We start from the raw sequence: 70,812 nt of genomic DNA, 5'->3' as shown, positions 1-70,812 counted from the left end.
CAGAGGCACACCCCAGGGACCTGTCAGGGGCACACCCCAGGGACCTGCGACAGACATGCCCCCGAGGACATGACACGAGACATGAGCCAGTGAGCCAGCCAGTCACGGCAGGAGCCGAACCACCCTGGACTGTGTTCCGGCTTTGACATGAGGCTCGGCATCCACCCCACAGCCGCTGTAACGGCACGGAGCCGGGGTAACATAGACGGCATTGAGTCGGCGACACGCCGCCCCGATGTAAAACAGAAGCAGCGCCATGAGCCTTGGATCCCGACACGGCCAAGGATGCGGCTCGCTGTTGAGCGGATTGACCGCTCAACGGCGGCGCCGACCGCACGTAAGGCGGGTAACCACCATGATTGCTATTGTTGGCTATGAGGTTCATCAAGCAGCTGACTCGGTGTTCGAATTCGGCCCGGGCTTCCACTCCGGCCTGGGCTTAGACTCCGGCTCGGGCGCGGGCTCAGGCTCGGGCCCGGGCTTGGGCTTGAGCTTGAGCTTGGGCTTGGGCTCGGGCTCGGGCTCGGGCTCGGGCTCGGGCTCGGGCTCGGGCTCGGGCTCGGGCTCGGGCTCGGGCTCGGGCTCGGGCTCGAGTCCGGGCTCGGGCTCGGGCTCGGGCTCAGACTCAGGCTCGGGCGCAGGCTCGGGCTCGGGTCCGGGCTAAGGCTCCGGCTCCGGCTCCGGCTCCGGCTCCGGCTCGGGCTCGGGCTCGGGCTCGGGCTCGGGCTCGGGCTCGAGCTCGGGCTCGGGCTCGGGCTCAGGCTCAGCCTCAGGCTCAGACTCGGACTCGGGCTCGGGCTCAGGCTCGGGCTCGGGCTCGGGCTCGGGCTCGGGCTCGGGCTCGGGCTCGGGCTCGGGCTAGGGCCCGGGCCCGGGCCTGGGCTCGGGCTCGGGCTCGGGCTCAGGCTCGGGCTCGGGCTCAGGCTCACGTTTGGGCTCAGTCTACGGCTCGCGCAGCACCGCTTGCGCACGGCCTCCGGGACTCAGGCCGGCCACGCCCTGGGCTTAAGTCCGGCTCAGGCACACCGTACCCAGCATTATGCACGACGCCGCGCCTGCCGTACCAAGACGTTGCATATCCGGTTGTTACAATCGGCGCGTTCTCAGCTGTTGAAGGCTGTCACAGCGGGCTACCTCTGTCAGCGTGAGCCTGCCGTGCTTGGCTGACCGGGCCTGGTCGCAAGACCCCGGCAGCTGCTAAAGCGGCGCGTCACAGTTACAGAGCGCGCTGCGCCCAGCCAGCGGTCAGCTCCCAGCTCTCCTGGACCAACGTCAGCTTTCTGCACTGCTGGGCCGACGTCAGCTCTCAGCACTGCTGGGCCGATGTCAGCTCTCAGCACTGCTGGGCCGACGTCAGCCCTCAGCACTGCTGGGCCGACGTCAGCCCTCAGCACTGCTGGGCCGACGTCAGCTCTCAACACTGCTGGCCCAATGTCGGTCGTTGGAGAGATTTGCTCGCATACCGCGTCGCGTACGCTTGACCCCCAGCTCGGGGCAGTGACTTCCACTACGTCCCTCCTCTCGCTCGTATCAGCAGCCAATGACGCCGCTAAGCCGTCGGTACCCGGGCGTCCCATCCCCGTGCTGAGATGGGAAGGCTCAAGGCTACAAGACTGGTAGCGTCGAGCGCCCACTATCACCTGACCACTCTCGGGCCCACCGAGCCGGAAATATGCCTGCCGTTACACCCGCTGACCATCACTCATAGTGTCGGCGGAACGGCTCGCAGGCCGCCTCTGTCATCACGCCAGGCTTATCGCCTTTGCAACCGTCAGGACGCCACACCTTGACACTCTCGGCCACCCGTGCCGCCCCTCAGCCCCCCGTGCCACCTCTCAGCCTCGCGGGCAGCCCCCGTGCCGCCTCTCAGCCCCGCGGGCAGCGGCCGGCGCGCCTCACTGACCGCTCTTAAAGCTGTCCGATCTGTAGATATCGCGCAGCTCCTTCATCAGCCGGTCTGTGGCCTGCACGCTGCCGCCGGTGGTGGGCCCGCGCGTCAGCTCCCGTGAGTGGTGCTGTCGCAGACGCTCCAGCGCCAGCTGGTGCTCCGGACACAGCTCCTTGTCCTGCGCTCGGCAGCCCACTGGCGTCAGCTCGGGCAGCGGACACGCCCCCCCCCCCCCCCCCCCCCCACACGCACACACGCCGCCGACCAGCAGCGCTATTCGCCAATATCAACGAGCATCACATAAATCTGACGTCAAATCATCATTGGAAGCCGACTTTCAATTCAAATAACTATACAAACCGCCAATATCAACAAGCATTACATCAATCTAACGCCACGTTATCATTAGAAGCGGACGTTCAATTGAAACAAAAACACAGTCACTAAGCAAATCAAACCAGTCATCACGAGGGCCTCTGCCCACCGACGTGGTTAAGTGGGATTGCTTCTAAAGACAGGCAGAATTTTCAATGATAGCGGAATGTCGAAACGACGACAACTGGAGCGAACGTCAGGTCCCCGCTCGTAGGACAATGCGTCTCACCTCCCAGTCTTCCCCCAACCACGACACGGCGACCCTCCCCGCCAGCCGTCGCCCCACAGGCCACGCACCGGGTCCTTATCGCCGGCGGTGGGCTCCTCCATCTCTATGTGCATCTCGTCCATATCCTCATCGGGCTCCAGATCGTCCTCGTCCTCGTCCTCCTCCTCCTCGTCGTCGTCCTCGTCGAAGCCGTCGTCGGCGGAGGCGGCGGCGGCGTCGGCGCTGCTGGGCGAGCCGTGCCGGAGCCGGCCGCTCTGGGAGAACTGGGCGAATGTGACGCGCAGCAGCCGCTCCAGGTCGGGCGGCGTCGACACGCCCAGCGCCGGGCACACCAGCTCCAGCAGCAGCTTCGTCTGCGACAGGATCTGTCGGGAGGCAGGGCGCGGTCAGAAGCGGCGTCGCGGGCGGGGCGGGTCAGAAGCGGCGTCGGCGGCCGGGCGGACGCGTCTGCTGCGGCGCTTTGCGGGATCCGCGACACGGATCAGACACAGCACGGGTTTAAGACACAGGTCAGACATAGCACGAGAGCCGTGAGAAAGGCCACACACGGCACGGGACCGTGACACAGGTCACACAGAACGGGCCTAAGACAGACAGCAACGCTGCATCTCCGGGACTGGTCAGTCACATGCTGTGTCGACGGCTGAGAAGTACGACCAGACACGACAGATAAACTGGCCTGTGTACATGACATGATATAATATACATATATATATATATATATATATATATATATATATATATATATATACTTACAAACGACAACATAATAATTTTCAAAATGGATACATACATATCTATATAATTGTCATATCTTGGCCCTCATGGGTCCGGCCACAGAGTCGCGCTTGCTGTGTGGCCCGTTCCAACACCCTAAGGGTTCAGCCAGCAGCCGGCGGGGGGCCACTGGTGCGGCGTCCCATGAGATCTGACCAGCTCCGCGGACCCGCGTCCAGCACGCGAACGGGAGGCTAACGTGTTGCTGAGGCCATGCCAAACATCGACCGTGGAGAGGCCGGCTCATAATCGGCACCACCAGTGTCGAAGGCTCCACTTACAGCGGTGGGGGATTACAATCGACACATGCAATCACCTCGTTCACGGAAAGGCCGTAGCATTCATAATCGGTGCATGGAACGGAAATGAGTCCTCAAACGTGACGCGTTCTCCACCTGGGATAGTTGTCAGAAGACTGCAGCACCGCAATGGTGTCAAAGATTCCAACAAGACAGGAAACAGCTCTCCTTTCAACGTGACGGGAAAATCTGATCAAGCACGAGTCACGAAGACCAGCGAGGTAGGTCGTCACTGATACTGGACATCGCTCTGTCACCACCAGCAGGTTATCGGGGAGGCAGGAGCGCCCATCCGCAGCTTGGCGGCGTCAAAACAGCCGCTGCACGGCCTTCGTCCCCCTCCACCTCCCCACCGCGGGCAGAGCCGCGCTGGGTGAGCGTCCACTTCAAGCTGATCCCGCGAAGCCCCTCCAGCGGGCCAGTCAAATCAGCCGCTGCACGGCCTTCGTCCCCCTCCACCTCACCACCGCGGGCAGAGCCGCGCTGCGTGAGCATCCACTTCAAGCTGATCCCGCGAAGCCCCTCCAGTGGGCCAGTCAAATCAGCCGCTGCACGGCCTTCGTCCCCCTCCACCTCCCCACCGCGGGCAGAGCCGCGCTGCGTGAGCGTCCACTTCAAGCTGATCCCGCGAAGCCCCTCCAGTGGGCCAGTCAAATCAGCCGCTGCACGGCCTTCGTCCCCCTCCACCTCACCACCGCGGGCAGAGCCGCGCTGCGTGAGCGTCCACTTCCAGCTGATCCCGCGAAGCCCCTCCAGTGGGCCAGTCAAATCAGCCGGCAGCGACCAGGGCGGACTGCGGCGGACGGAAGACTAGCGGCGCCTCCTCACCACCTAACGACTCGCCCCTCTGCGCCGGCGGCGTATCGACGGACACCGTTCAGCCGGCCGGGACGGGTCCGACGCGCCGCAGCCGCGCACTCGGGCCACCCTCGGCCGGCCGGGACGGGTCCGACGCGCCGCGGCCGTGCACTCGGGCCACCCTCGGCCGGCCGGGACGGGTCCGACGCGCCGCGGCCGTGCACTCGGGCCACCCTCGGCCGGCCGGCAGGATCCGTTCGGCGCTCCGGTCGCGGCCGTGATGAACGCCGCCGGACGGTCCGTGCTATCAACTGCCGGGCGACAGCTGTCGGCGCGGGCGACAGTACGCCCCAGCCGTCGGCTCGGGCGGCCGGTACATTGGTCGTGCGCCGGTGCGACAACACGCCAGCCGAGCCCGGCGCCAGTGCTGACGCGCGACGCCACGTGAAACCCCCTGCGCAGCCGCCACGTCATCACAGCGAACGGCGCCGGCAGCCGGACAAGCTGGATCGCGCGAACCGACGCCCCGGCGAGCCTCAGCCGACTGATGCGAAGAAGCCGCCCCTGGCCGGCGGCGAGCCGCAGCCGCCACCGGTCCGCAGAAAAAAAACCAGCCCGGAAGCCACACTGGACGACACAGACCTGGACGACAAAGCGCTGCCCCAGCCAGGCCGGCAGTCAGCGCTCCAGGGAGCGAGCCTGGTGCTGCGTCAGCCCCCGCACCGTCTCCCAGCGGACGGCTCCTCCGTCAGACCCCACACCACCTCCCAGCGGACTGCTCCTCCGTCAGCCCCCGCATCGCCTCCCAGCGGACGGCTCCTCCGTCAGACCCCACACCACCTCCCAGCGGACTGCTCCTCCGTCAGTCCCCGCACCACCTCCCAGCGGACGGCTCCTCCGCCAGCCTTCCGCCACCACCTGGCAAACACCGCCGTCGGGAAGCCCCACAAGGCCACATCGTCAGCGGTGCAGACGGAGCCCCGCTGTGGAATCAAGCGGAGATTGACGTCCGGCATTCCCACGTAACCCCAAGACGCCGGCATGCCACTGGGCACAGCCCCTGCTCTGAGTCACAGGGCTCCACCCGGCCGGACTTCAGTCGAGACGCCGAGCCGCGCTCCACACGCCGCCTCTCCGCAGCCGGGGCATCCCACCTGGTCGACGCGCCGCCACAGAACGGTCGCCGTCCTGCGTACCGGGACCCGGGACATCACGGCCTCAGCCGGACGGGGCGACAAAGAGCCGGGATCACGCGGCCAACGAGGCAGTGTTGTGTCCGTCTCCAGCGCCCGGCGGCTCACCGGAGGCCGCAGCAATGCCGTGGGATCTCCGCAGTGCCGGCGCCCGGCGGTGTAGACCCAACCCTGCGTCCGGTGTACAGGTGCGGTAAACACCGGTGTTGGGTGATTTGCATGCGCTGCGCGGAAAGCACACATTCAAACGATGTTGCTGTTTTGAAAACACCGTTCCTAAACAGCACCGCGCGAGTGATTCTGCGGCACCAAGCCATCTCAAAACATTTAAGGCCGAATTCTGGAGGCTTGGCATACAACAGCAGCCCGGAAGTTCGATATCAAGGGAGATTACCTTAAAGACCGGGGGACGAGCTTAAGGACGAGGATTATCACGACATTATCCTGCCATCGCGGTGACGGCGGCCGGGCCGCGTGCGGCTGCCGCACAGAGCAGCCACGGCTGGCGGCGGCGATAGTCAGCTGATGCAACGCAACGCCGATAACGGGACGGCCGGGGAAACCGAGCCGACCACGGTCGGCCGGCCGGCCGCGGCGAGCGCGCCAGAGAGGCGGGGGTGCGTGGCGGCGCCGGCCGTGACGGGAGCGGCGGCAGGGGTCCGACCCGGCCAGCTGATGGCGGACAGTGATAGCGGACCACCTCCCCAATGGAGGGGAGGCGGGGACCCTCCGTGGCCGTCACCGGGCGCTGGAGCCCCCCTCTCCATGGCAGCCGCGGACCGTCTCTGGCCTGTAGCGACATATGCCTTCCTTGCTGGGTGCTCGCCGATGACGTCCTCCTCACCCTCTAAACACCGATCTTTTTTCCGCCTGACTTCTGACGTATCTCCTGAAGATCGATGACTACTCAGCAGACTTACGGCCGGCGTATTGCCTTTACTCCTGATCGATGACTTCCTCCTGCGCATCACCAAGCACAGTTTGCTCTCTTCTCTGTCCAGCAGCCCGCCGCCGCTGCGACAGAGACCACCTCAACACGTAACCGACGGGTCAGGCGCCGCCGCCGCTCCCTCGAGCTTCATCGGCGGTGACACCCATCCTCCCTTCAGCCCCTTACCAGTCGCCTGCCGTGATCAACAGCCTCCCTCGTCCGTTCTCACGGTCGCCTCGTCACTGCCCGGCCTCGTCACCGTCCAGCCGCGGCGTCCCGTCACGTCCCGTCAGCGATGCGCCACAGCCGGCGCCCCCTCCCTCTCCCCCCGTCCGGCGGTTCGGTCTCGTGCGCGTGCGGGAGCCGGAAGGGTCGGCGGCGGCGCCGGCCGGCCGCACGTCACGAGGTCGGCCAGGCGGACGGAGCCGGAGCCGCCGCTTGGCAGGAGCCGGCGGGCCGCCGCTCGGCCGCGCGCCGCCGCGCCGCCGATGCCTGGCGGAGCGCCGGCACCGACTGACTAGTCGGTGTGGCATCGCCAATGGCCAGGCGCTGCAGAGTGCATCGGTACAAGAGTAGCACCAGCTCCCACACGACGAGGCATGTAACTTTCGGCCAAATATTTTAATATTCAGCTGAATATAACAATCTTCAACTGCATGTGTCAACATTTCAACTGCATCATCAACATCTCAGCTGAAACGTAACAATGCTACGAAAAGTAGCCGTATGAACAAAAATATCATACAAATGTCATTCAAGCACAACCCTTAATAACCTGTTTATCAATTGCAATACCCTAATGCTGCACATCAACACACATACACAAGATATCACAAATTTGATGGACAACGTTGTTGCCAGCCATTGCCAGAAAAGCCTGATAAAAGTAAAAAATTTCCTCGAGCGGATCGCGGATCTCATACGGTGGCATGAATCCACTAAGCTCGCTGCTGTACAGCCATTGAGAGTGGACGCCACAGGACGGAGGCGCCGACGCAGCAGCACGAGACTACACCATCCACGCGGCGCTCGTCATCCATGCATTCACGTGCATCCAGGCTGACGCCTCATTCAGCTGACCGCGGGTCGCAGGCTCTGGATGAGTCACACCTTTGACGTCAGACGCGTCCCTGTATCGGTGGCCGACCGCTCGGGAACCCCCAGGGGTTACGCTTACATGGATTGTCGGTTACACAAGACGAGCTCAGAGCCGACCAGGTCCCACGTCACACATCCGAGACTGACCGGTTCGGCGGGCCATTCGGACGTCTGGAACAATCCCCCCGGGAGTGCTAACCCCTGCACGCCAGGGTCACGACCCCGGCACATTAGCGCTGGCAGCACCCGGTGAGCGGAGAGTGTTGTAGTCACGACACAGGAGGGGCGGCAGACAGAAGAGCACCACAGAGCTGCGCCACGCCGCCCGACTACAAGACCGCCCAACTCATCATCTGTGGCGAACTCTATCTAAATCTATATAATCCGCAGCGAAATTTGCCATCTAGCACCACACGGCAAATTTTTTTGCGATTTGAATTCAATTCACGTGAGCCACACTTTTGCTTTCTATTAGCAATCACCAAAAGACGAGGCAGAAACGCAAAAAGGCAATCGATAGTCGAATGACATGAGGTATGATAGTCGACAGGCGAATGACACCGAGTATGGCAGTCGATAGTCGAATGGCACGGGGTATGGTAGTCGATGATCGAATGACACGGAGTACCACAGTCGACAGTCGAATGACACGACGTGTAGCAGTCGATAGTCGAATGACACAGGGTCTGGTAGTTGATAGCCGAATGACACGGGGATAGAATGGCAGCCGAACTGGCACTGTGTGAGGGTAACGTCCAAAGTTCAGCCCGCAGCAAATGGTCACGCTGCGCCGTACCATCGCCCTCGCAGACCTGGCACCAAAGTCGGACGGATCCCGAGCCGAGGCGGGGGGGGGGGGGGGGGGGCGGAGAGGGCCTGGTCTGGCGTGCTGGTGACCAGGTTCCAGCGGGGGGTGGGGGGTGACCTGGTCCGGCGGGGTGGTGACCGAGTCCAGCGGGACGGTGACCGGTTCCGGTGCATCGGTGATGAGGTCCGGTGGGGCGGTGGCCAGGTCCGGCGGGGTGGTGACCAGGTCCGACAGGGTGGTGACCAAGTCCGGCGGGGTGGTGGCCGGGTCCGGCGGGTAGTGATCGGTTCCGGCGGGGTGGTGACCGGTTCCGGCGGGGCGGTGACCGGGTCCGACGGGGCCGCTACGCCCAGGCCTCACGCCGACCGGTCCGGCCACTTCAGGCCGCTCCACTCCAAGTCGGGAGCGATCATACTCCAAGTGTCGCGTCACAGCGCCCCTTCCTGCCTCGATTATCCGCCGACAACCCTTCAATCCTCCACGTCGATTACAACGCCAGATTGCAGCGGTTTGTGTGGTCTGACATAGTGGTGTCACTTCGTATACTTCTGAAGGCCCAGTAATGTCAGATTTTAACAACGGGCATATGTCGATGCATGCAAAGGGTGACTATTGAAATGGCCATCGCAGACCAAAAGGGCTCTACTGCCACCCTCACCGGAAGGCTCTACTGCCACCAAAACCAAGTCTCGCCGAAAGTGGTTTGCCGGTAAAACCACCTGCAGCGGCACTCTACATTGGCTTCATGCAAAACCGCATCCGTGACAGCGCTACCCACGGGCGGAGTAGCCGCCATGCTATCACCAGCAGACCGCACGACAAGCCAGAACAGGTGGCGGCAAAGCCCAGTTCTGGGCGCACGTGTGGCTGCGCGCGGCACGCAGCTCCGATGGTGCCAGCCGGCCGCTCAGCTGCTGCACGCTCACAACCGGAGCCGCCGCGAGGCGCGTGGTCCACAGGCCCCGAGACACCCGTCAGCTGACGGCCCGCGAGCCCTGAGATGCCCGTCAGCTGACGGTCCACAGGCCCCGAGACACCCGTCAGCTGACGGCCCGCGAGCCCTGAGATACCCGTCAGCTTACGGTCCACAGGCCCCGAGACGCTCGTCAGCTGACGGCCCACAGGCCCCGAGACACCCGTCAGCTGACGGCCCACGAGCCCTGATATACCCGTCAGCTGACGGTCCACAGGCCCCGAGACGCTCATCAGCTGACGGCCCACAGGCCCCGAGACACCCGTCAGCTGACGGCCCACAGGCCCTGAGACGCTCGTCAGCTGACGGCCCCGAGACACCCGTCAGCTGACGGTCCACAGGCCCCGAGACACCCGTCAGCTGACGGTCCACAGGCCCTGAGACGCTCGTCAGCTGACGGCCCACAGGCCCCGAGACACCCGTCAGCTGACGGCCCACAGGCCCCGAGACGCTCGTCAGCTGACGGCCCACAGGCCCCGAGACACCCGTCAGCTGACGGCCCACGAGCCCTGATATACCCGTCAGCTTACGGTCCACAGGCCCCGAGACGCTCGTCAGCTGACGGCCCACAGGCCCCGAGACACCCGTCAGCTGACGGCCCACGAGCCCTGATATACCCGTCAGCTGACGGTCCACAGGCCCCGAGACGCTCATCAGCTGACGGCCCACAGGCCCCGAGACACCCGTCAGCTGACGGCCCACGAGCCCTGATATACCCGTCAGCTTACGGTCCACAGGCCCCGTGACACCCGTCAGCTGACGGCCCACGAGCCCTGATATACCCGTCAGCTGACGGTCCACAGGCCCCGAGACGCTCATCAGCTGACGGCCCACAGGCCCTGAACGCCGTCAGCTGACGGCAGGCTCGCGGAAGACAACGGCCAATGTGGGAGCAAACGCTTGCAGGATTGACGGCGGGTAATCAGTGTTGCTGGGCAACGCTGCCAGCCACGCTACTGTCGTGATCAGACCGGTGGCGTTAGTCACGGAATGATACCGCAAAGTCCGTCACACTCCTACTGCAGTACAGAACCACAGCTGTTCAATCAACGCCGACACAACTTGCAAACTCGCCGCCGTCCAGACGCAGACGAGTTCCGAGTTCCCATCCGCCTTTGTCGAGACGCGGACGGCCCTTCGCAACAGTGCCGGCAATGCCCCTTCGCCGCCCGCCGGGAGGAGCGCACGGCTTGGGTGGCGGGCGGACCTTCGCAGTAGCGCCGGACGGACCCCCCCCCCCCCCCCCCCCCCCCCCTGCCGCCCTGCCGCCAGGAAGAGAAGCGCGGCTCGGGTCCCGGCGCGGTCAGCTGAGCGGCTGACCCAGTGCCGTCAGCTGGCCGCCCTCAAGGTCACGGCCAGCTGGCCGCCGGCCCAAGCCGGACGCGCCGACCACCAGGGTCACTGACCCTGCACCGGGCCAGACAATGAACCGGGCCGCCACGTGGCCGCAAGAGTCTACTGCCCATCGCGTCGTCCTGCTCCGCTCTTCGTGCACGACGTCGCCAGCGCCGGGCTCAGAGAAGGGCTTTAAATGCCGCCCCTTTTTTGCATCTGGTTGCGAGCCACACGCCCGGTTATTGATCACACCCGATTGACGAGGCTATAAATGGCATCACCAGGCATGCTCCGCTATCCGTGCACAACACCGCAAAGGGGGCATCCTGCGATCACTATGGAATCGCGCCGCATTCGTCAATAGTCGTAAGCAAACTAAATACCGAATAGTCAAACCGGCCTGACGTGCCCATAACGGCGACCAATGGCAGCGGGCTCCGGCAGCGGCGGCGGGAGGGGCGCGACGGCCCGGATGTCGGCGAGGGGGCGCTGGCCGGCGGCGGCAGGTCCGGCACCAAGGTCAGCGTCGGCCGGCGCCGCTGACCTCGCCGCCGGCGGCCAGCGCCGCGACGGCCGCACCGGGGTGAGCCGGCCGCTGTGGCCCGGCGCCGGCGCCGGCGACCGGCGCAGGCACGGGCCCGGCGCCACCACCGACGCGCACCACCCAGCCGACTGCGACAGGCCGCCAGCGTCGTCAGGCGCAGCCGAAAGCCCGCGCAGACAACGCCTGTGCTATCGCATTCAAGCATGGAGCCGCCTTATGTCGAAGGCCACTGCAGAGCGCGCGGACCGCTGTGTGCACGGAAACTATCTGCAACATCAGATAAACGAATAATCGTCGGCCTGCATAAACAGGGAATAACTGATGTGTCAACATCTGACGTTTTCATGCCGACATTATCCCCCGCACCACAGATCGGGGCACGACCAGGAGCACATACCGCCATATGTGACACTGCCTTGTCTAAATTTTTAACGCCGGCACATGGAGTTCTTAGAAAGTGCGAAGGAGGGCGACAAAGCCTATTTAAAGTTAATTTTCCGGGTATGGCCATCAGCCTAATACTAAATGTTCTCAAAAAGCGGAAGGCGGGGGGGGGGGGGGGTATGGCCCCTGGCTCCCACGTACGTCCATGACACTTTATGCAAAAAACATGAACTCCGCATTGCGATATTCGATACCAGACCTTGCGAGAACAAGGTGAGCAAAAAAAAAAAAAACAACAACAACGACAAAAAAAAAACGGAAAAGATCAAACCAAAGAATCAAAGCGAAGTACCCCAAGAGAGAGTGACAGTTGCCCCGCATAATCATTATTTGTCCTGTTTTCAACAATGCCCCCACCTTTTCGGCATTGGAACAGCCCTATCATTTAGTTTGTCTTACCCCGACCGGTTCACCATTGCTTAACACGCTTTATCTGAATATCAGTATTCAATGCTGTCTTCCGAAAACACGCGCGCGCGCCCTGACCGTCAAGACGTGGAGGTGAAGGTCAGATAAGCGTTTGGACTGTGCTCACGCTAGGCTCTTGAGACACGGGCAAACTTGGAAGGGCAGACTGCGCCTGACACACTTCATATCAAGATGACGTACTACGCAGAAAGTAGAACAAGTCCCTCAAATTGAACGGCGGACGTCCCATACCAGTGACACAAGCATAATATAACAAAACGACAAGCCAACTATGAAATCGCCCAGCATTCTATTAAAGGAACCGAGCATTCCCACCGAAGCTAGATCGACGAGCACCAATGCAGCACACGTTGGGACTATACACACCCAAGATCAGGAAAGGAAAGGCACAGGCAGAGACCGGTAATGCCACCAAAGGTCCGCCTCTGCATGGTGTCCATCCACGCTCGTTCATAAATCATGGAAGAAGGGGAGTTGACACGGACACAGCGGACATAAGGGCGCGTGTGCGTGACCATCACGCGCGTGTTCGTGAGTCCTGCAGGTGCGCGCCGACCGCAGGACGCCTGGGCGCCCGGCCGAGCACCGGTGGTTCCCGGGCCCGTGATTCCCGCCGCACTCCTTCCACCGACCGTTTGCGGAGGGATTTCTATCTGTTTACAGTGATGGACAACGCTATCTGGCGGCCCCGGACAACTCGCTGCTGCGCATACGAGCTGCGATCCACATGCAGCTGATGCAGGCTGTCAGCTGTTCCGTCACAGGCAAAGCGCTCACATCCTTGCCTTGACATAATTTCCCTAAATGCCTTTTATGAGCTGAATTGATGGAGGAAAATGCGTTTTGCTTTCAAGGCCCATCTAATGTACGTAGAAGATCACACATATAAGAACGCTTCTGTGCCATTGCTTTAAACCGCATTTTCAAAATATTATTAGCCTGAAACTACCAACGAATAATGTCCTTTGTAATAACGCGAGACACCTTGCAGACGAAAGCTCAAAACCTTGTATGGCTCAAAACTCGTTTACAGTTAAAAACATTAACACGCGAACCTATTAAGAAGATCACGAAAGTCAGAACTAATCATAAAACAGACAGTCCACCACAATAACAAATGCTGAACATGACGGCACTTGTCACACTATGGTCACTACTGAGTTTCAGGTCCGTCGCCGAATGCCTATGCGTCTGCCCCACCTGTATGCGATCATACACTGTACTGTGCACGCACACTTGCACTCGATTCTGTCGTTTTTTCTCCTAATTCATCCCACTTGTCCGCCAGTGCCCAGCGGAGCTCATCATTCACATCCCCCTCCCCCTCCCCCCCCGGCAGCGAGCCTCCTACTCCCGGCCCGCAGCTGCTCACTGTGCTGGCCCAGTGACCCCTCTGACGCACTGCCCCCCCCCCCCCCCTCTCTGCCAGCGACCCTCCGTCTCCCGGCCCACAACTGGCCAGTATGGTGACCCAGTGACCCCCCGGACGCACTGTCTCCCCCCCTCCCCACCAGCGAGCCTCCGACTCCCAGCCCACGGCTGCTCAGTGTGGTGACCCCGTGACCCGCCGGGCACGCAGCCGCCGCCGCTCTTACGTGATTGTCGGCCCCGGACGTTGTCGAGAGCGTGTGCAGGGCGTTGGTTATCACAGGGTCCTCCGTGTCGGCGAACCAGACCGGTGGCGTCCGCGAGTACGTCTCCTGGGGGCGGCCGGGGCGCATCGGGTCACACGCAGCCACCGGATGTAGGGCACTGACAGTGCGGAGCCACCGTGACACACCGCCACAGCTCTCGCCCGGCGACGGCTGGGAACAAGTACTTGACATAGGGTCACGAACGTGCCCAGTCTGATCCCCCTTGGGTGACGGATGATGTTGATCACGATTGATGATGGTCCGATGACTGCACATGTTTCTACGCATTCGCAACGCCCGCTACACCGCGCTTCGAGCGCACTGCGTCATCACTGATAACATGGTCTCATTGACAACATGTTTCCAAGTTGTCAATGATTAATCTGAGACTTAAAATGACATCATGGCATGGAGTCACAAGATGACATAAAACATCAATCAGGAGATGGTGATACCAGAAAATGTGCCATTACATGACTGGATGAGAAAGATGTGCCAGCACAAAGACAGCAATGCACTTGATAGACCAAGCCATTCAGGCTTTCACAAGACATGCTAGCATAATATGAGCATGAACAGCTGCCACTCAATCCAGTTGGGAAATGAGCTGGAAAGTACTCTACTAAGGAAAGAAAGCACTTGGAAGCAAGCAAAAGACCCACAAAATGATCTAATTGGTTGTGAAAACCACAAAAAGCAATGCCAATGGCACTGAAAAAAGCCATAGTAAGTGGAATGAAACTCAAAACTTGTAAGATTTTCATAGGAAGTAGACCAAGTGGACTTCACACAAAACTTGGAACAGGGGAGATGCAGCTGGGCATCAGGCATAGTGGTCTTTATGCCAATGTTGCTTTAAGAGGGTCTTCTGACCCACAAACCATGGTAGTTACAAAATGCATGATGCTTGCTTTTGTTTACTAATGTTGGGGAGGCCATCAATTACATGAATTCCAAGGGTGAAACCAGGACTGTCTCAAGCAAAGGGCTTAGAGCTCCAAGCATATGATTGCACAGATTTTCAGATTTCTTTCAGGAACCTTCTATGGTAGAAGGAACTGGTCAGTGGGGATGATCCTTGCACACTGGGCCCCTCCCTTGGCTGTGCCCCTGATGGATTCACATATCTTGGAATCAAATGGAAACCCAGCATTATAGAATCATACCTGACATGTGGCCTTGGAATAAAAACCAATGACCCAAAATAAAAAATTAATGCAAATTACCAGACAACCCCACTTAAAAAGTACTTGCCTTATGACTCATTCTCTAAGTGTGGCATACTTATATTCACATCATCATCCATCATTGTCCATGCTTATATTCACAACACATCATCCATTAATTCCCAGGATGGTGTTCTTAAAAATCAAGGTAGGTACAGACAGCAAAACATCTCTAACATTTTGCTCATCAATGCACCACTTCAAGCTGATTTCTAATCAACATTTTTCAATTTGATGGCAGAGATATCACAAGGAGCCATAAGAGAAATTTGGAAAAAAGCTGTCCCAACACATCAATGGAAACCATTCTTCAGGCAAATATATGCAAATTGGATAATGGTTACCATGAGTTACTTACCCCAGATGGCACAGAATTCATTCTGAACTGATGTCAAGGAGCATGATGAGCTCTATTTCCAGCCTTAATTTTTGCACAGCAGATAATTCAATGTTTGAGCAAGTCACAAGCACATAGGCACAAAATGTGGGAGAAGATAGTGTTTATTGTCATGATAGGCATTTTCACAAAGTGTTACAAACACAACAAGAATTTCATGGGAGTTCAATTTCATTCACAAAATCATGTATCAATATGACATTTTGTATCTGCTTCTGACAAAACAAGTTTTCAAGGCTTTGCAACCAGCAAGAAACTAAACTAATCTTATGGTAACTGATACATATCAGTACCTCGCACAAGAGTAAGAGAAGCTCTCAATTATGAAACAAAATATCTTGAGGGGACATAACATATTTGCCAAAGAGCTCAGGAAAGACATGATAATTATGAGGGTCTACACCAAGAAGTGGTCATCAAGGTTTAAGCAATAACATCTTCTGGATGGTGTTGTTCATGGGAACACAACTTTATGAGCTAAAGAATTAAATTTTCAGTATTAACAGATACCAAAACATAAATATTTTTACTTTTACCAGCACAAATTAACAAAATACTGCATGAAGTAAATGAGCTGCAACCATTAATTCTGTCATTCCTAAATTCTGCTTACAATCTATCAAAAGCTGCATGCTACAGCATCATGAGTAACCAGATAATGAACACAAAATTGTACTGTTAAATAGCATAATGAAAGAACTTTTGTGTTGCTATGTAGCAGTCAATGCAATGTTATGTAGCCATTTGCCAGACATATTGCTCTAAGGCTAAATTCACTGAATATGAGCAGGGTAAGTCAAAGAGTGCTGGCAAACAGAAATGTACCAAATGAATCCAGAGTACACCACATCATTCTTATTGTTATTTTTTCCTCACATGGTTGTAACACTTACAAAATAAGCCAGATCTTAGGCACATTCATTAATTCACAGAATGGTTTTGAAAAGTTATGATAATGACTGTCTGTGCGAATGCAATGCATGCAAACGCAGCTATTGTAAATAGCTAAGGAACCACCAAAATCACACCTCTTCTCACTACTGACAAGGTACCATGTTAGTAGGCATCACAATCTACAAACATGATGGACCTGAACATGATCTTGTTATGGCTGGGGCAAACAATGAAAGTTATGATGGCTTCTTTATTTTTTTACAAGGGCAAATAATAAAACAGGTGGAATATCATACCATGAAGCAGCTCATGTCACTGGATGCCCAGTATACCAAAAATCCACGCAATGCACATTTCACCACTTATACCAGGTAGGTGAGCTGTGTTTCAGGCTTGTGTGTGGGAGCTCACACTAGGCCAACATCTTCCTTTGCCCTTTTCCATTTCCCTACATCTTCCAATTCTTTTTGTATGAAACACTTCCTCAAAGCATGTTTCCTTACAGTTACCCTCACAATATTATTTTCAACTGAAATATTGACTCTAGTCTGCCAACACTTCAGTTGGTGACAACTGTGTGCCAGACTCAGAGAACTTTATCTAAATGTACATGCTCTAAAATTTTAGCAGCATTGCTGTTGCTATGCCAGACATGTTTGATGCAGCATGTATTTGTTTAATGTCAGGCCTGTAGCCAACACCAGGACAGGCTTTCCATTTTTGGGCATTGGCCTGGGTTGAAGAAAATGACCAATATAACTCATTCTCTGACCCAAATTGAGCAGCCTGGTGCCTTTTAAGGGTGGGATTTAAGCTGTGCTTCATGACATGCCATGATCCTTACTATTACTTACAGATTGGCTGGCATTCAAAAATCAAATTGGCCACATAATTAATGATTGCTCTACTTCTGGTGCTATGAAAAAATCAATGAGAAAGAATTACCAAACCAATAACACTACTTCATACCTACACAGAGACAATGTAATGAAACAGTAAGCCTAAGCAATGACATTTTAGGGCAGTAAGTGGAACAAGGTATGGTGGCTGACGGCACATGCAAGTGTGTTCTGAGGAATATGCCATCCTGCTATAATATTTCGAGCAGTGAAATAACACTGATACCTCATGAGCAAGCATTGCAGAGTTGGCTTTAGTGGCAACTTAATAACAATGCACAGAATGTCCTAAACCTGAGACACTGACCTTGAATTCTTCCCAGATAGCAACAAGGAAATATGGTTCCCAACACATTTCATGACCCTATTCTGCATTGTAAGTCCTACTGCACAATACAATGTTGCATGTTTTACATTATATTTACATGCATCATGTTGAAAGCTTCCAAATTGAACAAACCAAATGGACACTATCAAGACAAAGAGAACAGCCAATGCCACTTGCACAACTCAATGCAATATGGTGCTGCAAGAATTTAAGACTCACCGTGATATGGGCATGAATATCATGCTTCTTTCCATGCCTTCCAATGACACGGCACGTAAGTTCATCTACACTGGCACTTAGCACCTGGAACCTCTCGTGAGTTTTCGGAAACACATGTTCGAGAGTCTTTATTTCTGCCTTCAAAGTGAGCAAGCAAGCCATTCCTAGTCCCTCTTATGCCTGCGGTGAAAAATGTGAACAGGGCCAATATGAAAGTGGCCTAAATTCACCTAATCACCGGACAGGCGCCGTAAATTACGGCCACACCGCACTACCCCCAACACAGGACGTCGCTGTCCTCGCCAGACAATACTTTTCTGCTCAGCAAGCGACAATTGCAGCTCTATGCGCAGCATTCGTAACAACGAAACAAAAACTTTCGCTGTAAATGTACTAAGGGAAAACTCCCACCAATCAACCTCCTTGAAAATAAAATTAAGTGCAATTATGTCACCTTTAAACCCTTTATTAGCTGCATCAACGGCTTTCTCAAATTCAATTTTTCTTATCATGCTGGATTTTTCACCTTTCTTATCAATGACAAGTAACTGGTATATTGGATATTTTTGATTACTACTAGCTGTAGCTTGCCGAAATACGGTTTTGTTTATTTCTGTTTTTCGACATCCGAAACTACAGATTTTACGACGGCTAGGTAAGCTTGTGTTATTCAGGGGAGGGCGGCGGCGAAACATGACCCTTGTGGTACCCTCTCGGCTACATTCCTTGGTGCTTGCAGGGGCGCAGCCAGTCTTGATAAAGGAGACGGGCACACAACTCAGTGGAGCTCCCAGCGGAAAGGACACAAGAAATCACCGACTTTGACCTTCTTGAGCGAAAGCCCATTTTTCGTTTATTTGCATGTCCACGGGCGTGTTTATTAGGTGGCCACGCAAATCTAACGATACGAACGCACCTTACCTTTTCCGGACAAGCCCGCGGGCAAGAACTTTAATGCGCACTGTCGGGACGCGTGTCTTCAAAACGCGCTCAATTCGAATGTCATGCGCGGTGGTTCGAGTGTTATTGGTGGCATACCAGCTGCCACTTTTTACAATTGGTGCCAGTGCCTGAAAATAAACTCTAGTATATTGCAGATCACTGCGGATTACCTACAGGCAGGGGTGGTGCCACCAGTGATACGCGGGAGGGGACGCGTCCCCCTCTATCATCGGATAGTAGGAGACGGCCACCCCCCCCTCCATCTCACAAATCTTCTTATGGAAGCGAGTTCATTCTTGGCAAGTATTTTCATATACAGGAAGCGATTTGTTGACCGCAATGAAGTTCTACTATTTGCTAGCACGGAATAGCTATTTGCTAACTACGCGACGTCATTGAGACCTATCCAGATGACCAATGGGCGGCATTCCCAAGATTGCCATGAGTGTGTTTAATCTGTCCGGACTAGTGCCTAGGGTTAAAGCCGGTCGTGCCGACCACCGATCACGGGTCTGGAAAGGCATGCATACTATATATTTCTCTAAGAACTCTATAAGCGTCCCAAAATCTTTATTTTTAGCAGGCACTAAATTCCAGGGAAATCGCAATGTTCCTGCTGCTGTATTGCCGAAATCCTGGAATCGCTATTATGCAAAGGTATACCCAAAACCTTAATTTCGGATATTATGACCTGCATTTTCAAGGGGCACCCAATGCTAGAGAGATGTCACAAGAGGCTCCAAAGCCTTTTGTTCCAAATTACGTCAAATGCCAGGGGCACGAAAGATTGTCCCCAAAAATGTATTACGTGACCACCATAGGCAGGTGACCAGCCTAGGTCCGGTCTGCACATTGGGGCTCCGTTGTCAACTAGGGACAGGGCAGGGCTCTTTAAATGTTGATAAGAAACCTTTCGCGAGGTCCGCCCCCCCCCCCAACAAAAACAGTGAGGGGCTCATGTCCTGATCGGAAACTTGCAATACCTAACAGAGAACTTAATGTGTCAGCAACGGACCCAAGTCGACCAGGGACGCCTTTGCTTAACCAAGACAGGAGCGGGACCTCGAACGTCGAAATGTCTCTTGCGCTGGCCACAGTGACAATGAAATAAGACACTAGAAATGAGATCAATCTGAAAATACACCGGTGAAGTCTGTGTGATTCTGATTTCTCAGTTAGGATCTTAACAGTTTTCGTGCTCCTCCAAGACGCTTAAACCGTGCACACAAAACTGGATTATTTCCACGTTAACAACACCCAAACTTTATGTATCCCAACCAGCTGGCGGTATGTTTTGCTACAAGTGTATAGCACCAAGAGAATACGAATTTCAAACACTCGCCGCTCTCCGCCACCACCACCGCCATTTCCATATTGTCCCCATGATATGTTGCTAGAGGGGCATCACGACCTAGACCTAGTTGCACGACCTAGACATCATCCGCACGGGATTTTGCGGTTAATGATTCACTGCGTGGTTCGATTCGCCACTGTGCCCGCCCTTTATGCCACGGTGGGAGGTAGGGGTCGCCATAAGGTCTCGGTAGTGTTGTGAAGCCCCAATGCCGCACAACCATTCACTCCAGGCTTATCTACCTCATAAGTGCAACTTCCCGCTGGTTACGTTCCACGTAAAGTGACGTACGTAAACTGACCAGTCTCCGGAAAAAAGGCGCAATCACATCTACCTGTGTTAAGCCGTTCACGAGGCGCAGAAGGCAAGGACAAGATAAGACAAACAAGCCTTCTCATCAGAGAGCAAGGGCCTGAAAATAAAAGTGCCTAACTCCGGCAAAATTTTGTGAGGTGGGGGGGGGGTAACAAGTTTCGGGGACACCACAGTGAAGCGCGGCCCCTCCCATGACGAGACCCAGGAACCACCCCTACTGGCACACCTGAACGTGTGCACTAAACGTGGAAAACAAAACAACGTCATACAGCAGCAGGAAATTCACAGGCTTAGGCCTAGCATGCATGAATCTACGATAGGCCAAATAGATTTAAGACGATATAGATATACAACAGTATCTTGAGGCGATATAATCTAACCATAGTCTTTGATTTCGATCCACTAACTCCACATTTCTAGCAAGGGAAGTTTTAACCAGTTTCTTTAAAACGAGCAAAAGTGACTTTCAAAACAGCTTTAGTACGGACACAATCCAAGCTTAAGAACTCGTGAGAGTATGTCGGCACAATAATTTTAGGCTTTCTTTTTTTCAGTTCCGCGTGCACCCATCTTAAATAAGACCAGTGGGCCTGCATAATGACTGCTGAAGTTTACTGGACGCCTCAACTGTCATTTCAGGTGACTATGACTATGAGTATTTCGGGGAGACTATTTCAAGGTTAGCTTGGCATCCATGACGCCTAAATAACGTCATTCAAATCCTGCGATTGCATTTGCCATGCAGTGATCAATACCAAGAACAATATAATTTTCGAGCCGTTCATATCTGGCCTTCGTGAGAACGATTTCCAGGTATAACGGCCATCAACTGGCTCTCAATCAATACTGTACACGGTTGTATGACGTAAGCTCTATAAAAGGAAACCATAACATAAGCTCTTCAAGGAAAGGAAACATTAAGGAACATGCATTCATGTTGATGGAAATGTCTTTGTACGCCAAACCCTCTTAAGTAATGACACTGGCAATTTATACAAGGGTAATGCTATTGTGTTCATTTTGGAATGACGCCCAAGATAAGGTATCAAACTGCATGCAGGACGTAATTTCATGTACGTAATTTCAGCTTTAACTAAATTGCCATTGTGATAACAATCGTCATATGACAGAGATCTGTACTGTCACTTCAAGCACCACCGGGCCGTAAGTTTGAAACTCAATAATTGGTGGAGCGCTGTTTAACAGGAGAATAATATCATCCTTCTTGTCCTATCTTTATACACTTCGACCGCTGAGTGCAATGCAATCAAAACAACGTGGGACCATAGAGCGCAGGCAGACGTCACACTTTCAGCTGTCATGCCAGTGGTTGTCCACGCCCGCCGCCCATCAGCGGGGTTTGGGACAGGACGATCTACTGCCATGATGACGACGCCGATGTGGACTCTGCGGCGCGCCCACTGCGTTGCTGGCATGGCGTCCAAAGACAGGACGCTCGCAGCGAGCGGCGATGATGACGTCTTACCATTGTTGTCACACCGCAGTCGGGTTGAGTGAGCCGTGTGGATTGGTACAGGGAAAACAACTTCCAGCATAGGACATGTGGAGCGAAGGAAGCATTGCCACTTGTGCTAAGCGAGGTCTCCGTTCACTAGTTCATTCGTGACGTTCAGTCAGAATGCCCCACAACGCATTGCGGTAGTGCCAGCGATGATGAGGTTCGAAGCGATAGGGTCCTACTACAGCTAGGGTCCTGGTCTTCAAAGAGACGATGTTGAAGCCGAAATGCGAAAAGAGTTCTGGACGTAGATGAGTGCGGTAAAGCATTTTGGGTGACGGCAGTTGTGTGTAAGAACTGCATCCAATGTTTTCAAATATCGTACTTCACCAAATACCATAAACGCGTGGCGTGAAAATAAAGTTATCTCATTCCACCGGACATTATTCCTCTTTTTCGCTTCGAAGAAGTACTGCACCTAAAATGGCGGCGTAATAAATATATTTCGGAGGTTTCTTTCCGTTTGTCCTCGCAAGGAGCAGTGAGCAAATGCCAGTGCCGCTCCAAATTTGTGAGAGGGGCGCTGCAGCCAACACATCGGCGGGGGGGGGGGGGGTCTCGGCAAGCTCTTTGACGCGGCGCACTTAGCGCCTCCCCCCGTACCCCTTTACCTCCGTTGACACAGTTGGCGCTGACCGGGTCAGCTGCGGCGCCCTCTGCACAGCGGCCAGGCCGGTGTGTTTATTGATTGGAAGTCTTGACGTGCGACTTAATGAGGCAGTTCACGGAGTGCGAGCTGACAACGTTTTCAGCCAGGTTTCCGATCGCAGTGAGACGCTAGTGGAGATAACGTGGACGGCTGGGACTTATCACCAGACGAATGCAATGGACATGTGCATGGATGATAAGCAACCGTCGATAAATTACGTTACGAATGGATGAAGAGCGCGTTGGTTGAGCGTAACCGAAGCCAAATAACAGGGGAAAGGAAAGGTTTTGGACAGTGTAACGTTACGCCCATGTGCGGCTGCAGATTATGATAAAACAATTCAAAACCGATAAAAAAACACAATGGTAGCTGGCGCTGGCATGGCAAGAAACACTCATGGCAAGGAGGACAACCCTGATCGGTCCCGCATCCCTGGCTCAATCAGGGGCCAAGGGCAGCGAGGCAGGGGAGAAGCGGAAATGACTAAAAATGTGTGAAGCAATCTATGTACGGCACTAACTGATAAGGGTGAAAATTATACGAATCAACATGGTGCTTTGGACACAAATGTTGATGTTACTGATGATATCATAATGATTTTGTTACTGATGATGATAATGCTGATCGTGATATTTCAAATGATATGGACAGAACGAATGTGGATGAGGTAATATAAACAGCATGGGCCTGGAAATAGATGGTAGTCTGTCATACTCTCCGCTTGTGACGCGGTGAAAGATGTGAGGCGCCGCGACAGTCAAACATCGTCCGGCAAGCTGTAGTTACACGTCGCTGCGCCCCCCAGCAGTCGAGAGCGGCGAAGGACGTGGGGCTCGAGGGCGTCACCGACAGCGCGCGGTGTGACGCGCCGGCGGTCGTGGCGGCAGCAGGCAGCAAGACTGGAGCCGCGGTGTGACGCGCCGGCGGTCGGGGCAGCAGCAGGCAACGGGTCTAAAGTGACAGTTCTTCCGCTGCGTTGCTGCCGATGTCTGAGAAGCGGTCAGTTATCTCCTCACTCATGTTATGACGAGATAACTGACCATGGCTGAAGGCGCGGGCGGTTATTTCGTCATAACATAAATGTGTGAAAAACATCAACACAACTGTGCGATCTATCACCGTCGATGGTGATTTTTTCTGGGATCTGTCGCCTTTACCAGAAGCCAAGTAGATGCTTTTTCGCCTTTGTCAGTTAAAGGACAATAATGAAAAATGAGTGAATTTCAATTCAACGTCCACCTGACTGAAGCAAGTGCGAGGAGAAGACCATAACTGTGCAGCAGATACACGTAACCTACAAACGTGCAGAAAAGAGGGAAATGCCACAATGTCCAGTCCTGCTGCCTATGTCACCAATATAACCAGAGCGTGCTACACAAGGTGAGGGGATACTCAGGTGCGGACCAAGATCTAGTAGGCAGTCAGCAAGCTGTGGGATGGCACCTGCATCTCTGCGAAGAAACAGGCTTTGCGTGTTTCATTTTCATAAATGCTGCTTAATCTTTGTACAGTTAGTCGTAGAACGAATTTGATTGAATTCTTATCTGGGATCCTTGCGCAAAGTATTTTGAGGTCACCCCGGTTTTTTTCCCGAATAAGGACTTTGTCCCCCACGATTATTTCTGCACAAGGTGCATTTTTCACGCTGACGTATTAAAATATATCATTTTCAGGACACACTACACTACCTCCCAGCCTGACCCCCAAATCAGGATTTGGAGGCGCTGCTGGTGGAATGGTTAGGGTGCTCGGCTTTGGACCTGGAGGTCTTAGGTTCGAGTCTCTGTCCCACCGCCGCTGCATTCCACGTGGTATATCTTATAAAGACATCCTGTCCCGAAATGACCCGGGCAGTCGGTGAGACGTAAATCTGCAATCATAATCATTAACCCCAATTTGTCCCCCAATTGCAGAGACGTGGCTACGCACCTGCGTATTTCTCGTCCGTCTCCTTCCTCGCACGTCGCCTGCTCTAGACCAATCAAATAACTCTCGAACCATCGAACGTCGGTAACACCATTACAAGACCGTGTGGTGAGAACGACGTCCTGAGGCCAATGTTATAAAAAAAGAACGTCACTACCTGTAAAAGAATATGGCGCCGAAAAAGGAACGGCACTCTCCCCAATGTTATAAAAAGGGAGACGTGACCGCAATCGGTCTCTTTTTCTCATGCTGGCGATTCTTTTTTCCTCTGCTGACGAATTCTTTACAGACAGCTCGGTTGGCGCGTTGTGCACTGGAGCAAAAAAAATTGCACGGGCTTGTGGGTTAGGAAGGATTTATAAAATTAGGGGAATGTTATAGCCACATTAGATAGATATTTTACTGAATACCTAACACACATCGTGTGACAAATTTAAATCTTAAAAAACTTGTCCATGCTGTCTGATGCCTTTGGAATATCGATCACCGTCGTTACTAGCGACACAACATTATCGCTGGTGTTATTGCCAAGGCCCTCCACAGCGGTGCGTACGGCATCACTAATTAAGTGGCCGACATGACACGCAAGTATAACGAGGGCGAAGTAGTCCTCGTGCGTTTAGATAACCCGTTAGGTAAGCGCATGCTTTCTTTCTAAGATCTTAGAAATCACGCTGAGTGGTGATGCGGATTTATTGTTGGACGGACAGCCGGATCACTTGACTCTGACATTGCCATAGGACAGGCCACATTCCAGCCGTCTGAGAACACTAGTCACATAAGACGAGTTAATAAGTTTTAAAAGGCAAAACGACACCTACACAAATTTAAGCCTTGTCCAGACCGTTGCTTACAATGTTTTGAAATGTTACCGAACCACGTACGAACGGGGACAACCGAACCTGAAAAGTCCCGACGCATGGGATTTTGCTCCACATCAGCAGCATGCTACCCACGGCACTGTGTCCCCCCCCCCCCCCCCCAGCGCGACAGCCTCCGGCAATTGGATGTACTGTCCTGGTCACGTGCACGAGCGTCGATAGCACGTGATTTACAATTGCGGAGCATTGGGAGCCTGGGTTCCCAGCGGGAACAAAACCAAGTGTTTCGTGGCAAAAGAGGGCTATTGGCTCGTGCAACTCTGCGGCCAATGCCCCACTGCTGCACGCGCCCTGGTTTACCACTGGATGTCGCCGAGGTTGGAGGAAATAAATAGCTGGTAAGCTACGAAAAAAGAAATCGCTGCGAAGTTCTACGATTTTGATTGAAGCGCTGTCTGTGCCCTTCCTCGGCACTGGTTTATAAGGGACGCCGCACTAGCAGACATGGGTCGATTGTAGATGGCGCTAGTAGCTGCTGGCATTCTGATCGGGTGAATATTTAGGACAGTCCGAGGCATGCATGTTCATCAGGGACAACAAAGGTGTATTTCGGTGTATAAATGAAGTGCATGACATAGAAATATATTACGCGCCAAGAGGTTGCATTTCGTAAAGCAGCTTAAGCGCATGTATGTGTTTACCTCCCTTTAGTATGAACAGCTCTACGCGCGCTGCAACATATATGCATGTAATATAACTACAAGTCAAGTGTGTTCTATGCTTGCAACTAGATTCCAAAACGTTACTTCCAACATAAATTTTCCGCTTGTCAAAAAGGCAAGATGTCAACTGTCAAAAAGTACAGGCCTTCAAAGAATAATTATATTCATGGATTGGAACTGACTGGATGCGAGTTTTCCCCAAAGCGTTGATCAGATCTAGATTCTATCTAACAATTTGTTGACATAGTTGGGTCGGAAGAAACCGACAAGGAAATGGCCGGGCTATGGAATAGTAATGGTGCGAATGCCTGCAACATTAGATATTTGGCTTTAAACCATAGCCGACTCGTGTGTATTATTTGATTTATTTACTCTGATGCGTTAAATCGGCGTGAATTTGACGTTCGTCAAACAAGCGGGCTCAACACGGACCGAATTAAAGCTGATGTCTTGGATTGGGGTGGATCTTTAAAGCTGATGTCTTGGATTGGGGTGGATCTTGGGCGGTCAGTCCCCGGAGCGCTCGGTTACAAAGCGCTCAGCAATCCATTTGTCGAGGGTGCCTTCTTTTGAAAGCTCCAATGAATATGACCTCAATTGTGCTCCAGACCATGCCATGCAAAGAGCATGCAGTCTACAGGGAAGCCCGCGGGACAGTTCATTCATTAAGCAATGCGCCTTCAGCAGAATCACTCGACCTCGCTGGAACTTGTGTGCAAAGCACTTACGTATGATATAATTGCCTATCCGCCTAGCGACATTCACTTCCCAGCGCGAAATAAAACGTCGCCGTAAGAAAATCGAAAGACTCATATTTGCTGGCAGACACTTTGAATGCCACCACTGCTTGGGTACGCGGCAGGCGACAGAGCCGGCCATTCAGGCACCGGCCTCAGCGTGAAACAAAGGCCCACGGGCGGGCGAGCCCGCCGCCCGCGGGCCTCAGGGAGCACCTTTTGTTCCGGGCCGCCGCGGCCAAACCATGTTTACACGAGCTGTCGGCGGGCTGGCGAGGTCTTGACCCCCGATGATTAGAACGCCATGCGCGGCCGCCTGTGCGGCTGCTGCCGGCAGCGGCGTCGCCACGCGTTTCCACCGGAGCATCCCGGTGAGTCGTTTACAGCTCGCATCAAAGGCGGGTAAGGGCCAGTGCTTCTGTTTGATTTTGACTACGGATAAACTTAGGTGACATTTTCTGTGTTCTGTGGTTAGTCTGAGAACCGCGGTAATTGCGCTGTTGTTGTGTGAAAATTTTAAACCACCAAATATTAGGATAATTACAGCCTAAAAAGAAACAATACCCAAGCGTTCCGTCCAACAAACTATTTTCAAGTTATGTTGACATATGACTCTAGGTATGTGTGAAAGCTAATGACTTGAAAGACTGAATAGCCTGTGGGCGCTGCTCACCACTTTCTCGCCTGCTTGCTGTCCGTGATGTATTAACATTTCATCTCCATGCTCATTACCCGCGGAGTTGTTGCATGCGAAGCGATACCGTGAGCCTCTTCAAATGCTTTGTAAGCCTGACCAACTATAGGCTTATAAATTTGATTTACCTGAGGGCAGAGGATGTATCTCAGAAACGTTCTGCTCACAATAAACGTGCAGCCTTGTGTTAACTGCAATGTGTATGACGACGCTCGGAAATGTCGTTTTTAATTTGCCCAACGAAACTTATGTCCAATACGAAGGTTGGAAAAGGACTGAGCAACTAAAAAGTGTAACTGTGCCTATATGTATGCATGCATGCATATGGCCCGTTATACATAGCGTCATCACGTAGCGTGTGTGTGTGTGTGTGTGTGTGTGTGTGTGTGTGTGTGTGTGTGTGTGTGTGTGTGTGTGTGTGTGTGTGTGTGTGTGTGTGTGTGTGTGTGTGTGTGTGTGTGTGTGTGTGTGTGTGTGTGTGTGTGTGTGTGTGTGTGTGTGTGTGTGTGTGTGTGTGTGGTGTGTGTGTGTGTGTGTGTGTGTGTGTGTGTGTGTGTGTGTGTGTGTGTGGTGTGTGTGTGTGTGTGTGTGTGTGTGTGTGTGTGTGTGTGTGTGTGTGTGTGTGTGTGTGTGTGTGTGTGTGTGTGTGTGTGTGTGTGTGTGTGTGTGTGTGTGTGTGTGTGTGTGTGTGTGTGTGTGTGTGTGTGTGTGTGTGTGTGTGTGTGTGTGTGTGTGTGTGTGTGTGTGTGTGTGTGTATCTGTATATCTTATCAGAATATTTTCCTTCGTGCACGTTCCATTAAAAACGTTTGCTGGTTCTGCATAAGCAAACTCCGCCATGCAACGTCCGAGGTTCCGGGCTTTTGACTTAGCAGTATCGTTAATATAAACGACTGTTCGCACAAAATCACTCACATTTTCGTTGATATCTGTGCGGTTTAACATTTATAGATCTTTTCCAAGCATCACAGAAATATGCATGACAGAACTAGTTAGTTTAAGTTTTTGAGAGCCAAAGTAATGCATCGTTATCTTAAAGAATGTTCCACATTTGGATGGAGTTGTAAGCTGAAATAGCTATCTTCAAGACTATGCGGTGCAGTTCTCAGCCTCGCCCTTCTTAACACTTAAACCCTGTTAATTTCCGACCTATATGCCCACGAAAATGTGCGGACTTATTCGGGTAGGCTATACCAAGGCCCCCAGGCATTCATGACGTCATAAAAACTCCTTAAAAATAGTTCCATTTTATTGGTCATACGGTGATCAAGGCCAATAAAAATATGTTTGTCGAGCTATGGCTATCTGACGTTCGGGAGCACGGATTCAGATATAACGGCCGCCAACTGGCTCTCAATCAAAAAGCTGTGCAAGGTGCAATGACGCAATCAAACAATGACGTAATGCGTAGTAAGTTTATTAAACATAGAAATTGTATTGTCTAGAGCAGTCTTTGCCACCTATAGTATACTGATAGCGATAAGTGAGCTCATTTCACCATATCTGATGCTTGCTCCAATATTTTCAAAAATGGAGCATTCCCTTTAAGACAGCGATGCATATCCTTCGTCCTCAAAAACTCAAAACTTACTACTTGAGCCATTTATATTTGTCCGACCATGAAAAAAGTTTACGAAACGTTAGACTCAAGAGATATCAACGAATGTCGGAGTGATTTTATACCAGCAATCTTTTATCTTAACAATACTGCTAAGTCGAAAACCAGGAACATCAGGCAACGCATTAAGGAGCGTCTCAATATAAAATAATTGATTGTTTTCAATCAACCATCCACAAATGTATAAATTCCGTTAAAATCAAAGCGCACCCAACATTGATGATTGCTTTCATGTCTTGCGTAATAAATCTGATGACAGCTTTCGTCAGGCGTACATGCACGATAAAACTTTAAGACAAAAATCATCAATGGTAAGTCTGCCGTGATTTTTAACAAAATAGATATGAAAGATGATATGCTTCCTAAGTCTGAGTTGTATCTCATACAAGTATTTAGTGAGTTTTTTGTATGCATATTTGTGTATAGATATTACATATGTATGTATATATACATATATATATATATATATATATATATATATATATATATATATATATATATATATAGCATAGCGCCATTATGTATGCGTCAAGACTTAACTCATTTGTTTATTCAGCCTTCGTTACGACGAATTGTCACTAGGATCACGAATGTTTTTCTCCATTCAACTGGCGCATCACATGCTGATTGCAGTACTTCACGGAACTCCGTGAGCATTTTGGGTGACAGTGCTTCGTCGTTTTGCTTACCAGGCCATCCATCTGATTGCCGCGCTCCCTGAAGTATCTCGGGCAAGCCGTGCTGTCAGATCGAGCCAACAATCTCGATAGCCGGGATGGTGAAGGTGACCTTGACCAAGGCGTTTGAGACGGCTGCTGGGCTGGCGCTGGGGGCGCTCTGGCTGACATTAACATGGGAGCAGTACAGCAGGTGAGGCGCGTCTAACTGAAGAGTCTCGGCTACTTCAGAATGTGGGGTCCCGGTAAAAAGCCTCCCAAATGGAAGCTGAAGAGGCATTAACTCGCAGTTTTCCGCGTTCGGGAAGGCCCGAGTTACCGCTCGTGCTGGGTGGTTTGAAGTGCCCTGATGATATACGCAGTGATACGTATACGTGCCGTGTAATGGTTGGCTGCGGGTGGTGAATGAATGATCGAACTAATATAGTGCTGCATAGTAATTAAGGATGCACACAAATGTTTTGAAATGTTTGCATATGCGATGCAACTTGTCATTATCCCAACGAGCAAACGCTTGAAACTGAAATATTCCATCTCTGTGTTTCTGGGGTGACTTCCGAGGCACTTCAGGTAGGCCCCTTAAATGCTCAACGTCTTCCAGATAATAACTTTGATACCTGTACAGGGTATCAGGGCCTTCATACCTTTACATCGATGTCCGTTTTAGTTATAAAACCATGACGTCATCAGTGATTGGCTGCACTGCTATTTTTGATTTGAAAACAGTCGTTAACCACTAACTCTATGGTTTCGGATCGTCTTAAAGTTACTCGTCGGCCGGTTTGTCTTTGTGTCAGTCAGCGTGTCATGTCGTAAAGATCACAAAAGTTTATCAACAAAGGCCATGTAGGGCGGGAAGTTTAGGACAAAGAGGGCTTGGGCCGCCAATTTGTGGTCAACAGGTCGGTAAACTAACATTTTCGTATCGGTGAGCGGTATGGGTCATGTAAACCGAGAAAACAGAAATATCATGTGCAACACGCTGACCTTGACCATGGCATGACCTCACCTTGATATATTCTTTGCAAGCATCTTGATGTGATTCTAAAGCACAAGAGCACGCCTTTTCGTTTGATGCCACTTAAAAAACTATCCCACCTTATTAATTCATGCTAGAAGGCTCCGAGTGCATTTGAAAATAAGATGCACTTTTCAGGCATGAGGTGCGATTTGTGACATCACCTGTTACGTCATCGATTCACAGGTGATATTACCAGATCCATCGGCTGCCTGTCTGAACTAACCAGATCTATCGGCTGCCGTTTGAACTAACCCTAGGTGGTCGTGATTAATGAAACATACCCCCACACGGTACTTCGCTAAGGTTGGATCGCTGAATAATTTAAAGGAGATGTTCCACATTTGAATACATTGAAGCCAGCGTCTGATATGATGAAATAAGCTTACTTATCATCATTGGTATACTTTTAGGTGGAGAAGACCGCTCCAAACGCCACAATTTATCTGTTGGGTGAATATGATCCTCCATACATCATTCTGTAATTACGTCATCATACCTTGCACAACATTTATTTAAAGCTAACTGACGGCCGTCATGTCTCGAAGTCGTGCCTGCGAGCACCAGAAATAAACGACTCCACAAACATATTTTTCTTGGCCTTGATTGCCGCATGGCAATGAAGTGGCAGGATTTGAATGACGTTATTATGACGTCATGCGTGCCTGGGTGACCGTGAAATAGTCCCCGAAATAGTCTGCACATCTTGCGCCTGCATAGCTCAGAAACTAGAAGGCCTTAGGTCTTAAAAAGGGCAGGGTTGTGGACTGCACCGAATGATCTTCAAGGTGGCTATGTCAGTTGAAAACCCCCATGGAAATGTGGAACACTCCCTTTAACTAATACAACACTCGTAGTGAAAAATGACACCCGCGGCACCTTATATGTAGAATGCGACACAACTGCGTCATTGTGTTAATATATGATAGGCAACAATCTTACCTCTCTACACCCACAACCTGACATTCTAAAACTACCTATCACCTTTCGAAATCTCTTGATACAGGTACCGTTCCGAGCCGGTGGTGACCTCCATGGACATGACTTATTACAAGGTTCCCAGCTTCACATTGTGCCCCAAATACCGCGCGAACCTGACACGTCTTCTTGAGCTGCAGGTGAGGACGACGCAAAACGAGCCAAGATCTTGCATGTCTTGCCCCTTCTTTTTACCTTGTTTTAGTTCACTGATCACGAAACGTACCTTTTGGCATCAGAGAGTACCAAAAGGTGTCTTTTTGAAACCGCCCGAATAACCTGTGGTTGCTGCAAATTAAGCGAAATGAGACCATCGATTTTTCGTCGCTCTGCGTGAAACTATGACCCCGTCGTTGAGCCAATCAGTAAAAGGCAGTAACTAGTCATCACCGGTGATAAGCGATTGCCGCGAAAGCGCAGCTTCATATCGACGACGCCAGTCGGAACACTATCACACGTCACATAATTCTCAGGCGTGCCGTTTTCGCAGAACTACGTGCAACCGGTGAACCCGAATGGCTTCTGGCTCTTCTACAACAGCAGCTTCGGCAGTCCGGACCAGTTCGTGGTGGACTACCTCGGCCTGCCTGTCAGGCGGCTCCTCTACCTCTGCAACGACTTGGACTGCATGCCGATGCGCTCCAACCGGTGGAATGGCTCCCACCCGGCGCAGGAGTACCCGGGGCCCGTGTACGAGACGCGTCAGGGCACGTGGCTGCCGTACATCACGCGCCGGGGCCTCTGCCACACGTACCGGCCGAGGCCCTCCGTCTCCCAGGCGTATTCACGGTACCTTGACAACAGGGGACCGCAGATGGTGCTGCATCGTTTTGTGGAGGACTTCGTGCTCGACTCGTCCTACAGCTTGCTGGTGCGTGCTGGCGCTGCGCACAGCGCCGAGCGATGCAGAGAGTCCGGCCATTCTGTTGAGGTCAGGGGGGGGGGGGGGGTAGGTGACATGTCCGGGATTTGCGCAGCCTGCATGAGATATCGAACTTGTTTTGGATTTTGAGAAGTCTAAAAGATCGCAGATGAAATATGCTTTGATTCGTCCATCAATACTATACTTGAGGTAAAAAAAAACTGGGGTCTCAAATACACCCTTCACCGTATTGGGCCTGAAGGGACTGACACCTCTTAAGACTAAAGACATGGCGGACATGGAAAGCCACCAGACCGACACCTCTTAAGCATCTACGATTTTCACTCTACCGCCCATGGATGTCATAGGGTCGCAGCGATTCACAATTTTTGAAGCACCGTCGCATAATTGTTATGTATGGAATGGGAACATGCTGCGATACCGTGCCGGTGCCGAACAGCTTTAAGGATGCGATACAAGGTCCAGCGGTGTACCCTAGTCGATAGTAAACATACGTCAGTACACAAATATCATGAGTGTCGTATCAAAGTTAAAAGACAGACACGTGTCGCAGTCGCACTCGGCACACAGTACGCGCGAACATGCCACATTGATGCACGCCACCCGAGTCAGGCACGTGACATGTCATGCATCGATAGCAGTTGCCACATCATGCTGAATTGTGCTTCACCATATCAGATTTTGCCAAGTAAAATTAGCGCGTAAACTGTTTTCAATTTTGTTCTTAATTGAAGAACCCTTTGGAAAATGACTATATGTGCGCCCTATCCTCTTTTCCTTTCTCCTCTTGCCCTCCCCCATAACACACAGCCACCTCTCTTTTCCTTTCTCCTCTTTCCCTCCCCCATAACACACAGCCACCTCTCTTTTCATTCCTCTGTTTCCCCCTTCCCTTCTTCCCCTTCTTCGGCTGCCTCTCTTTTCCATCCTCTACCTTGCCCTTCCTCTCTTCCCTTCTTCGGCCGCCTCTCTTTTCTATCTTCTACCTTGCCCTTCCTCTCTTCCCCTTCTTCGGCCGCCTCTCTTTTCCATCCTCTGCCTTGCCCTTCCTCTCTTCCCCTTCTTCGGGCGACTCTCTTTTCCTCCCTCTACCTCCCCCTCCCTTTCTTCCCCTTCACGGGCTGCCTCTCTTTTCCTTCCTCTACCTCCCCCTCCCTTTCTTCCCCTTCTTCGGCCGCCTCTCTTTTCCTTCCTCTACCTCCCCCTCTCTTTCTTCCCCTTTATTGGCTGCCTCTCCTTTCCTTCTTCTACCTCCCCCTCCCTTTCTTCTCCTACCTTGGCCGCCTCTCTTCTTCTCAGACGGCGCTCCCCTCACCTCATAGCATCCGCCTGCTTCTTTCTCTCTTTCCCCGTCTTTCTGGCAAGCATTTCGCTCCTCTGTCCGTTGATCGCCGCTCACCTATCCACCTTCCTCAGATATCGGCTCGCCTGCCTGACAGACTCGTCCCTGATTCTACTGTCGTTCAGTCGACTAGTGATTTGAACAACAAAGAATGGAGTCAAATCCAGATATTTTCAGTAATCAACTTCCCATTTCAAGCGACTATTAACATCGGAACCCATTTAGAATCTTCCCTCAGCGGGGATAGGTATGCTGTATCTTATTCCGCATTGGTATAACGTTATTGCTATTGGAAATATGGCAGATAGCACATAAATACACATATTTCCGTTCACATATTCACGCGATCGTGTTTGCGCGCACAAACATATACCTCGACATGTAAGGCAGTCTTTTACCTGAATTTAACGCATGGAACAGCACAGAGCAGAAGCTATTACCAAAATGAAGGGACAGCAACATAACTGCTTTGCATGCTTATGTTTAACACTCGCCCGGGTGGCCGGTTAAATACCAGTCGCTCGGGGGGGGGGGGGGAAGGGTCAACTTGCCTCCCCTAATATCTCAAAGACCAAGAGAGCTAGAAACACGGAGTCACAGGTTCGAATGCCCTGTGTGTCAACTACCTTTTTATCAAAACTTTAAGTTTTTGGTCGTGACCTACGGCTAAATAAGGTCAAACAATGTCAAACTCAAATTGGTGTCCAAAGTACCCCCAGACCTCCTCATGCAACCGCCTTGCCCAGACCTCCTCATGCAGCCCAGATACCTGTTCTAAGCAAAAGGTCGCTGGTCTTAATCTAAGATCAGTAACCTTCTCTGACCTCTAAGAGATTATGATGACAAAAATCCTGCGAGATTGTTCTGAGTTTTTAATTTGAACAAGCGTCAAGGATTGCGATAGGCGGTACGTTCCTGAAAATCAAATGTTGGCCCGTATCATTTTAAGTCATTGATCTACTATGACCAATAAGTGCATGGAAGATATCTGTCGTGTTTCCTGTCGTTGATAAGTACATATACGCATCAGACTAGCCTATAGCGCAAGCTCTTCAGCAATACGGCAGTATGGTTTTGACAATGGGCTGGCCTTCATACCTGACCCAGGTTTAATGGAATAAGTCGTGATCCTAAACTAAAGTTCTAATTATAGAATAAACTATGCCAGAAAGGCATAGCTTTGTCTAATACTCCGTCGCATCAGATTGAGCTATTCCCTGGAAGCTGCTTTCGCTGACAGCCATACCCTGACTTTGACATGCCCTAGTTCAGCGACCTCACAAGGTACATCTAGTTTTTATGGCAAAAGACCGACTATTCATGTACCTATAACTGTGCACAATTTGGCGTGGCTGCGACGCGTCCTTCGTAAATTATTTGGAAACAGCCAGGGAGGGGGGGGGGGGGGAATCATTCTAACCCACCCGAGCGCGTGTTAGCAATGAATGTCTTGGCTTATGGACAATAGTGATGTATGTAAATTAGCTTTAATTCATAGAAAGTCGAGAATAGGCGAAGAGTGCGTTGCTGCCGAACTGTGGCATCTTGGGCCCCCAACGCATATGATCCCCCATTCCTACCTTTGCTGGACCAGCAACTGAACAGCCCGTTTGCATATTGGATACTAACTGGCTAGCTCTCACTGTACGGTGTCCACCCGACCTTGCGCACACCCGAGAGCTTGCGGCCGGTCATCTCGTGAATTTGATAACTTCAAAGAGAAATCAAATCTATTCCGATTCTGTCACAAGCATTGATTAATTCAAAAGCCGGTTCAATGGAGTAACACATGGAGCCGAATCCGCATCCGATCCTGGCCGAACCAGAATCGCTTCGGAACTTAAATCGATTCCGCCGAAATCACCCCGAGTCTGCTGTCTGACGGAGCTCCCCCCCCCTCGTTCCCGCCCCTGATCGGCAGTTGCACGGCCGGGAGGGGCCCACGCCCGACGCCACCTACCAGCTGCTAACCAACGGCATCGTCATCGAGGGCCACATTGCGATCTCGCTGATCTGCAGCTTCGGCCTTACCGTTACGGTCCGCGAGAACCTACGACGCGCCCCCTGCAACGACGACCCGAGCTACCGACATGTACGGGTGCGTATCGAAGGTGCGCCTGGGGTACATTCGCCACCGGGTTTAAGAACACCGATCTCGAATATCACGTTAGTTTGGAGACGATTTGCACAGGTAAGTGTTGAAATCACGTTCGAAATATTTTAAAGAAGTTTATTTCCGCTGCTTCTGCAAAGGATGCGATTGGTTTTGGTGCCAGCCTGACGTCATCAGAAGACACCAACTTTTTGTCCGCAGTTTGAAAACCAATGCTGATCGTCTTTTTTTACATCTGATGCAATTTTGCGCTTAGGTGCCTATGACAGGTAGATCACTCCGTTGCTTGGCCATACATGTTGCAGTGTGATGACGTGAAGGTTCCACCTTATCTCCACATGTCATTCCTGGTCACGCAACTGCTGCCATATTTTTCGCTTTTTTGGTAGCCATGCTTATGGTCTGGGGATGGCCATGATTATTCTGAGTAGAAGTGGGAATGTGAAGCGATCACGTCGTCAGTTTGTGCAACAATCGCTGAGTCCAATGCATTACGTGTGGCGTTGACACAATGAACGTAGAAATTTGAAGCTCGTTTTCGATGTAAGGATGCGGAAAAGCAAGAGACCAAGCGGATTTCGGAAGATGTCACCGGTGTTCGCTCCCAACGTGTGCCACATAACACGCTTGGAAGTTTGCTCATACCTGAAATGAGGTTAACGCCAAACGCAGCCGCGGTCCGTTCTCAGTAGGCCTTCGCTTCAACATCAGATATTCGTGGTGGCGAGAGGGTGGTCAGTGTCCACTCTCTGCAGAATGGCTGGCCTCCGCAAAACCACACTCAACTGATTTTACAAAAAATTGGCCTAGCCGGTTTAATCCTTGACGCTTTCATGCATTCATTTTTTCACCCATCATCCAGATCAAGATCAGATTGCCCACAGCCTTACCTCAAACTGCACCAGAATTGTCACATGTGCTGACAAATAAGGAAATTGAAACTAAATCTTAAAACAAGGGAAAAATTACACCTCTGTGTGACATAACAACGATGAGCCAACGTTTCGCGGTATGGAACGCGAGTAGAAAATAACGAGGAAGCCAGCAGAAATGGAAATATGAATAGATACCAGACGCTATCGCTTTCCTCAAATATTTTGAGCTTAATTTCGGCCCATTCCAACGGCCAAAATCGAGCACAAAATCGAACACCAGAACGGGTTTTAAGGAAGATGTTTTGCATTTAACGCTGTCGATATATTTTTTAGTGCCAAAGACTGCTCTATTTCACAACATTTCGCTGTTTAGTACACATGCTCCTGAATACGTCATCGTTTCGTTGCGTCATGGAACGCTTGTATGACGTCAGGGTGGCCGTCAAACTGGCCTTGCAGAATCGCCACTGCACCGGACCAGCTGTCTCAGTTGTAGCAGTCCAGCCTGTCACGAGGTGTCGAATTATCGGTGTGTTGTTTGTCGAACTACAATATTGTGACGTGTGCGTGCTTTGGCCCTTTCTTGCGGTGTTCTTGCATATTTGTCCATGATTTTATATTGTTTACCTGCAATCCACATGTTCAGTTGTGGCCCAGTCTTATTTCCGTCACAACTCGTGTCACTGCCCGATTTCCTGTGTGATACAATAGGAAACGTGATTCGTGTTCGAAAGTTGCACTGAACACTGGACATTGGTCGAGGGACAACTGAACCCGTCGATGCCAGAAATCGTGCTGACGTACGCCAGGCACGAATAACTTGATAATATTTTCCTTGGCCCTGACGACTACATCACCAATGAGGTGGCAATATTCGCGTGACGGTGGCCTTGAAATAGTCCATAAGAAATCGTGTGCGCGAGCTCAGTGACGCCAACCACAGAAGCCAGAGGATTTAAGTCTAAAAAGGGAAGGGCTGTGAACTGCACTGAGTTATCTTCAAACTGGCTACCTCAATTCAAAACCCGATACAAATATGGAACGTTCCCTTCAATCCAGGTTATGCGATGTTGTTCGTGTCGAGCTGACGGCAGCCTTTTTGTTGGCAACAGCAGCAGTGTGACACTTACCATCCAACAGGATACACGTTTCCTTACAATCGTCGCCTCACGTCACTTTACAATCGCGAGAGCATGTGTTACACTAATCACAACATGTACTTCAATTGATGCATTGCCATGCATCTTGGCTCAGCATTTCAGACCTTCACACTTGATCGCGAGTCCCAGTCGTGCACCTTGCACATTGCAATCTGTCTCCCGAAAATGATAAAAAACTACGAAATTTTCTCATGGGTCTCTTTGAGCTTTTCACTCACACAAAAACGCAGTTTAAAATCTGCACTTGAAGACATCTATGTCCCCAATTCCACACCGGTCAGTGCGCAGGTGATAACGTAAGGAGGTGAAAACGTGTACAGATTGGCGACCAAGGGCGTATCGATAAGCAGGAGCTTATCGATGAACAGGAGCGTGTCGATGAACAGGTGCTTGACGATGAGCAGGAGCTTGTCGATGAACAAGAGCTTGTGGGTGGGCAGGAGCGTATCAATAACCAGGAGTTTGTCTATGAACAGGAGCTTGTCGATGGGCAGGAGCTTGTCGATGAGCAAGAGATTGTCGGTGAGCAGGAGCGTGTCGATAACCAGGAGTTTGTCTATGAACAGGAGCTTTTCGATGAGCAGGAGTTTGTCGATGAGCAAGAGCTTGTCGGTGAGCAGGAGCGTGTCGATAACCAGGAGTGTGTCTATGAACAGGAGCTTGTCAATGAGCAAGAGCTTGTCGGTTAGCAGGAGCGTGTCGATAAGCAGGAGTTTGTCTATGAACAGGAGCCTGAAGCTCATTTTGTGGATAGATATAGACACAAAGGATTCATGGGCACGATAAAAAATGGTTAGAGGTAGATGTGAAATGCATTATGGAAATATATGCCATTCTTTCCCTTATTGTTTTTGGAAATGAACCATGCCTTCTTGCTCACATTACAAAGTTTCACGTGCAGCGACTTTTACCGATACTCTGACGGCAGTGCGTGATGACGGCAATGGTCCTGGCGGCAGTGCATGATGACGGCAATGGTCCTGGCGGCAGCGCATGATGACGGCAATGGTCCTGGCGGCAGTGCATGGAGCAGTGCATGTGGAGGATGGTAATACGGAGAGCCGGCCTCCACTGCCGCGCCCCCTGGATGTCCTTCAACGGCCCGAGCGACCTCGAGAAGAACTTTGACCTTCCCGACCCGGAAATGTGTACCGACGGAGAACAGCTGCAGCTACTCTCGGACACCGAGTTTGTAAGCAATTTGTGGAAGCGGACTATTGAAGCCGGCCTTTTTCAACCAATTTTGCTCAACGGGATGGCCACCCTATGACACAATGCAAGCTATTAACATAGCGAAATATCTTCCTCAACCCTTTGTTGTGCTACCAATGTTGTACCAGTGGATGGCCATCCGTATGAAAGCACGCATACTATTTTCAGAAGAAAATATATTCCCAAACGTTGCGTTACTTTTTGCCGTATGTTACAGCGCTAGTTACGGGCAGCACGGAGCGGGATATCGCGTGTCACCTTCCGTCGTATAGCAGTCAACAGTAGGCACGCCTCCGAAAAGGCATACAGGGTCTCCGCCTCGCTCGTTGTTTTCATACCATGTAGAGCCCGGCACTACCCTTTCAACACAGCTGCAGCTCACCGTGTTCCTCTCATATTTCTTTTTAGGAAATGCTGAAGGCAGACGTTAAAAGAGAATGCACCGGCTGTCCCGTCAGCTGCATCACAGAAACGTTCATCTCAAAGGTAAGACACAATGGGAATGCACCGGCTGTCCCGTCAGCTGCATGACAAAAACGTTCGTCACAAAGGTAAGACACAATGCCAAATTCAACACACCGACAGCTCGATATCTTAGATGTGGCAATAATGACATGCATCTGGAGTTAGAAGACAGGTGAACAGACACATTCTGTCTTCACATGCATGCCATCATTGTCACATCTAAGCTAACAAGTTGCCGTTGTGGTGAATTACCAACGCGAGCTTTATCAACATCGGTAGTCCATCAGTTACCAGTGCATGGTACACTACATTTCATTCTGATAGTACGTTATACTGCATTTACATTCATCTGAACATTTTTCATTGTAATCTTGTGTTAAATGCGACGTTCATACCCGCAGGATACGGAGCACGACAAGAGCTGGAATGAATACACGAACTCACTCCTCTCTCTGACCTACCGGATGCCGCCATTGATTCCGCGAGACACCTATCGGATCTCGTACGACGGTGTCGCCGCCCTGGCGGGCATCGGCGGCAACTTGGGACTGCTCCTTGGCTTCTCCGTGCTGACGGCGCTGGAGGTGGTGATGGCGCTGGCCGGCGGGTGCTGGGCGGCGCTGAGCTGGCTGCACAGCGGGTGTCTGCGGGGCGTGGGCGGTGCAGGCAGGAAGGTTGACTCGGCCAGTTCCAGTATGGACAGTGTCAGGTCACCGTACCAATAATACGTCTGCCACGCGTCCGTGACGTTCGAGACCCTCGGTCAGGGATGCAGGAGGCTCTGAGATGCCACGATGCTGAAAACGTCCTCTCCCCGGCCTGCAGGTACCGTTGAGCGGCGCAGGCGCTAGTCAAGCACTCATCGGCATAAACTCGGCCGTCGGTATCGAGGCGGGATTACAGGCACATTCCTTGTCGCGCACATTTTGATGGCATGAACGCTATAGGACCTCATTAGCCGCTGGAGTGATCTCACTCGCTGCATTTGTCACGCACAGGGGCCGCAGCCAAGAGCGGGGAAGGCGCAACCCCTCTCTTCGACGCCATTTTTGACCTTTTCACCACAGGTGACTTCAGACAGAAAGTTAAACATCGTTGGGATAGACTGTCATTGACCTGCCCCCCCCCCCTCCCCATCGCCCACCTTAAGGAAACCCTGGCTACGCCCCTGGTCAAATTGTCTTCTTTCCGTATATGCAGGAAAGGGACAGCCTTATCTTCTGCACTCTCACGTATTTGTCATGCATTTTGGCCTCGTGTTTCTACGCAGGACCCGTGGCACTTGCAAGCTATCACGTCACAGACCGACTAGCACCAACAATTTGGTACATTGGCGCTGGAGTCAGTCATTATTTCAGTTGGTCTTAACCTGTGATGTGAACACTAATCTCTCCACCGAGACGATCCGATGCATGACACCATTTTGCAACAGAAACTGGCCAAGCGTGGTTGATTGCTGATTTAGGGCACGCAACGGCGCGACATGACAGCTGGTGGCGAATTATGGGCTCAGAGGAAGGGCTTAAAGATGGGGCCTATTTGTTCATGCTGGGTTATCCCCGGGGTCTGAGGCTTGACTTGCACGGGGACCGCTCCAGTCGGGGACCGTTCCAGTCGACAATTGTTATGAGAGCTCGGGTGGAACCCGGCGCCGGGGTGGCTGGAATGCCAAATTGCGGCTGACACCCACAGCCTGGCCGCGCAGTGGCAAGAGGCTGCCGGGATGCCGGATGAAGCGGGGGATACGGATAACAGTAGATGAAGGTGGTTGAAACCGAAACCACGTGGCGATGCGCCTCGAGCCCTGCGCGTAGGCGTGAGAAAAGACTGCCGAGCACAGCGCCGCACCGTTGGGGAGGACGCACCGTACAGCGACGTCGCTCGTCTTGTCAGTGTTGTGTAGCTATCATCGTTGTAGTCACGCGTCTCTCGCTAAATATGCTCTGTGTTGCATCTAACTAAAAATGTGTGCAGTCTTAAGAGGCCTCGGCCAAACGCATGCGCGCCGCTATCATCACTGCAACCACGCGTATATCGCTGTATGTGCTATGTTGCTAAATACAAACTTGTGTTGCTTAAAGACGCTACTTCCAAGCGCATTTATAGTGAAGGCGCTTGAACCCAAACCACTACTGTTACCAGCCAACATTGCTGAACCCGAAAGAGTCGCCATCCTCACTCCTCTGTGCCCTGCATTTTCGCGGGCACGGCTATGTGGTCACCTGTTGTCTCGTAGTCTCGAAGGATGGCGCTAGCTGACAGGTTGGGGCCAGCTGCTCCCTCTGTGGAGTCTTTAACTGCATGCTATCTCATTATTTGCATGACGAGAGCTTGTGTAAAGCTTAATGAGACAAGTGTAGTAGGGTGTGTCATCGGTAACAAAACCATGTGAGACAAAGAAATTATTCGGCGCTGGGGCCCAAAAGTACGCGGCATAGCAAAGGTTCTTCCCAAAACCTTAAATTCGTGAGGCGCGAGTCGAGCGAAATATCGCCGTAAACCGACGCCCGGCGTTGCAGTCACCCAACGCTGGGCGGCGCCCGCCGCCGCAGGTAACACCGAGCCGCGGGCGGCAAGCGACACAAAATACCTTTGCGTAAAGAAACGATGCTAATGAGCGCTCCTTAAGCCGGCGTACGAGAATGTCACGGTCTAATGTCTAATATGCGGATCAGACATTACCCGATTGGTTGCCTTTTGGCGGAAACTTTATGTGCTGTTGATAATGAACTCGTACGAATATCCTGGTTAGTATTGCTTTAGACTTTCACTTCTCTAAGACAACTCACGTGGTGCAAACAAAGCTATGTATAGGATATGACTCGGAATATGTTGTCTGGCGTACAACGTAATAAGTGCAGCAAAGTCTGCAGCCTGTACCACGGACGTAGAGAGAGGGGCGGGGGCGGTAGGGTCACCCCATGCACATCTTGCTCCTTGCCGAGCCTGTGTAGTCGATGCACCGGCCCCTACACCAACTGCTCACAGACTGGAAACACAAAACACGTGTTGGCAGAGATCGCACGGTAGCAGAAATACCTTCGCAGCTGGGCTCCACACATTGCCGAAGCTCCAGCTCCAGCCCCAGACTTCCTCGGCAATGTGGCGCTGTGTCGCGCTCCTAGTGTGAACCAGATGGGGCAAGATGGCCAGCGGTGCCTGCAATTTGTTCCGCATCACACAGTCGCTGAGGTTTCGCAGTGGGGGCCATGTGACTGGTCCGTGCCAGGGAATCAGTTCGGCGTACCTCATGGCCCCGAAGTTTACCTCTGAGATGGCGAAGACCCTGGTCTGAAGAAGGCCCTCGGCTTGCTGCTCACGAGCGGCTCGACGATCGGAGCCGCCTGTTCGCGGACCATGCGCTTCTCATCCCACACCAAGTCCAGCAGCAGCTGTTCCGGACGGACCCAGTACCCGTTACGCTGGAGGACTGGCTGCACCGTGACCTATGTATGACTGCGGCAGATCGCGGAGCAGCGCGATGCCCCGGAATAAGTTGCGTAAGCCAAAGTCGCAGCCACTGTTTTGCCAGATGGCGGACCATACCGACACATAGTAACCGGCCACGCACTGGACGAGGTTCTTAAGAACGCTGCTGGAAGTCTCAGTAGAGATGTGAACTAGGAGCAGACCAACGGCCAGTGTCAACCATCTGAAAACAAGAGCGAATATATTAGAACAATTCGCTACGAACTGAGCATTAGATTACAAAAAATATTGCGCCTCTTTAGTGTATGCAACTATGCCGATATCCAGAGTCCTCGACTGTGACGGAATACATATCAACAAATATGCTAGTAAGCATGAACTAACCAGCAAATGATACGATATACTACGGCACAAGATATGATAATAAATAAATGCTCAACAGTGAGCACATGAAATACCGATTGATGCTTGATGGACTTTCAATACTCGTGGTTATAAACTCGAAGACAATGCGTTTTCATATTTACCTGGCATGGTTCGATGGTCCGATTCGCCGCTGGGCTACCACGATTCGGGCAGAGCCGTTTTGAATGCCGGAGGCCAGAAGGTACAACAGCTGCTGGTTGGTGCTCAGCTGCTGAATCAGGTCGACCGGCAAGTTTGGCACGTGCCCCGACCTAGGCTTGAATGCCACAACGTCCCTCTCCCAGACCTCTCCGACACATACGGTCCTGGGTTTCAGGACCCATCTTGCCGATGGGTCCTGAAAAATTTCGATCCCATGGTCGTGCCGCCAAAGCTCAGCAACAGATGGAGGAGGTTCAGCTGGTTGCCGCGCAGCTGGCAGATGAAACAGTGTACGGGTGACTCGGTGGCCAGCTCAAACAGCCGGAACACGTAGACCATCGTCTCGGTGTTGACGGCCGTGCCATCGCAGCCGAGCACATTGATGTGGCCATCGCACTGCGGGCTCACGGAGTGTAGCTCGTTGAACAAGAGCAGGGCGCGGCCGAGCTCGGACGTAAAATAAGTCACGTGGCGGCTGCCTGGCTCAGTGATGACAACCGCGAGTTTTTCGACGGCATTCGCCTGGCTCCGTGTGGCTCATGTAAATCCTGCCTTCGCGTCCGCCGGAGTATAGGATGTCAAACCTGACTCGTGGATTGCTCAAGCATTTTGATGTGCCGTCTCTTTTCTCCCTCTGTCTCTCGCGCAGCAGGTCTTCTCAGGATCTGCGATATTTGATTGCAAGTAGCCAGTCCATCTCTGATGTCTTGCTGAGAGGCGATGATAACAGCAGCGACCCGTTTCGAGCTACCGTAGCTGTCAACCGCCAGAGCGGTGTTAGTCAGATCTTTAACGTTATAATCTACAGTGGCAACGGTCTCAACCGGAACGAACAACCGGCGGCGTCGCCATCTTCCACCCTGTACGAAACCGGGAATGAATATATGAATCCGTGCGCTCAGCGGACGCGCCAGCGCTGAGCTTGCAGCGCTTGGTCCCGTAGCAGGCTCGGGATCAGCACTAGCAGCCAGCGCCAGCTCAGCAGGCGGCGCGGGCTCAGCAATCGGCGGGGAAGGCGACTCAGGTTCAGCAGCAGACACCGCCTCACTGGCGGCCGAGCCACGACGCCCCTGGAGTTGTCTGGCCACCCTCCGCATCTCGCAAGCATTCCTATTCACAATCGTATCTCGGCCATATGACCCCAGGGTAAGCTTCTGGTGCCTGCACTGTTCCTTCATGGCAACCTCCTCCTAATACACTGTGCAGGCAGCTGGGCATGGAAAGCTGCACTGAGGCTTGCACTGGCATTTCACGACATCGAGAAGCTTGTTGAATCTCGCGGTGGCGGCGTTGCTGTGTCACTCTCTTTCTTTGAATCCTTGCTAATAGCTCCGTTGGGATGATACCAATCCCTCTCGACCAATTTTGTCACCTATTTTAGATCGTGAACAGGGATAGCTTCGTTGGTCCACAGTTCCCTGATATCTACCGGCATGGTCTTGAAGATGGTATTTGTGAGATTCCTCTTCGATTCGCTCAGCCACCTGATGTAGCTCAAGGCTTTCCCGTAGTCGGCAGTTGGTGGTGGAACAGTGGAGCCGGGTGACATATCCCAAAATATTTTGTGCGCGACCGTGTAGCCTTTGGCATGCTTATTTAAGTAAATGTTCGAAAGAAAGGTTCCAGTGCCGGCAGAACTAAACAAACAAACCCATATCGCCCATACAGCAAGCATTTCGGTTGCAAATCAACACCACAGTGGTGCGTTAACAATCGCAAACTTGGGCCTACCTGTCTGCTGGAACATTTTCATAACTGCACAGCTTTGGGTTTTACCAAAAATTAATGTCCTTTTATGAAAAAGTCAGCTTGAAACCTGTTCGGCGATGCTTTCCTGATGCTCTTCATGCTATATATTTCATACTTAATCGCCCAGGTACCAGCATTGTGGAAAGTTGTAAGTTTGAGGCTTGTTGGACGATCCCAGAGCATAATATGGGTGGCGCTAGTGTCGAATACGGAATTTTTGGCCTATTAAAGCAAAACGGCTCTCGCGTCACGAATATCAGCATTCGTGCGGTGCGACAGACCTGAAAGTTTATAATTAATCCGTGTGCCAAGTAAAAGCTTTGCCTCAGTTGATTCCAAGAGATTCACCCCCTCGATGACACACCCTACTGTAGGATGAGTCTGCTGAGTTCACAGCGGCCGCCTATTTGGCGCGTGGCCTGGGATCACTGTGGATCCTACTGAAGTTGTGGCGAATCGTCTGGCCCAGAATGTGTGGAGCTTGCCAAGGCTTCAGTGGCCAGCTTAGGACGCATGAGTTAAACTGTGTGTTGAGCGTGCTGAGATCACAGGGGCCACCTTGAACGCGTGGTCCGGGCTCTGTATGGATGTTGTTGAGGTCAAAGTGAGAGTCGTCTCCTGGCTGTGCACCTGAGGCCTGCTTTGAAAACATCGCGCCAACCACTGCTGTTCATAACTAGTGAATCACAAGCTGTTCGGCCAAGCTCAGCCGTGATGTCCAGACACAGCATTCGGGACGGTTCAACTTTCAGGTTAGCCCGACTCGGGAGCCATCTGAATCTACGGGTGGGCGACACAGATACCGGCGACGGCAAAAGCACGAGAACAGTGAGTCTGGTACCACCTGGCTCAGGAACGTCACTTTCTATGCCTTTGGAGAACGTGAGCCCCCCCCTCCCCCAAATGCTGACTTGAGCCCCCCTCAATTGCTCCTCTGTTCCCGTGATATGCATATGAGCAGAGAAAACACTGGGCCCAACAAATACAGGACAGTTATCTTAACTATTGGCATACTAGTTGGTAGGCTTATGAACATGTCAGTTTTAGTGTTGCGTTAATTTTGTACCAAGTAGTACCCCGTGGGTACCTGATATTTTTGTCGTGTCAACTTCTACATAACATTTCTGCAAATTTTGACAATTTTTTCAGGTGATAGCGCCTGGATTGGGATAAGGAACAATAAGTTGCAATATCGGACAGTTTTTAAAGGAACAGGATGACCCTGATGAGAGTTAACGCATGTTTTCACCCAACAGTGGAGAGTGTATTTGCCGCATAATCGTGGCTGTGATGGTTGTGCCACACGATCAACGACAGCGGTGACACATGATGGCCATCAGCGACTATTTTTTCGGTGGATTACACCCTATTCTAAGCTTTTTAGGAAAAGGCAGCTCTCATGAACTTGGAAGGAGAAATGATACCTTCACACGAAAGAGTGGATTCTCCAAAATATCACAAGTTTTTGGAAAAATTGAATATCAAGTAATCAAGCTCAAGCGGCCGAAATCCGGAACGACATCAGGTGACGGGGGGCGGGGGTCAGCCTTTTCGGCTGAGCCCCCCCCCCCCACCCAATCAAGTTAAGAAAGTGACGCCCCTGATCTGGCGTGAACAAGATAATATTTGGCGACGACGCCGGCATGAATGCAAAAACGACTAATTATTCATTCCATAGTGATCTCAACCATCGCTTCGTTGGTCCACAGCACTCTGATTTCTACCGTCGCGGTTTTGAAGATGGTACTAGTGAGATTCCTCTTCGATTCGCTCAGCCACCTGATGAAGTTCAAGGCCTTCCCGTAGTCGGCAGCTGGTGGTGGGACGGTAGAGCCGGGTGGCCTGTCACAAAATATTCTGTGCGCGACCGTGCAGACTTCGGAATGCTCATGCAAATAATTGTTCGAAAGAAATGTTTCAGTACCGGCAAAACTAAACGAATGGGCGCCTATTTCCCACGCAAAAAGCACGTAAATTGCAAATCAACATCACAATGATGCGTTAGCAATAACAAACTTGAGCTTAATTAACTGATTAATAACCCGGTGTGCTGGGGCATTCTCATAGCTGCAGAGCTTTGGGTTTTACCAAAATTTAGCATTCTTCACTAAAAAGTTAGCCTAAAAGCTGTTTGACAATGTTTTACTGGTGCTCTTCATCATATTATTTCATGTTTAATCTGCCAAGTATCAGTAGTGTGGAACGTGGTAGCTTTCAGGCTTGTTGGAGGATGATCCCAGTACGTAAAATAGGTGGCGCCAGTATCGAATGCGGTTGTCTTGGCCTATCAAAGAATAACTGCTCTCCGCCTCACGAATATTCAACATCGGTGCGGGTGGCGACAGACCTGAAAGTTTATCATTGAACCCATGTGCGCGAAGGGAAAAACACTTTGTCTCTGCTGATTCCAAAGAATTCCCCCCTCGACGACACCCCTATGTTTATTGCTGTCCAGTTATGTACGCTTATTCAGCGTTCCGGTCACATCTCAATGCCATTCGCCATAGACAGCTGCAATAGAGAGTGTGTGTGGACGCCGGAAAATTAGGGAAGGGAAAACTGCGGGGCGGCCGCTGTCGGATCCGTCTGAGACGAGCCGCCCAGTCGCGGCCCAGACGGCGGGCCCGGCCCGCAGCGAACGGCGTCCACCGTGCGTCACCGCATGGTGCGCCGACATCTCCGGCCGTCCCGGAGCGACGGCGTCTACATGCGGTCACCACTGGCCGCCGACATCCCGGCGTGGAGCGACGGCGTCCTTGGCCGCCCTCCCGGCCGCCAGCGACGCGTCGTACATGCGGTCATCACTGGCCGCCGACATCTCCCGGCCGTCCCGGAGCGACGGCGTCTACATGCGGTCATCACTGGCCGCCGACATCTCCCGGCCGTCCCGGAGCGACGGCGTCCACCTGCGGTCACCACTGGCCGCCGACATCTCCCGGCCGTCCCGGAGCGACGGCGTCCACAAGCGGTCACCACTGGTCGCCGGCCGATATCTCCCGGCCGTCCCGGAACGAAACAGAGCAAACTCATCGCTCCGTTGATGCTATGGCATGCGTTTGTGTGTGAGACTAATCATTTTCAGTGTGAGTGCCAATGTTTCTCTGTGAAATTGTCAATTTGGCTGGCTTTAAATACCTTATACCTCTGGGCCATGGATGGCCAAATTTTGTTTGCAAGAGATATGCCTGCAGGTGTATACTGACTTCAAAGTCATCATAGTAACCCCGGCTTATGTAAATTAAGTCTCAGTTCTTGGAGAAAGAGGGCTGCATGCCTGGAGATTGCACGTATTGGTTCTTCAGCGGTCTTTTCAAAATATGCCATTGCTCCAGATCTTAAAATGTACAAAATGCAGCAACTTCCCCAAAGTTAGTGTACACAAAAATGCGTAAAACAATAACTGTTTTTACATTGATAGATGCTTGCGGTGATACGTATGTTGTGATGAGGTGAAGTATGCGCACCTAGAATGAAAAGTGGGGTCTCTTGATGTTCTTCGCGACAAAAACGTGACTGAATGGGTGGGTGTGCTCGTAAGCTTCTTACAGCTTCTTGTTTTGGTGTTGATAATGTTACAAGGTTGCGTACGTGTGCCTGACATGGAACATAAGGTTGGCGGGCTCATGGGAGGCTTCTGGGAAATTCTCTTCGCGGGCGGGTGCGGGTTTTCAAAAAAGGATCAAAATGGTTGCGGGTGGGTGCGGATATTTCAAAACTCAAAAAGTGGCAGCTCTAGTCCCTACACCAAGCATCCAACGTCTGCCCGCGCTCGAACTGAACCGCGGACATTTTCCATGGCGGATATCTTTCACGGTGGACATCTTTCACGGTGGACATCTTTCACGGCGGACGTCTTTCACACGAACATCTTTACATCATCAGACACCATCCATGGACGTGTTTTAATCTGTACAGCGACTAGGGCATGTTTAAGCCTGGCACGAGTACGACTCAAGAGTCAATCACATTCGCATGCAATTCATGCGGTTCATGCGGTTTTTTAATTGGCCAGCCATTGACCTGGTGCCGACCTGAACGGCAGTACTGGAATGATCTCGGGAGAGCTGTCCCGCATGGTAGTAGCCCGCAAAACAGTATCTTGTTGCGTGTATCATACATAATATGCAATATCTTAAAAAGATATACCCATGCGAATACCAACATTGTTTCAATTGTTTCTGTAACCCTGGGTTGTATCGCCGCGCTGATGTGTTCGGAAGAGTTCTGTCCCCACCGCTAGCTGTACAGTACACGTTGCGTGGAACGCGACGAGCTCTTAAAATCAGCTGATACCAACGAAGCCAGGTCAGCTGACTGATTGTGTGAAATGTGTATTGATGTTTGCTTCTGTCACTTTGCACTCTTGCGCGGCAGTGAGGTGTTCCGCACGAGGTGGATGCGGGTGACACCACACGTACTGTATGGTGAGATACGATACCGGATGATCCATATCACAAACGCATGCATCTACAGCACGCTTAGCAGCCACATTCTAGGAATAACATCCAATCATTAATGACGAACGAGCCCGGCTCTTTTTAGAAGATGTTATTACACAGGATGTAAAGTACAGGTATTTTTTTTTATTGGGGGAGCCCTAATGGCAGGATGGCGGTCACCGCTTGAAGCACGCGCCTTAAAACAGATAGGGCAGAGCGATCATATGACGGCTCGCGTGTCCATCAGAGCCCTGGTACCAGAGCCCCGAGCTTGACTCCCAGACCCCCCTCCCAGACCACCGAGCTTGACCCCCAGACCCCCTCCCAGACCACCGAGCTTGACATCCGGGATTGTGCCATAGTACAGTACGCCTGTTCAGACTAAACTTATGTCACTTAATATCAGGGGTGATCGGAAATGTCATCTTGTTGTACTTACACTTTATTCATTATAATATGTTTTAGGCATTTTATTAGGTGCCACGACAAATTGAAGGCGATGTCACACCACAAGCTGTGGGACATTAGTGGCTGCGATTCATGAAATGTTTCAAGAAACATGTGCCGTGACACAATCGTGACTGTGGACGTGAGTGGTTGCCATAAACACATCCACGTGCGCTTCCGCAGTAACAGTAAATCCAATCTGCGGCGGCCGTGAAGACATTTACTGAAGCGGCGCGCCAGCCGAGAGTTTGTATAGCAAAACAAACGCCGTGTGGAGAAGACAAAGCTTCCAGTAAACCTTGGTGCTCAGCAAGTTTCTAGTGCTCGTTTTTAGCACCACTCAGAGGGTAGTAAAATGACTCAGTTTACACAGCCACACGAAATGAGGTCGAAAGTGTGCGACTCAAGCGGCACAAGAGGCCCCAAGCCTGGGCAGCTCTGAAGTACACATGACCTCCTCGGTAGCGCACGACATAAGCGGACGGATGCGTTGTCAAACAGAAGGCCAGCACAGCGCTGAGACCGCTACACAGCTGACCATGCGGTGGTGGTCTCCCACATCGCCAGCCGCGACAGAGGGCACCTCAGACGTTATTGTCGAGGGCGTCTCTTCTCGCTGGCCACCGGCGCCGATGAGGCAGGTGGTTCTGTGCCCCGGCCACCATTCTCGCAGCTTGTCCGCAGCGGCATACACCACCGGCACCAGTCGTGGTGGACGAGCCATATCACTGATGCTGCTCTTGACCTCGGTGCTGGCACGGTGGCCGCCACTAGCTCTGAGCCGGCCAGCCGGGTCGTCGCGCTCTCCGCCAGCGCTTCTCCGAGGTCAACATGACGTCTCCCCTGGCGGCGCTGTGGCAGCCCCGCGGACGGCCCCGGCCGCCGGGCCCAGCGGCGCTGTGCCGGCCCCACGGGCAAGCCCCGGCCACCGGGCCCGGCCGCAGGCATCTGAGCCGGCGCCGGCTCGCCACCGGTCAGGCTGAACACCCGCCTGACCTGACCCGCCCCGGCGCCGCCGCCGGCGATCGAGGTCACCGGCCGGACCTGGACCGGCTCCTCGCTGTTGTGTGAGGAGAGGCTGCTCAGATGGAGGCAGTCGGCTGCGCCGGCCGCCGGCGGGCACGCCCGACGGGCACGCAGAGGAGTCTCCAGACGCAGCTCACCAACCGGCTGGAACATGGAACCAAAGCGGTGTCGGACTTCAGCATGACGACCCTGGCGTTGGGAGTTGAGCTGCAGTAAGCGCGGGAACGAGCAAGCCCTGGATAGAAATGGGGTTGCAATGTTATTGAACACAATCAGATAAATCAACATAACATCACCAATCATGAAAGAAAAAGTAAGGACGAGCTTGATCAGTCACTGAAAACACTTGATATAAATGAAACATGCAAAAACAATCAAGTATACATGCTACGTCAGGATAAAAACGGAAATAAAGGCATGTACGTTCGTTGTCGAATAGACATATTCGATTTACTTTGAGCAAAGCCTTTTCATGCCGCACGGCTAGTGAAACTCAGGTAGAAGGAACTGCAAAAAACTTACTGAGCTATCACTCGCCTGGGCAGGACGGCCTTGACAACCGCCAACATAAAAGAACGCATTAATTATATATACGTTACGCCGGCAAACGACAAACGCCTCGTGGCAGCAGTGTTCCTACAGCCACAACCCGGTCATCACCGCATAGTTCCGTCGCCCCATGAGGTCAAGGTCGGTCTAACTCGTCTGGGGGCTCTTCAAGAGCCGCCACCTCACCCCGACCCACCTGTTCGCCTGAAGACGCGTCCTGCGTCTCCGGCGCCGGCTGCTCCACAAAATGGCCGAACGCGTACGGGATGAGACTCTCGTCGATGTAGTGTCCGTCTTCCTCGTCTGGAAAACAGCTGCGTGCTTTGACAGAGCGACACGCGTGGAACGTTTGGTGTTTACAAAAGCACCTACTCCCACCATGCGCGCTCTGTGGCCCATTCGTGCACCATTTGGAGAAGCCTTAGCTTTAGAAAGGCAGACAAAGGCAATGACACACGGCGTTAACAGGCTGACTTGATGGAAACACAACGCAAGCGCTTATACCTCATCCCGGTATTCGTGTGTTTTAGCAGTATCTGCAAAGCAACGCAGATTAAAGCGAATATTTATGCATAGCTGAACAAAAAGTTTCAAGGACTCTCGATGGCTTCACTTTTAATTGCGCCTTCATAGTCTTTTCATGCGTGTCCTCATCAGCATGTGACGTCCCTAACTGACGTCACCCGAGGCCACGCACTGACATGCTGCTCACCAATAGCCTACACTGACCTAAGCCCAGGTCACTGCGTGACCCGGTCTGGATGACCAGAGCTCTAGCGACCTGAGCTGCGACCCCTATACTGCGACCAACCACGACCCGACCTAAAGTCACAGTGAGCCGCGATACACCCACCGGAGCTGAGCTCGTCGGCCAGCTGGACGACTTTGTGACGGCGTACGCAGGTCTCGACGCTCATGAGCAGGACCATGAGGCCGCAGCCGCAGACCACGGGCCCGATCAGTATGAACGGGTCCTCCTCTGGCACGGACGGGCGGATTAACAGGCACGCCAGCTACCGCCTCAGCGACGCGACTAAGTCGAAACACAAGCAGCGGCCGCAGTCGTGCTAGGAACGTTGCTTTGTCACCTGCTTTTCGTAAGCCGTATATGTTAAGCAAACGTTAGAGCCCCTGATAGTCAGCTTTCTCCGTGACGTCGAGCTTAAGTGGGTAGAAATGACTGGGGTGACGCCGGTGACGTCAAGTCCCACACCACGGGGTTGAATGGTGTTATGCAGAGCATCTCAAAAAGTGACATTCAGAAGTTCCTTAGTTCGACAAGAAACCTAGCAATGCCGCTTAGTGCGTAGAAAAAAAGACACAGCATCGCGCGAAAATAATGCGTATTGCCCAGGGGAACATTATCCATGCAAAAAAGACAACTGTAATGTGAACACTCTTTTTGTGCGGTGTTTGGGCACTGCTCATCCATTTATGAACGGGCCCCGAGAGCGGAGCAGCCCTTGCTGTTCCTCAGCTTCCCGTTATGAACAGGCCCCGACAGCGGAGCAGGCCTTGTTGTTCCTCAGCTTTATTTTATGAACAGGCCGCGAGAGCGGAGCAGTCCTTTCTATTCCTCAGCTCTCTTTTGATTTCGCGTGTTGGACTTACTGCCGAGTATGAACCATGCGCCGAGGAACATGGTGAGGCCCGACACCATGATCACCAGGCCGGTGGTGACGACACAGACGATCAGCTGCCAGTCGGCCACCTTCCGACGCTGCAGTGCCGCCTCGCGCCAGTTGACCTGCGATGACGTCATGATTACGTCAGTGGGTTTGGTAGCTGGTCAGCTGCCAGTCGGCCACCTTCCGACGCTGCAGCGTCGCCTGGCGCAAGTTGACCTGCGATGACGTCATAATTACGTCAGTGGGTTTGGTAGCTGGTCAGCTGCCAGTCGGCCATCTTCCGACGCTGCAACGCCGCCTCGCGCCAGTTGACCTGCGATGACGTCATGATTACGTCAGTGGGTTAGGCAGACGGCCAGATGCCAGTAGGTGCCTTTTCGGCTCTACAGCGAGCGTCAGCATTCCTACAGACAAAAAAAGAGACACCACTCCCGGCAAAAATGTGTTGCAAGGCTACCAAATTAGGGAAGCTGTCTTACTGTAGACCAAGGCAACTACTGCTGAAAACACAAAATTGGCGCACCTAAATAAGACACATTGCGCGGAGAGGTAGCATCAGGGACGAAGTATGTGCTGTCGACAAATCAGCAGATGAAATTGGACAACAAAGAAGCAGGAAGTCGCAATTAAACAATGTTAGTTGACGTGATGAGATAAAAGTTCTTACGTGGGGTAAACGACCTTCAGGTGTTCTAGGACATGCTGGTTAAACGGCGTAAATTAGTGAAGCAACTTTTGGGCTTCTGAGGCATGACCCCATTCAGCATTCGCGTTTCTGAGACCGTTTCTGAGAAATACAAATCAGTGTTGGAGGGGTGAAACAGAATCCGGATGAGACAACTTGACCTGAAAGTAAACATGCTGAATTGGAAGATTTGAAAAAGGCATTTTACAGACAAAATTGGGGAAAACAAAATCATTGGAATAAGGTACGCATAAAGAACACGGCAAAATAATGTTTTCCGTCTCCCAATCTTCACAGACGTTTCACCATCACTGGACATGACATGGCAGCCAGGAGACAGAAGATGGAGAATAGGGGGCAGCGGGATAGGACAAGACAGGTCAGTACCGGGGCAAGATAAGAAAGAATAAGGTAGAACAGGAGAAAGGGAAGATAACAGCACAGGGCAGGAGATGACAGGGCAGAACAGGAGACAGTGTAAGTCAGGCAGGACTGAAGATGACATATGACAGGACAGAGAAGAAGAGGATAGCACAACAAAGAAAGTCGTACATAATGAGGATGGACAAAACGAAATTCATCAAAATATATCAAAAAGAGATGTTGCGTTCAGCCTTTCTCCAATAACCGTATGAACCCCGGCTCTTGTTCGCCCTGCTCCTGCCTCCTCTTGCCATCCAGCACCGGCCGTGTCCTCGTTATCGCTCCACATATAACAACCCCTGTGTTCATCTGACTGTTGCACACTGCACGGCGATCTACGGCCGGCGCGGGCAGCGGGCGACAACGGACGATGGCGCGGGCAGCGGGCGACAACGGACGATGGCGCGGGCAGCGGGCGACAACGGACGATGGCGCGGGGAGCGGGCGACAACGGACGATGGCGCGGGCAGCGGGCGATAACGGACGATGGCAAAGGCAGTGGGCGACAACGGACGATGGCGCGGGCAACTGGCGACAACGGACGATGGTGCGGGGAGCGGACGACAACGGACGATGCCGTGGGCAGCGGGCGACAACGGACGATGGCGCCGGCAGCGAGCGACAACGGACGATGGGGCCGGCAGCGGACGACAACGGACGATGGCGCGGGCAGCTGGCGACAACGGACGATGGCGCGGGCAGCGGGCGACAACGGACGATGCCGTGGGCAGCGGGCGACAACGGACGATGGCGCCGGCAGCGGGCGACAACGGACGATCGCGCGGGCAGCGGGCGACAACGGACGATGCTGTGGATGCGCACGGCGGGTCGACACCTTCTTACATGAATGAAACGTTGCATCCTGAATATATGATAAGACATGTACAACTACACACCATTGTACTTGAAATTAAACAACGAACACGCCATTTTAGATTTCTTGTCACCACAGGGTAAGGTTTAATAAACATGAACATATAAAGCTGAAAAAGGTTTGATTTTCAGGACAACTGACCTTTAACCTGACATAATTCGGTCAGTTATTGAGCTAACAACGAAAATCGACACACATCGTTCAGATAAGCTCACTGACGTTTTCTGCCAGGCTCTTTCTTAGAAATAACCGGCGGGGGAGGGGGGAATGTCCACCTGCCTCCTTATGGTCCGGATTATGAAAAACAGCAAATCAGGGCGAAGGATATTAATCATTTGCATGCTGTTTCCAAGTTACTTTCATGAGAACTGAGTACGCATACAGTCAGCCCCCCACACTTGGACACCAGCCCGCCCCCCCCCCCCAACTTTACCATGAGGGTTGTCCAAATTCGTGGGTGCTTCGTGGAAAACCCCGTTCGGTGATATATTTGTGTCGGGTACGTCTCGCATGTTTTAAATACTCAGCCCACGGATCAAGTTTTGGGAAACTACGCCCCTGCCAGGTTACCTGAATCGAGTCGCATCACTAATGTTGTAACATCTTGTGGTACACACAGGACACAAGCAAACGCAAGGCCGCATGTCTCAAACATGAGGTTTAGTGTGTGCTGAACGACGGACCTTTAATAGGCACCGCCGGATTTACACCAGCGCCAGGTCGCCGACCTGCGGCAGCCGCGGGGCAGAAAGAGGTCCAGCATGCAGACGCGGAGTACATCACTATATCGCCGGTGACGTTATAATAACGCGGTGACGCTATGGTTATGTCGGTGGGTCAGGCAAATGGCCAGCTTGTGATTGACATTTTCCGGCGCTGCAGTGTCGCCTAGCGTCAGCTGACCCGCAGCGATCGGTGATGTAACATGACATCACGTGCTGAGGAGCCGATACATTGACGAATCTGATGACGAGCGAGGCTGCACACCGAGACATTGGCGAATCACACCGAGACATTGGCGAATCCGATGACGAGCAAGGCCGCACGCCGGAACATTGGCGAATCTGATGACGAGCGAGGCCACACACCGAAACATTGGCGAATCACGCCGAGACATTGGCGAATCTGATAACGAGCGAGGCCGCGCGCTGAGACGTTGGTGAATCTGATGACAAGCAAGGCCGCACACCGATACATTGGCGAATCTGATGACGAGCGAGGCCGCACACCGAGAGAGCCTCACAACTTAAAACGCTTAAGGAACATAGAACTTCAGGGGCCGTTCAAACGGACGTCGTGCTTTCTGGAAACTAATGTGCTTGGAAACATTGATCGCAGCAAAAAGCATAGTTCAGAAACAAGGCCGTTGTCTTTTTTCCTGTACAATAGGGCACTTGCCATCGATCTCATGCAAGTTATATGAGCATGCATGACTGTCCGGCGCCATTTCAATGTGAACTTAGTATGGGCGTTGCCTTACATTCCCAGAGGCAGCCGAATTCCAAGCGGTGAGACGTGTAAATTACAGTCGAAGCGGTGCATCAGCGAAAATCTGCTAACTAAACTCTCAAGAAAGACGGACTTCAAAGGCATCGAGCGTGCTCGCTAATATGGAGACCGAAAACTTACCTGGCCCAATCAGTTCAAGTTTTGGCATCATTTACATGAACAACTGTATATATCACGGACATGAACTGTTAAACATTATGCCGTCATCAGATAAAAGGGCAATTCTTAAGATCAGATTAAGTCGAGCTCGGGCTTTCGTATCCGTCTATTTTTTCCGCTGTTTGGATGTGTATGCTGCATACCAGCCATTTTTGTGTGAATATAGCAGCTGTTACAATTTATTTCTCACAAGTGGGCGAAACAAATCACATTGGTTCAGCGCCTGTGGAATAACCTCACATGACCTCTGATGATGATCGGATGTTACCTCGTATGTTGTGACTTACCCTTACCGCCAGGCAATCAAACCAGTCAACCAGCCGCTTGAAACCTAGCAAAAGCAGGGCAGGGAACTACAAAGATTGCATGTTGAAGCAAGTATTGGCCTGCAAGCCTCAAATGATGTCATAACTTATTCATCTACGCAAACATCGTAATTTGTGCACTCTAGAATCCGTAAAATAAGCACTCGCCAGACATGACAATTTTAGCTAATCTTTCGATGACGTCCCGAAAGGCAGGGGGGGGGGGCTCTTTGCCTGTTACTGGACGGCTGCAGGCCAAACTTTACGCGCTGAACTGGTACAAAAGCTTCCCGCACAACTCGAACGCAGACCATAGAAGAAGTGGGTAACGGCAAGAGATAGGTGGAGCTCACATGCCCTCCGACTAAGAGTGCTGCCACATTGCACAAAGCCAATTACGCTCTGCTGACGTCACTTACACAGCCGTCTGTACCGAATCTGGTGTGAGGCACCGAATATCGAATCTGGTGTGAAAATTATGCAAACCTGGTACCCGTCCAGTATCAGCACACCCATAGCCCTACGGAGTCGTGCTCACGCATGTACATGCGAGCACCAGCTAAGTCCAGCAGGACACACCAGCACCAGGACCATTGCAGGCTAGTACCTGCATTAGTTTCGTCATTTCAGTTATTTCTTGGTGTCAGTGGCAGCAATATTGTGCACTTAGGCACCAAAGGCACTGGCGTTGTCCGCTCACGCACCCATCAAGTACCGCCAACACGGCAGACGCCTTGATACCACTATTAGTGCAGCTTTGCACGGGTGGAACGCAGGGCAATGGAACGGTGGAATGCATGTGAATACCGTGGATCCCAGGTGCTCGTATCAAGCCTGTATCAACAGCCATTCCTGCGAAGTTAATCAATATGCTGTCCGTTCTGCTCAGTTATTGTGGATCAATCGCGTCATACGGCAGGTGAAAACCTTGACGTTGTGACGCATCGGTAAATTAATCATCAGTTGATATTGGCAACACGACAAACAAGCGTGAGGCTTATCGAGGGCGCTGAACAATGGCAGCGCGTCAAACAACACGGCCACTTAAAACGACGCTGAAGTGTCTAAAGCGCGTGGTGCCATCCATGCTGAGTTACCGCATGCCGGTTGATGACATGTGCCTGCAGCGCAAACCAGTTGCACCGGATGCGGAAGAACATGAGCTTCGTGCTCGTGCCACATACGGAAGTTTGAAATAATGCCAAATTCCCAACGTTCTTTATGCTCTTCAGCTGGTAAACGCAAGCTAGCTGGTACGTCAGCACACAGCGATCTAAAAACGCGACGTAATTACTTCCAGGCAGCAGAGGCTCTCGCAGCAACAATCGTAGAAACGGACAGAGTCGCAAATACGCCGCTGTATGCAACACCCGAGAGCGCTGCCCCACGCCTCCGAACAAAAGACAGACCCCGGAGAAGATGCTTTAGCGCAGGCCGCACATACGGGTTAGGATTCACCTGCTACGCTGCAGCATTCCTCCCTAGATGACATTTCAAACAGGAAGGAAGCAACGGAACGGCGTGCTGCAGCTCAGGTCGAGCTCCGATTACTGCTCCGTTCTATAGATCTTATAGATAGCGCACTGTTCCGTGCTCGGTTATTTGATCTTAGTATGTTATAGGTCTTACATAGATCTTATAGATCTGTAGAAGACCTTATATATCTGTGTAAGATCTATACCGAACGCCGTTCCGTGCTCGGTTATGGGTGCTCTATTTATTTCGTTAATTTCTGTCATGATATTTATTCTATATATCTTATTCATGTATATGTGTCATATCATTGTGCTCGGCCAGTAATCCATGTTGTGAGTATGACTTGGCATGGCCTGACCAAGCCATTTATGTCTGTATTTTATTCACTTGATGTGCTTTGAAGAAGAGCCACGTATGTGAATATGTTGCGGAATACATCTTAGTGCCTGAAGCTTGCAACGGCTGATTGAATGATACCAGAATCATGCGCCTGTAATGATTGCAATTTTCCACACGCTTTTACCATCGAGTTTTCAATGTGCTTTGTGTACGTTTATATTTATTAATGTGTCTGCGCCTCATGTAAGCTTTTGTATCCTCGCATCGACCAAGTAACGGTCCTTTGGCACATACATGTGTTGGACTTTGTGAAACGGCATGCAATAAAAAGCGCCAATAAAAGATGACAATTATGTCTTTTTTGTAAGAAAGCGATGTGGTCTCCAAACCGGTGACAGATGGCAATTAAATGAATCTGTCAAGCACTGACCGTGTCCTTAAATATCTGTCGCACAATTTTCGGCTTTGGGACAAAAGGGGATATGACCAATGCGATAATTTTGACACGGCGCATCTGCCCTAACAGTGACGCGGTGGGCACGAAAACGATTTCAGGTAACTTTTGCTACATTGATCAATGATTTACGACGAAGGGGTTACTTAAGCCAATGATTAGGGCCCGCCTTTTGAGGTACGGAAGTCCAGCGCATGCGATGCGTCACAGCATAGACAACGGCGGCTCTCTGTTCCTGACTACCGAACACTTAGTATAAAAGCAAGCGGGTGCTGAAAAAAAACTACATATCTGATTTATAAGGATGGAGGATTGCTTGTTGAAATACGCGATGTGACCACCCAAGCACCAGCCCTGAACAGACTTATTTAAGATCGTTGGCTCCTGATGAAATGCTCGCTAAGCGCTGCCTGTTTCAAAGGACGCAGTTTCAACTGCAGTTTCAGGTTATGTGTGTGAATGTATCAGGTACGACTGCGCATGCTAACGCAACTCGACTGACACCAACCCAGTGAAAAGCCACAAAACTCTATCCTGCATATGCAGGGAGGTCAAATCCCCTGACCTGACTGAGACGCCGCCATACGCCGGGAGTTGTATCGCCAGGGGTACACACACACACGCACACACACACACACCCATCGCACGCACGTGCAGCAAACGGCCCGTGCCATCCGCACGCGGTTACCGATTACGGTGGCGAGCATTTCACGCTCCAGAACACATCAATCCAGATGCGGGGTGGAATGTCAATGGGTCATGTCGGCGCTAGTTATTTGCACGAAGCCAAACATCGAAAATTGCCACTGGGAGCCAGAGGGCAAACAGCGTCCCAGTGCGATAGCCTGCAGTTACTTCTGTTGACGGAGTCCCTATTGATCACTCGTGAATGGTTGCTTCGTTGCGTACTTCCCAGTGCGGACCAGACGTGTCATGTCAGCACAATGATGTTGGTGAGGGGGACAAAGCACAGAATTTCGGGAGGCGCTGGCATCCATTTTTTAAAACCTGCATGCATGTAACGCACACAAGCCATCGTTCATGTCATGTTCACTTAAAGTCAGGCACGGTTGATTTCGTGTAGGTCGGCCCAAAGCATTCAGAACACTTCTACGAATTTTGCTTCAAAAACAAGTTTACGTTGCCCGAGCATCTGCTGCGTGAATTATGTAAGCATCAAAGGGCACATGTTATGACAGAAAGTTAAACAACCACTTAATTAAGACATCCGCAAGCATATGGTGTAAACAACGGAGCTGCACAGAGAGTGACTATTACTTCCTTTAAATGCTTTCCTTCTAATCCTGGAGTTTTGCCAACGCTCTGAAAGAAAAAAAAACCAACGCAAATCTGTTCAAGCCTTGTGACAGACGTCTCGAAACTTCCTAAACTCATTCCCTTACTTTGATTATTTCAGTCTGGTGTTTAGGTAGCATTCCTTCTTGTAATATATGATGGAAGAAATAAAGCAGAACTCAAATGTTTATCTTAGCACTTCCGCGTGCGTAAGGTACCAACGATACACAACTTCGAAGCCGGCTATACCGCATAACTTAGCCTCAATAATTCACATTCAGGCAGCTTCGGCACGGCGTATTTGTATCGTGACGTTCCACCATTATCATTATTTGAAGCATCAGTCGAACATGATGCTTCAAATAACGCCAAACGTAATCATAGCGTCAGCATTTCGTCCACAAGCTGCGCTAGCGACAACTCTCAAGCCATCCCCCAAACAGCACCAAATACACGACAAACCTTACCCGGACGAGGGGCCTGCTGCTGCCCCGTCTGGCCGACCCCATCTGGTGGCCGTGGTGCCAGGCCTGGTGCCACTGCTGCGCCTGCTGCTGCCGCTGCTGCTGCTCCGGCGCCGGCGGGTCGGACGGGTCGGAGCTGCCGTCGACGCGCCGCCTGCTGCTGTAGTAGCGGTAGAGGCTGAGCATGCCGCCGGCGGGGCCTGAGCGGAGTCCGCCGGCGGCGCCGGTTAACGAGGATCGATGGCGGGTCCCCGCCGGTGACGGGGCGGCCGATACGCCCCGGGCCCCGGTCACCGCCGCCGACCCGGCCGCTGCCGCCCCTCGGGACCCCCGGTCGCCGCCGACAACAGTCGCCGCTGGAACGACGTACATGACTCATGCGGGCCACGGCTCGCCCCTCAGGTCACATGTTGGGGGCTGTTTGAAACGGCAGCCCCCTTCTCGCTCAGCCACTTGGCGGCCGATTCTGACTGTGGGAATACCGTGTGCTCGCCGGGCTTGGATTAGGGCTGGAAGCGTCTGAATGACTTTGCTATGGCGGTGTAGCTGAAAGCTAAGATGTTGATTTACTTGGCCTGACTTGAGAACGGACATTCTCTGGCTGCCTACAAGGCATGACCTTGATCAGTCCAAAAGCAGAGCCTTATCTGAAACTTGTTAGCTCACACATGACTGATATCACATCGTTGTAATCAAAAGCTCGGCATAGCACACAACAGATAAATTTGTTCTGAAGGGCTTGGACTGCAAGTCAGCCTTCTGGCAGTTTCTCCGCCAAAAGTACCCTATGCGAGATTTTGCACGTCAGGGCAAAAACAACAAAAGTGTCACGCCATGCACTTAAACAAGCATTTGAGCCGTATGTGAATGGGTCGCCACTGTTCGCTCCGTGAGCTCCGTTGTGCGCCATTTGAAAATATATTTACCCGTGCCACGTGAGCATATACCACGACCCCGGAACAAAGTTCTTTAACCAAATGGCAATCAAGAACACATAGGCCCACTTCGCGACGGTGAGTCAGCACAGCTGGGACCAACTTGTCTAAGGTAATGCTCCTCGTATCGATTTAAGTGCCAGTACGAATGCTGTCGTTCTAGGAACCGCACGGCCTCCTAGACGGTCATAATTGCGGACCTTGGGACGTCGAAAGCCTCTTTAACGTTAGAGTTGAGCGCGTGACGGAGATTAGCTACGGAGCCAATTAGAGGGTCATGCAAGATCTGGAAATTCAATATACGTCGTGATTACTTCATATGTATACCGGCTGTGGCAATTAAGTAGAGCAATCCCTAAACCTAGTATGGTATTAACGCGTGCCAGTGAAATGCTAGCGATATATCCATAACTATAACTGTACGTAAGGTAATTGCATGTGTCAAAATGTTTCTAAGATTGCGTGTCCATGTCAGCGATTTCCAGACGAGAGGCATGCAAACCACCACTGAGCTCATAAAACGTGATAAATGACTCAAAACATGCTTACGATATAAAGCTGTCCAGGGGTGTGATGTCCCCTACCGCTCATTAAGGCGCAAAATGACCGACGACAAAAGTCGACGCGCCCTAAAACCCCAATCATAATCATAATGCTCATTAAGGGAATGTTTCACATTTGAAGATGTTACAGCAAGTGTGAGATGTGATGAAACAAGCTCACTTATAGCAATTGATATACTTTTCAAGTGGAAAAGACTGCTCTAGACTGCACAATTCTGTGTTTAGTAAATATGTCCCTAAAGCGCCATGGCTTGATTACGTACTTTGCACAACAATGATTGAAAGCCTATTGACGACCGTTATATCTGGAAATCGTGCACACGGACGCCGGATATTAACTACTCGACCATCATATTTTTCTCGGCCTTGATTACCCCAGGGCTTATGAAGTGCCAGGATTTGAATGAAGTTATTATGCCGTCTCGAATGCTAAGGTGACTTTGTAATGCTCTCTCCGAAATACTCTCCGCATTTTCGAGGGAGTGTAGCTCAGAAATTAGAGGGGTGTAGGTCTTAAGATCGGCATGGCTGTGAACTGCACTGAAGGGTCTTCAAAATGGCTATTTTAATTCAAAACCCCATATGAATGTGAAGCACTCGCTTTAACACTCATATGGGAGGCCGGTTGAATGCGATAGGTTCCGGTGTTGGGGGGAGGGGGAGGGGGGTGGGGTGGAGGGGGGCAAATCGACCTCATTGAATAAAAAGGCAAAGTTGGATGTGCCTAATACACAGGATATAGGTATTACTATAAATGGAGTCCGATGAATTACTTGGACGCATGGACACAGTTAGCATGTCTTAATTTTTACTGTACTTGTTCTTGTGTTTATGCCAATGTTGCGCAACATATTTTGCATTAGTGTTTCGCACGCAACCAACTGACGCCTTGATTCAGATTTCAAGCAAATGCCATTTAGGGTCATTTAAGGTCAATAGCACCTTATGAATTTTAGAAGCACAAGTTAACAACAAAATATCTCTTGACGGCAAGTACCTCAAAGCAGAGGTAGATCAAAATCATGTTGGGTCACTGACCTCCACTGACCTTCCTTAAGTCAACATTAAGCACCCGTAAATGCTTTTGTGATCAAGGACTCCAAGTGTGCGCCAAGAACTGCCCCATGAGATAAGCTTTTCCATCGAAAAACTGTTTGACTTTAAGCTTGATATCACTTGACCAAGAGCCCAAGTTCAAGGTTATGATTTTGAATCCGGATTGAAATCCGCTGTAACAAATCACATGTAGGTTACAGGAATTCGTCCAAAACTTTGCTATCACATAAAGAACGCTGACCTAAGAATTTCCTTCAGTGACAACCACGACATGACTGACCCGCTACACGTCCATGGCCCTGAATGAGATGTCTTTTTTTGTGCACCACAAGATCGCGTTTTCACTTATCCACGGCTCTGCAAAGCTTGACGTCGCCCCGCCGCACTGTTTTCAAGTATCTTTTTTGTAATACGTCAGGAATAAGTCAAAATAACTCAGCATTGCACGTGCTGAAGGTAACGTAGAATAAACAGAATCGGCACAAATCGAGGCGCCAGAAGCATAAAGCTTTTTTGAATCTTGCGTGCATGTTCAACTTTCCAAAAGCGCTTAACTAAACCATTGCACACAATCACGAGCTGATCATTATGCCTGACAAAGCTATTTTCCATCTTTATTCTTTTCTTCTTTCTGCTTTTTCCATCGCTCCTTGTCCATCCCCCCCGCCGCGTCTATCTCGTCTGGTCCTATTCGTGTATTCCGTGCGGTGGCCGTCTAAAATTCCGCTGCACTTCTGCCATGCTATGACAAACGGGGCTAAGCGTTATTTTCGGAAATGGAATTATTCACATCGTTCCTTGCAGGTCGAAAAACTGTATCTTACGACGAAATATGAGAACTTAGCAAAATTGTCTCCAGAATACGTGCCAATTTTTTTTAAAGCATTTAAACACGTTTAACTCACGGAGGCCTAACGACATTTATTTTCAACAATTTTCCTGATGGCGCTTTTTATTTTTTTGCCTCTGGACGGCAAACCCCTAGCGACGCGTGCCTTACTGAGGCACCACCAACGTGGCTCTCAAATATCACGCACTCCAGCCTGCTGCGTCGAAATCCTGGTCCCTCTCACCTGCCGTCGGTGGGGGTCCTCGTGTTGCGTCCGCTCCGTGTCCGCGCGCGCGCACGTCTGCCCTGAGGTTCGCTGTGTCACACCCACTGCCGTGGGAGGCCACCGGGCCCCCGGCACCTGTTGGAAACCGCTCGGAGCCAATTGCATGCCGGTAATGGTCATTATGTGTACGTCACAAAACAAGGGCGCAAATCTGACCGGTTCTCAGGGGGTAATGGTGTTTTGGGGTAAGTCGTGCTGGCGGGTTCGCTGCTGGCGTGCGCGATGAGCGAGGGGGTTAGCGACCCTCGGGGCGTGCCCCCGTCCTGCGCACGCCTCTGGTGATGCAGCTCGGGGCGCCACGCCGGCTGCAGCGCGCTCATAACTGGCCGACGGGCGTCAGTCACGGCGGAGCTACCGTCGGGTCGATTGCAACGGCCAACTGACGTGCGTGAGTAGTCACGGCCGGTCAGAAGGCTCAGGGTGTGGCGCGGGACAGCCGCCCGGCACCGGACACTCGCCTGCACCCCTGGGACCGGCCGGGCGGGGCGCGGTACGGTGCGGCACCCGCTACCAGGCACAGGACACCCCCTGTACCCCCGTGACCGGCCGGACGGGGCGCGGTTCGGTGCGGCACCCGCTACCAGGCACAGGACACCCCCTGTACCCCCGTGACCGGCCGGACGGGGCGCGATACGGCGCGGCACCCGCTGCCAGGCACAGGACACCCCCTGTACCCCCGTGACCGGCCAGACGGGGCGCGATACGGCGCGGCACCCGCTACCAGGCACAGGACACCCCCTGTACCCCCGTGACCGGCCGGACGGGGCGCGGTTCGGTGCGGCACCCGCTACCAGGCACAGGACACCCCCTGTACCCCGTGACCGGCCGGACGGGGCGCGGTACGGCGCGGCACCCGCTACCAGGCACAGGACACCCCCTGTACCCCCGGGACTGGCTGGACGTGGCATGGCACGAGGCCGCAAAGGCGTGAAGGCAGGGCACCGAATAACAAGCAGTTATGGCGCCCTCAAACCCAAACCAACAACAATAGGGATCGAGGCAGAGAGCGGTCCCCACGCCACACCCTCTTTTCCTGGAAGCGGAACGCGTTCTCCCAAAAATACATGGACTTAAACTGTTTGAAAATAGATCAGCATCGAAAGAAAGAGGCTTCCCCATTTCAGCGAACGAACCAGTGGCCGCGCCTGTCGGCCGTCGGCTCTGAACGGAGGAGTCACGGCACGGCCCACAAAGCAACATTGTCCTCTGAAGCTGCCCAGCCGCGCGTGGACGTTAGTAGCCGACAGTCCAGTGTCCATTAGGCTTTGTTCTCTGTGAGACATTACCGCGTGGACCCCTCTATGTCAAGCGCTTTTAACATCCAACGATGGTTCGCAGCACGTATGGTGTCACGCAACTGCTCGACACCACGAGAGGTATCACGTCGCGGCTCGACACCACGAATAGTGTCACCCTACTCCTCGATACCACGAGTGGGGTCACATTACCGCTCGACACCACGAATGGGGTCGCGCTTCTGCTACTGCGCGACACCACGTGCATGCAGTCACCGAAGCTCAGCAGCGGAGACGATTGTGCTGAAAGGCAGGTGTTGGGAGTTGGAATGCGGTACAATGAACCGTCGGTGTCATGGCGGTGTCTCGTGCAATATTAAGCCAAACATGAAATACACTTGCTGGTCGCTTCGAAACGACGGGAGGAAAATAGATCCAGTGTGTTCAGTCTTACACGACAGTCCAGCACAATAAAAGCTGCATTAAATAAAATGAAATGAGAAAATAATGGCGGCAAGCGCCCTTATTAACTACATTGCATTTTTTGATTTTTGAAAGAAACGTGAACGTTGAAAGGCGGCATAACAGTCATCGGGCGTGCAGGTTTTTGCAACAGATTGGGGCATAGCTCATTACTCCCGGTAAAATCAACGCTATTACGCAAGTGGCGTGCAACATTTCATGCGCTTCCATTGCCACGCCGGGTCTTTTCAACTTTGGGTTAATTAAACGGGCCAACTGTTTTCGACTCCGTGTAAATTGCATGGCCCAATTCCCATACATGCAGGATGTGGTGTGATGGTTCCTCAACACTTTGCCCTTTTTTGTTGTCTCAATGAATGATGCCAAAATATGCGTTTCTTCACCTGAAGCTGCCGCCCTTCTCCAGATCTAAACGAAGTCAATGCTGTTAGAATGTTGTATATTTTACCAACGTTCTTAATCTGACGAACGAAAGCATGCAACTCACCGGATATGGAAGCACAGAATAGCGAGGTTTTGAGGGCTTCCTCATTGCCATACACTTAACTTCAGTGTATTATTTCCGAAGAATCTCTTGATACACTTTACATATGATGTTTGAGAAACGCTGCGCCGGCAATCTTCCATGCGCCCGCAGTCTCATTTTAAAAGACCATGCGATATGTATGAACGATAAAAGATGAATCAAATGCGTTCACAGATTTCTGCGCCTGATTATTATGATACATTATAGCAGAAACATCATCATCATCAAGTTGCATCTTGAGGTTCATGACTCTTCTAGACACTTCGGGGATAACCCATTTATGCAAATTATAGCCATACGCTTTTGTGCTGTGGCACATATATGACAGTGTCACGAAAAAAACAATAAAACCGTTCACTGATGCCACCGGAGTTCTAAGGTATTCACCGATAAAAATGCATCGCAACATGTGCCGAAATCAACGTGATTAGTGTTCCTCACCTCCCCTTCCAGAACCGAGGTGCGTTGCAGTGCTGTCGTTTGCTACATGATTACTCGCGTTAAAGTGAGCGAAGAAGAGATTTGGTTTACTTGAAGAGATGTAAACATTGGAATAAGCTTCACCAAAAGCCAGACAACATTTAGTAATTTCGTGTTGTTTACTTGTATCAGGATCAAGATGCCCATCACACCACCTAGCCCCCATCAACCTGCCCCCACCCAGACCTGGACCTGCCCCAGCCCGGACCTGCCCTAACCCAGACCTGGACCTGCCCCAGCCCGGACCTGCGCATCAAATTGAGACAATATGCGATATACTCGACACGTTCGCCGGTCTGCTCACTGATGCTTGGTCGAGAGCCAGTAGACCCTGACGTAGTCGATCGGTCGCTACTGCTTGGTCGGGACCCAGTAGACCCTGACGTGGTCCGCCGAGCTCTGCGTCCCCATAGGAAAGCCCGATCGGTTCCCGGTGGGCACTAGAAGCGGTCGCGTGATCCCGAGCCCTTCGTGAGACGACTGCCCCGCACTGAGCGGGGCTCCCGACACGTTGTGCCCCGCGTGCACAACGCGTGGGAAGGCCCTATGTGGTGCGTGAGCCGCGCCGGGTTGGACGATGTGTGGTGCGTGGGATCTCGTGCCGAACGACGGAGGGAGCGAGCCGGGCACCACCCGCACCAGCATCGGCCGTCCGTACACCACCTTCGGGGAGGTCCTGGTCTGCCCGGTGCCTGACCGCGGGTACGGGAACGGCCAGACCACGCGCACCCTCTGCGGTTGCTGCGCCGTTCCGGCCGGCTGAACGGCCGCCCCCGGTACGCCAACAGTGGACCCACCCGGCGCGGCGACAGGCCGAGGGGCCGGCGACTGCTGCGGGATGGACTGGCCCACGGCAGGTACGGGCCACGAGGCCAATCCATCGGGTCGGATTGCTTCGGCGCCGTAAAAGGCGTCCAAAAACTGAAGCACGGCCTGTGGGTCGTGGCGACCGTTTACGATGCAGGATGGGCACAGGTTCTGGTCGGGGAACTGGATCTTGGGGTGTAGTGGGTCCTCAGTAATGTCGTTTGCGAGCCGTTTGTTGACCTTGTTGTGAGCCCCGCCACAGCCAGAACACAGCGTCGTACGCGTTGGTGACGTCGAACAAGCCGTCCTGGGCTGCCATCCGCTGGAAATGCTGGAACACACGGAGACAGCCTTATCAGCCCGTGCGTGAAACTGTATTCTCAAGTCCGAGCCAGTATACAGACGCAGACAATCCGTTCATGCCTATAGCTCAGTTGGTTTGATGTTTATTTTCGATTATGGACATTAACCAGTACATAATATGATGAGTGGATTGGCACATAAGCGGAGCGCTTGAATCTGAGCGCCTCTCCTATAAATAATTAGATATGGTCATCGCCGCCAGGGAACCCACACCACACCACCCACTCGCCCAATCTGTAAGCCGACACGGGCCAGGCGCCCGCCGCCGCTCCGGTCTACACACACAGCCGTCTCGGGCCGGCGGCGGACGCCCGGCCAGCAACGCCACCCAAAGGCCTGTCTGCTGCCTGCGCCCGCTGGAAGTTTTAAAGCGAATTGTTTGGTCGGTCCGAAAAATAAATGTTTGGAAAATTTTTGCCATCTGCTGCCCATTGCGATCCTGTAAATCACTACCTCTGAGATAGATACTTAGTTGCTCGTAGTGAGTGAAATCACAAAAGTTTGGAATGATACGATCTGCTTTACGTAGCACTGAAATTCGGATTTCATGATAGCTAGGACAGTTCAGTACAAAGTGTTTAGGGTCTTCATATAGATAGCCACACAAGCAAGAGGGACTAGGTGTAGTTGGATTTTGAATTTCGAACAGGTGAGCATTCAGGTCTGACATTCCCATCTCAGCCCAGTATTTAGGATGTTACCATGCCTGGATCCAAAGCTGTGGTACACCGGAGGCGCGGCCACAACGTAGCCCTGGTGTATTTCCCGTTTGAAGGAACGAGAAGACTGGAGAGATGGTACCTCAAGTGAGAGCTGGTTCCACCTTCTCGTAGTTGATGAAATATAGGATTTTTGGTATGTTGAGGTTCTGTTCGGTGGTAATGTGAGTGTCATTGCATTGCGTAGTGGGCGTCCTGTTGCAAGTGCTCGTATGTCATGTAGAAGTACAGTAACGTTTGTTGGCAGTAGATGTTGGTCGTGTATGAGGGTGTGGAACAGCGTCAGTTTGTGTATGTTTCTTCATGATTTCAGTGTTCCATCCTAAATCGTCCAACAGTGCGCGAGTGCGTGTTCTGTATAGGGCGCCTACCTTCTGATCCGCATACCTTAGGAGGGGTACGGTTCTAGCCGCCCAATATGCTCGCAAGTTGGCCTTGCAGGCAGCGTCGGAAATCCATCCATTCAAAGGGTTCGAATCAAATCTTTAAGAGGTCCATTTACAAGGTTTGAGTTAAATCTCAGATAGAAAAGAAAACGCATGCCGGAAGGCTGGTGACGGCTCCAGCCATGATGTTTGATGCCTAGCCGATGGACCAAAATGGTGCGATTGATACCAGAGGCCACCGACATAAAATATGAACGAAGATTATCTGAGCATCCTCCCTGCTGGGCTCACAACATCCTATGAGACAGGAGCCCATCACTCGAACCCCGCACACCGGCTTAATCTGAGCCTGGATCGGTATCTGGACGAGGCGAACAAGCGACGCCCGGTTCTCCACGCACCTGCGAGCAGTGGCTGCAGCTGAAGAAGTTTTTGACGTAGCCGTGGATAGCCGGCAGAACGGTGACCGCCCGGCCCAGGCGCTTCTCCGTCCGCCGAGCCTGCACGGTGACGGTGTGGAACAGCGTCCAGAGGCCGCAGCTGTAGCCCCGGTAGCTCGGCTTCGAGCCGCGGCACGCCTGGTACGGC

General features: G+C 51.9%; 5 protein-coding genes across 5 annotated transcripts in view; 2 read left to right on the top strand and 3 right to left on the bottom strand.

Moving 5' to 3' along the window:
• The window catches only part of LOC119095846 (ubiquitin-conjugating enzyme E2 Q2), a 24,458-nt gene extending 6,428 nt beyond the window's left edge, over positions 1 to 18,030 (bottom strand). Inside the window, exons 1-4 of the mRNA XM_037218697.1 lie at positions 17,719 to 18,030; positions 13,717 to 13,821; positions 2,561 to 2,857; positions 1,904 to 2,066 (exon numbers count right to left, since the gene is read on the bottom strand). Coding sequence (XP_037074592.1) covers positions 1,904 to 2,066; positions 2,561 to 2,857; positions 13,717 to 13,821; positions 17,719 to 17,880 — 727 coding nt within the window. The 5' untranslated portion in view covers positions 17,881 to 18,030. The remainder of the gene's footprint in view (positions 1 to 1,903; positions 2,067 to 2,560; positions 2,858 to 13,716; positions 13,822 to 17,718) is intronic.
• Positions 18,031 to 27,021: 8,991 nt separating this feature from the next.
• Positions 27,022 to 32,486, top strand: LOC119095770 (uncharacterized). The gene is made up of 5 exons (XM_037218625.1): positions 27,022 to 27,074; positions 29,708 to 29,885; positions 31,717 to 31,828; positions 32,179 to 32,389; positions 32,467 to 32,486. The coding sequence occupies exons 2-5, from the start codon at positions 29,791 to 29,793 to the stop codon at positions 32,484 to 32,486; spliced, it is 438 nt and encodes a 145-aa protein (XP_037074520.1). The 5' UTR covers positions 27,022 to 27,074; positions 29,708 to 29,790.
• Positions 32,440 to 41,778, top strand: LOC119095928 (uncharacterized). The gene is made up of 5 exons (XM_037218781.1): positions 32,440 to 32,559; positions 35,835 to 36,011; positions 39,083 to 39,253; positions 39,682 to 39,759; positions 40,140 to 41,778. The coding sequence occupies exons 1-5, from the start codon at positions 32,503 to 32,505 to the stop codon at positions 40,461 to 40,463; spliced, it is 807 nt and encodes a 268-aa protein (XP_037074676.1). The 5' UTR covers positions 32,440 to 32,502; the 3' UTR covers positions 40,464 to 41,778.
• A 6,418-nt stretch (positions 41,779 to 48,196) lies between these two features.
• On the bottom strand, positions 48,197 to 61,603 carry LOC119095769 (uncharacterized). Its single transcript, XM_037218624.1, has 6 exons — positions 61,560 to 61,603; positions 53,556 to 53,691; positions 52,798 to 52,923; positions 52,141 to 52,247; positions 51,366 to 51,539; positions 48,197 to 48,301 (listed from the first exon to the last, which is right to left on the bottom strand). The coding sequence occupies exons 1-6, from the start codon at positions 61,599 to 61,601 to the stop codon at positions 48,197 to 48,199; spliced, it is 690 nt and encodes a 229-aa protein (XP_037074519.1). The 5' UTR covers positions 61,602 to 61,603.
• A 5,762-nt stretch (positions 61,604 to 67,365) lies between these two features.
• Positions 67,366 to 70,812, bottom strand: part of LOC119095768 (sulfhydryl oxidase 1-like) — a 16,392-nt gene continuing 12,945 nt past the window's right edge. The window contains 3 exon segments of the mRNA XM_037218623.1: positions 67,366 to 69,008; positions 69,010 to 69,087; positions 70,626 to 70,812. The exon segment at positions 70,626 to 70,812 is cut by the window's right edge and continues 488 nt beyond it. Of these exon segments, the coding sequence (XP_037074518.1) occupies positions 68,301 to 69,008; positions 69,010 to 69,087; positions 70,626 to 70,812 (973 nt within the window). The 3' untranslated portion in view covers positions 67,366 to 68,300.

Source organism: Pollicipes pollicipes, unplaced genomic scaffold, assembly GCF_011947565.3.
Source record: "Pollicipes pollicipes isolate AB1234 unplaced genomic scaffold, Ppol_2.1 Scaffold_4219;HRSCAF=4965_pilon_pilon_pilon, whole genome shotgun sequence".
NCBI classification, from domain to species: Eukaryota; Metazoa; Arthropoda; class Thecostraca; order Pollicipedomorpha; family Pollicipedidae; genus Pollicipes; species Pollicipes pollicipes.
This window is presented reverse-complemented; position numbering and strand designations above follow the sequence as displayed.

Bases quoted from the DNA above. Each gene is read 5' to 3' on its own strand.
- LOC119095770 (XM_037218625.1), top strand. From the start codon at position 29,791: ATGGTGAAGGTGACCTTGACCAAGGCGTTTGAGACGGCTGCTGGGCTG. The intron at 29,886-31,716 runs GTGAGGCGCGTC...CTCTTGATACAG, and splicing joins ACATGGGAGCAGTACAGCAG to GTACCGTTCCGAGCCGGTGG. The intron at 31,829-32,178 runs GTGAGGACGACG...CCGTTTTCGCAG, and splicing joins CACGTCTTCTTGAGCTGCAG to AACTACGTGCAACCGGTGAA.
- LOC119095928 (XM_037218781.1), top strand. From the start codon at position 32,503: ATGGTGCTGCATCGTTTTGTGGAGGACTTCGTGCTCGACTCGTCCTAC. The intron at 32,560-35,834 runs GTGCGTGCTGGC...CCTGATCGGCAG, and splicing joins ACTCGTCCTACAGCTTGCTG to TTGCACGGCCGGGAGGGGCC. The intron at 39,760-40,139 runs GTAAGACACAAT...TCATACCCGCAG, and splicing joins CAGAAACGTTCATCTCAAAG to GATACGGAGCACGACAAGAG.
- LOC119095769 (XM_037218624.1), bottom strand. From the start codon at position 61,601: ATGGGGTCGGCCAGACGGGGCAGCAGCAGGCCCCTCGTCCGG. The intron at 53,692-61,559 runs GTAAGGTTTGTC...ACGTCATCGCAG, and splicing joins GCAGCAGGCCCCTCGTCCGG to GTCAACTGGCGCGAGGCGGC. The intron at 51,540-52,140 runs GTGGGTCGGGGT...TCCATGTTCCAG, and splicing joins ACGCGTCTTCAGGCGAACAG to CCGGTTGGTGAGCTGCGTCT.